The sequence below is a fragment of the Sus scrofa genome, chromosome 3 (genome assembly GCF_054392235.1).
Source record: "Sus scrofa isolate SSC_HxYL_T2T_F1_AM1 chromosome 3, Sscrofa_HxYL_maternal_Yorkshire_Landrace_v2.0, whole genome shotgun sequence".
Lineage (NCBI taxonomy): Eukaryota > Metazoa > Chordata > Mammalia > Artiodactyla > Suidae > Sus > Sus scrofa.
In genome coordinates, this window is record NC_139385.1 from 84,340,800 (window position 1) to 84,411,872 (window position 71,073).

Below are 71,073 nucleotides of genomic sequence, written 5' to 3' on the forward strand. Positions count from 1 at the left end.
CACACATACACATACACATACACACACACACTACACACAGCCCACATGTACATATGTATAGTAAGAGCTACAAAGTGCTCTACAGTTGTTAGTTATCTTATTATCCAGGATGTTCTTGGTGGGTAAATTGGTCTTCAAACCATAAGAGAAGACTTTGAAGTTCTTGAAAACAGCCTGGAGAGCACAGGGTGAGGAGGGAAAAAAGGAGTGGGGGAATCAAGGGAAGTGGAGACTCTAAAATGCGTAAGGGAGCTCCTGCTGTGGTTCAGTGGGTTAAAAACCCGACTAGTACCCATGAGGATGCAGGTTTAATCACTGGCTTCACTCAGGGGGTTAAGGATCCAGCGCTGCCATGAGCTGCAGTGTAAGTCACAGGTGCAGCTTGGATCCAGTGTTACCATGGCTGTGATATAGGCTGGCAGCTGCAGCTCCGATTCAACCCCTAGCCCGGGAACCTCCATATGCCATGGGTTTGGCCCTAAAGAGCAATTAATTAATTAAAAAGGCTTAAGACTAGAGTCTGCTCTCTGAGCTCCAGGACTGCCCTGGAACAGCACACCCCTCTTCTCCTCACAGCTATACTCATTTCATGGTTAGATGAAGCAAGGAGCTCACCAAGGAAAGGGTTAGAGCCTGCAAATAGGGATGCTTTCTATTTCATATGTTGCTGGAAGGATAATGCAATCTCAGTGAAAACACTTGATACAGGGTAGGTCGTAAATAGGCATGAATTAAAACTAAACGATCATCTCCATGGGTTGGGGCATTCTTCTCAAGCCATTTGCTCCTCCTCACTGCTTGCTCTGGAAACAGAGGCCACTTGAACTATCCATCTCCCTTTCTCCTTAAACCTCATCTCTCCCCTGTCTTATCGGTTCCTCTCTCTCTCAAAGGGAGTGGCTACCTTTCAAGGCTAACTCATCCATCTGGACCTTGGACCCCACTCCTTTCTGGACCAAGATGTTATCAAGTACTCCCTTTTCATCTGATTTCTCTCTCCCTGTCCCCTTTCCTTGTTTATACACATGCTTAGTCTTGGCCAAGATTTTTTTTTTCTTTGTAGGGCTGCATCCTCAGAACATGGGGGTTCCCAGGCTAGGGGTTGAATCAAAGCTATAGCCGCTGACCTACACCACAGCTCACGGCAATGCCGGATCCTTAACCCACCGAGCAAGGCCAGGGATCAAACCTGCATCCTTATGAATACAAGTTGGGTTCATACCACTGAGCCATGACAGGAACTCACAGCTCCCACACTTTTACTTCTCCCTCCCATCACAACTGAACTTCTGTAATACTCCACCCACCTGGCTGCTTGCTAATGTCATCATAAATGTTATCGACAACCTCCGTGTGGCCAAATCTGGTGGTCTCCTTTTAGTTTGATTTTAGTGCCTCACTTGACCCTCCAGGCTGCTCCTTCTTCCTGGAAACTCTATCCCAGCCCATGCCACCATTCTCACCAGGTTCTCCTCCTGCCTCTTGGACCATCTCTCACCTTCTTAGACTCCTTTGCCACCTCTTTAAAGGTTAACAGCCCCCAGTTTTCTCTCCTTGGCCTCTTTCTCTTCTCACTATATACACTCTCCCTGGACAAGCTCCTTTACTAACTCATCTTCAAAATTTTTCCAAATCATCATTTCCAGTCCCTGAGTGCAGGAGGTGTGGAGCCAACCATGCTTTATTGGGAACTATGGGTTCCATGAGAGTGCTAGCGGTGGTATAGGAGAAAAATGTCCCCATAAAAAGGTAGGAAGGAGAGATCCTGGCCGTGATGACTAAGCAAAGTCCAGCCAACTGCCCCTAACCCCCCCTCCCCTCCACATCTGCTTCTGTAAACTTGCTTCCACATCTACTCCCTTGCCTGACCTCACTCCAGTCCTACCAGCCAAGCATGGACCCGGAAGAGGTAGCCCATAAAAGCCTTGTGAAACCCTTCTTTGGGGCTCAGATTCCAGAGAGCGATCTCCTCTGAGCCCGCCGGCGTAATAAACCTGAGTTCTCCAACCCTCAGAGTGCTCGCTTGGTTTCTCGCTGGGTAAAAGAGCTGAGACACTGCAGCCACAGAGCTGCTGGAGCTGGTACACTACAGCCACAGGGCTGTCATTAGAGCTGATAAACTGCAGCGCAGGGTTGCTGGGCAGCTGCTGTAACAAGGACACTATCCCACTTAAAGCTTGAAGTTCTGCCTGGTGACCCACAGGCACATCAGGCTTATCTGTCACAGCAGATCCATGTGCAAGGCCTTCTGATAGATGAGGGGGTAGGATGCACATAAAGTCCTGCAAGTTGACCACCAGCACCCCCTCTCCTAGGACAGCCACATGGCCATGCACACATCCCTCCCATCACGTTCTATGCAACAGAAACAATGATCAATTCAAAAAGGAGGATTATTCCACCTTGCCAATACCCAAATTCCTTTTCTCTCTTCCCATCACCCTACCCATCACTCCACCTCATTTCCTGCAGTGAAATCGACCGAATGTCATTTGACAACAGTGCCCTCTAAAGGAGGGTTTTCCAAATTGCAATAACGCCCTCTAAGAGGGTGTGGCGGATTGCATTTCCCAAAGATAGTCACATAATTATCTCCTATCCCAACTGCCCTTCCTGCAATGCGACTTCAACACTCCACCCATCAAGAGGTAGAGTTTATGTTGTCTCTTCTTCGATTGGGGCGAGCTTGGGATGATGGAGGAAGTGATGCTAGGTGACTTCCAAGGCTAGGCTCCCATGTGCCTTGTTCTCACCTTTGGATCCCTTAGCCACCTGTAATTAATTCAACTGTCCTGAGGCCTCAATGCTGTGAAGAAGCACAAACTAGCTCATACAGAGAGACCACATGAAGGGACTACATGAAAAACATTGATTCAGGCTCACAGCATTCCAGGCCCAGCTACTAAATGACTACAACCTCTTAGGGACCTAAATCAGAACAGCCCTGCTGAGCCCTTCCCAAATTTCTGCCCCACAGGAAACAAGGAAGATAATAAAAACGACTTTTGCTGTCTTTAGACACTTTGCTTTGGAGCAGTTGATTATGCAGTAATAGATAACTAGAACAGTGGGTCATGAGTTCAATCTAGTACATCATGACCAAATTTTTTTTTTTTTTTTTTGACCATACCTGCAGCATGTGGAAGTTCCTAGGCCAGACATCAAACCTGGGCCACAGCAGTGATCTGAGGCCAAAGCAGTGACAATGACAGATCCTTAACCGGCTAAGCCACAAGAGAACTCTGACCAGTGTGTGTGTGTGTGTGTGTGTGTGTGTGTGTGTGTGTGTGTGTGTGTGTGTGTGTGTGTGTGTGTACATGCTTTTTAGGGCTGTACCCATGGCATATGGAAGCTCCCAGGCTAGAGGTCAAATGGTAACTGCAGCTGCCGGCCTATGTCACAGCCATGGCAATGTGGGATCCGATTCATCTACAACCTATACCACAGCTCACAGCAACACTGGATCCTTAACCCACTGAGCAAGGCCAGGGATCAAATTTGCATCCAAGTATCGAACTTGGATACTACTTGGATTCATTTCCATTGTGTCACAATGGGAACTCCCTGACCAGTGTATTTTTTAAAAATAAGTAGAACAGGGAGTTCCCATTGTGGTTCAGCAATTAAGGAACTGATGTAGTCTCCATGAAGATGCAGGTTCGATCCCGGGTCTTGGTCAGGGGGTTAAAAATCCACCGTTGCCACTAGCTGTGGGGTAGGCTGCAGATGCAGCTCAGATCTAGAGTTTCCATGGCTGTGGCACAGGCCTCAGCTGCAGCTCAAATTTGACGCCTAGCCTAGGAACTTTCATATGCCTTGGGTACAGCCATAAAAAGAAAAGGAAAAAAAAAAAAAAAAAAACCTAAGTAGAACAGTATAGAATGGAAAATATAGTAAGGGTGTATGTATTGTTGAGAAATATTTTTCAATAAATGTGTATGTGTGTGTGTGTGTGTGTGTGTGTGTGTGTGTGTGTGTGTGTGTTATACAGGATCAAGAAGTAAAATGTATTGCTTCCTATGAACAATATAAAAAGCTTTAAGTTTTGTTTGGTAGATCCCTAAGTTCCTAATGGATGGGGCGTCCCAACAGTTTTTCTTCTTTCATTCCTTGAATTATATCCATATTAGTATAGATTCTTTGGTCTAAAAGGAAATTTAGAGATCCTACAATCCAATGCTTTCTTAAGAAATTTGACCATAATTTTTTTTTAATCATCATCCATTGATGGAATGTAAGTGGGGCCACTTGGATTCAACGAAGCAGCCAAAATGGTCTCACAGGGCAGTTAAATGCTACACAAATGTATTCATATTTTTTTTGTCACAATAAAATGAAAATATTAAGAAAAAATAAATGTTTTTATTGTCTGAAGAACAAAATGCACCAACTATGATAAAATTGTACAAGAATTACAAAACAAGATAGATGCCTCGCATGGTCAACAAGTAGATGATGGGTCTTGACCCCACCATCATCATTGGTAATTGCTGCCTATCCATGCACCACACCCGCCGTCTGGCTCACCACTCCTTAAAAAGAGTTTATTATGTAATAATAATTATAATATATATTTGTTTCTATTTTAAAACATGTTTTAAATACGTTTATTTTGTGCATTTGGTTGGTTTTAGGATTTTTATAATCACCTCACAGAAGAGAAATTTAGAAACATTGATTTAACCTCATTTTCAATGGAGTAAACTAAGTCCAAGAAGAGGAAATGACCTGTCCATGAGGGCAGGGGTTTTGTTTCAGATCTCAGGAGGAAAAAAGATGTGGATGGACGAAATCTTAAGATTATCATATTAAGTGAAGTAAGCCAGACAGGGAAGAACGAATATTATATGATATCACTTATAGGGAGAATCTTTAAAAAGGACACAAATGAACTTATTTACAAAACAGAAATACTCACAGACAGAAAAACAAACTTACAGTTACCAAAGAGGAAAGGCAAGGGAGGGATAAATTAGGAGTTTGAGATTAACACATACGCACTCTAAATATAAAATAGATAAACAACAAGGACCAACTATATAGCATAGAGAACTACACTCAAGATTTTGTAATAATCTATAAGAGAAAAGAATCTGGAATATAAGTATGGGTGTGTGTGTATATATATATGAATCACTTTGCTGTACACTTGAAACTAACACAACATTGTAAACCAACTATACTTCAATTTTTTAAAAAAAGAGAGAACCAACTAAAAGGAACATTTAGTGAAAAAGAAAAGATTCAGAGAAGATTCTCAAGCATGATAAGTACCTCCTGGTCTTCAATTTTGAGGGGACTCTGGGGCCCACATGGACTAGTGGGAGTCATGGTCAGTCAGAACTAGAGCTATTGCTGGAATTTCCAAGACATTAAGTATTTAAAATGGAGATCTGGTCCTTGGGCCTTACTTAGACATTGTATTATTTTCCTGAGATGCATGACCATCTAGTGAGTTAGAAATAACGTGCAATCTGATTGGCGGGGGGTGGGGGGGGTGGGGGGGATCTAATTTGTCAGTGTGTCCTTAGTTTCAGCAAGACTCTGGAAGTGGATACACTCCCGCTTGCTATGACAATGCTGGCAGAAGCCACAGGAAGTCAGATCCATTCAGTATCGCAGTGCTCACTGGCATAGGTGTACAGACCCCCCAGGATAAACAGCAGGTGCCCAGCTGCCATGGTTCCCCTTGGTTCACATCAGGAGGCTGGTGGGAAGCTGCCACCTGTTATAACCTTTCATGCAGTGCCCCCTGCTGCTGGGACCTGGAGATGCCCAGAATGCCAACTTGGGAGGAGCCCTGGCCCCTCTGCTCTCCTCATACCCAAAGATCTTGCCCAAGGCCCACACTGGTCTAGAGCAAAGCCCATGCTTGTCAGGTGTTCGCACAGATTCCAGTTGTAAATTAGGAGACAACACTGAAGAGAAGACCGGGAGGCAAGGACTAGCTAGAGAGGTATGGAGATGGGCACAGACAGAGCAATCTAGAGCCGTTATATTCAAATTTGAAAAATGTGTAGACTTCTCTTTTTTTTTTTTTTGCTTTTTAGGGCTGTACCTGCAGCACATGGAGGTTCCCAGGCTAGGGGTCTAATTGGAGCTACAGCTGCTGGCCTACACCACAGCCACAGCTACTCGGCATCCAAGCCACATCTGCAACACACACCACAGCTCATGGCAAAGCCAGATCCTTACCCTGCGGAGCAAGGCCAGGGATCCAACCCCCAACCTCATGGTTCCTAGTCGGATTTGTTTCCGCCGCGCACAACAGGAACTCCGACTTCTTTTGAGGAAAGGAAAACTCCAGGCCTCAGCCTGTTTTCTGCAGATTTGTCCGCTGGCCTATCCAAGGCTATGATCAGAGGAAATACTGCAGTTTATAAGTGTTTTAAAAAATCACTTGGGGGCATCACTTAGAGCCAGTGATGTAGAGCCAGGTAAACACAGGTACAAACATGAGCCCTGGAATCATATGGGAGGATCTAGTCACAATTTTGTCATTTGGATAGTATAAAATGTGCTTGTATTATTGTGAGATTATCAACAAAATAAAAATAGAATACAATGAAAATTTGTATAGAATGCACATACTCTAAGAATGCCCTGAGGTCCCCAGCTGGAGAAACCCTGGGTGGGCTAAGTTTGGACTTGGACAGATGGCTGTAATCCAGAGAAGCAAGGTGGGTGTGCAGGGCTCACAGAGCAGTTTGCTTCTAATAGGAGAAAAAAAAATTAGTCTCCCCCACCCTAAATAAGACCAGACTTAGACTGATAAGTAATGAAGTCACTGGGTCTCATGTCTGGACAATCGGGTCTTATGAGTTTATCTGGACTGCCCCGCCTGCTCCATCAGCCATGAGGGGTGACTAGTCCTAGGAGAAAGGTATTCAAAGGCCGTGGGAGCGGCCCAAGAAATAGCAAAAAGACAAAAAAAAAAAAAAAAAAAAGAAATGAAAATCCATTTGAAAAAGAGAAGAGGGTCAGGAGAGCTGAGCTGGCCCTAAATAAAGGAGGAATGGGATGAGGCCACTGAGGTCAGGGACACAAGCTGAAGCAAGACCCCAAAAAGTGACCCACTAAGTGACAGTACGCAGGCAGAAGCAAGTTGGGCCCCCAGTGATAATTTCACTAATCTACCCATGGATACAGTAACTGCTGTTTGGGCAAAGACTAATCAATGCAATATAATCAGAGACTTTCTCCTCAAAACCCTACATTTAAAGATAGACTATGGGTGTTCCCTGCGTGGCTCAGCGGGTAACAAACCCGGCTAGGATCCATGAGGATTCGGGTTTGATCCCTGGCCTCGCTCAGTGGGTTAAGGATCCAACGCTGCCAAGAGCTTTGGTGTAGGTCACAGACACGGCTCAGATCCCACATTGCTGTGGCTGTGGCGTGGGCCACTGGCTACGCTCTGATTGGACCCCTAGCCTAGGAACCTCCATATGCCTTGAGTGTGGTCCTAATATAGCAAATAAATAAATAAATGTAGACTACGGGAAATGGGAAGATTCCATAATCTTACTAAATGTGGAATCCAAGGTCAGTCAAGAAAATTACAAGGGAAAAAATTATATAGGCCATTCTCATTTATGAACAGATTTTTTTTTAATCCTAAATAAAACATCTATAAATTGAACTTAGTATTTTTTTTTCATCTTTTTTAGGGCCACACCTCAGGCATATGGGAGTTCCCAGGCTAGGGGTTGAATTAGAGCTGCAGTTGCAGCCTATACCACAGCCACAACAACACAAGATCCGAGCTGTGTCTGCAACCTACACCACAGCTCAGTGCAACACCGGATCCTTAACCCACTGATGGAGGGCAGGGATTGAACCCGCATTCTCATGGACTTAGTATTTAGGACTTAGTATCATGGACTTAATACTGAACTTAGGATTTAAAAGAAGTATGGGAATTCCCGTTGTGGCACAGCAGAAATGAATCCAACTAGGAACCATGAGGTTTCGGGTTCCATCCCTGGCCTCACTCAGTGGGTTAAGGATCTGGCATTGCCATGAGCTGTGGTGCAGGTCGCAGATGCGGCTTGGATCTGGCATTGCCATGGCTGTGGTGTAGGCCAGCGGCTACAGCTCTGATTAGACCCCTAGCCTGGGAACCTCCAAATGCTGTGGGTGCAGCCTAAAAAAGACAAATAAATAAATAATAAAAGAAGTATGTATTATAACCAAGTATGATTTAACTTTAAGAATGTAGACTGGAGTTCCCATCGTGGCGCAGTGGTTAACGAATCCGACTAGGAACCATGAGGTTGCGGGTTCGGTCCCTGCCCTTGCTCAGTGGGTTAACGATCCGGTGTTGCCGTGAGCTGTGGTGTAGGTTGCAGACGCGGCTCGGATCCCGCGTGGCTGTGGCTCTGGCGTAGGCCGGTGGCTACAGCTCCGATTAGACCCCTAACCTGGGAACCTCCATATGCCATGGGGGCCCAAAGAAATAGCAAAAAGACAAAAAAAAAAAAAAAAAAGAAAGAAAGACAGTTCTACAGTGGAGTTCCCTGGTGGTGCAGTCAGTTAAGGATCATTGTCACTGCTGAGGTTCAGTTGCTGCTCTGGCGCTGGTTCCATCCCTGGCTTCAGAACTTCTACATACCATGGGTGTAGTCAAAAAAAGAAAAAAAAAAGGACAGTTCTACATTATAAATGCTTTTAATATAATTTGTTACATTTATATTTAGGTTAAGGATGAAAAGCCCTATGATCATCTTAATAAATGCAGGAAAAGAATTTGGTAAAATTCAATACTCATTCTCGGGAAGGAGGGGGGAACTTTTCGCCAGCGAGGAAAACAGAACATTTTCCTTAACTTCATGCAGTTGATTTACCTTTAACCAAAGAAAACCTGAAGTGAATACTAGAAGCATTCCCACTAAAACCAGAGAGAAAACAAAGATACACTCTACCATAATCACTGTGCCTACGCCCTGACCAGTGCATTAAGACCAAAAAAAAAAGCACACAAAGAGAGCATCATTATTTTCCTTATTTATTAATCAGGCTCTGGTGTAGGCCGGCGGCTACAGCTCTGATTCGACCCTAGCCTAGGAGCGGCCCAAGAAACAGCAAAAAGACAAAAAAAAAAAAAAAAGAAAGAAAATCTCTAGACTACCTATACACCAATGACAGATTCTCCCCCAGATCCTCCAGAAAGAAACGCAGCCCTGCCAACACCTTGATTTAGCCCAGTGAGACCTGTGTCAAACGTCTGACCTCCAGAGCTGTAAGACAATAAGCGTGTGTTTTTGTGGTTTTGAGCCACTACATTTGTGGTAATTAGAGTAACAATAGAAAACAAATACAGGAAAGATTCAATATCATTTAAAAAATTAATAACCCCTAAATTATTATCTATAATTCAATGTAATCCCAATCAAAATAACAATGTTTCCTGAAACTTGATAAACTGATTCTGAAATTCCAACTGGAAGAGAAAATGTGTAACCATAGCCAAGACGGGAAAGAACAACAATGTGGGTAGACTTGCACTACCAACTATCAAATCGTCCTACAAACTATGGCAATAGTGGGATTAGTAAATCAATAGACAAGTAAAACAATGCAACTAAATAAAAGCATTGAAGTAGACTAGAGTATAAATGGAAACAGTGTATGACAAAGGAGCATTTCAAAATGGTAGAAAAAGAATGGCCAATTGAGTAGATGGTGTTGGATTATTTGCTTGGAGAAAAGGGAAGCTGCTACATTTCTACCTCACATCATACCCTGTAAGATAAATTTCTTTTTTGTCTTTTTATGGCCACACCAACGGCATATGGAGGTTCCTAGGCTAGGGGTCTAATCAGAACTGTAGCCACTGGCCTACGCCACAGCCACAGCAACGCCAGATCCAAGCCACGTCTGCTATCTACACCAAAGCTCACAGCAACACTGGCTCCTTAACCTGCAGTGCCAGGCCAGGGATTGAACCCGCAGCCTCATGGATCCTAGTAGGGTTTGTTAACCACTGAGCCACAATGGGAACTCCTAAGATAAATATTTTTCATTTAAAAGCTACAAAAGTATTAGAAGAAGTAGGTGAAAATATGTTTATGCCCTTGAGGTGAAGTAGACCTTCTTCAAGCAAAACACCAAATACAGGAGTTCCCACTGTGGCTCAGTGAGTTAAGAACCTGACATAGCGTCCGTGAGGATGCGGGTTCGATCCCTGGCTTCCCTCTGTGGGTTAAGGATCTGGTGATGACATGAGCTGTGGTATAGGTGGCAGACGCAGTTTGGATTCCTTGTTGCTGTAGCTGTGGTGTAGGCCAGCGGCTACAGCTCAAATTCGACTCCTAGCCTGGGAACCTCCATATACCATAGGTGTGGCCCTAAAAAAAAAAGAAAAGAAAAGAAACACATTCTACCTCAGCTCCTCTTCTAGACATCTTTTGCAAATTAACTCTTCCTTCACATATTCTTTTTGGCCACTTCCAAACATTTTTATTTTGGAATGAGGAGGTGCTGACTAAAGAGACAAATGAGGAGTTCCCATCGTGGTGCAGTGGTTAACAAATCCGACTAGGAACCATGAGGTTGCGGGTTCGGTCCCTGCCCTTGCTTAGTGGGTTGACGATCCGGCGTTGCCGTGAGCTGTGGTGTGGGTTGCAGACGCGGCTTGGATCCTGTGTTGCTGTGGCTCTGGCGTAGGCCAGTGGCTACAGCTCCGATTTGACCCCTAGCCTGGGAACCTCCATATGCCGCGGGAGCAGCCCAAGAAATAGCAAAAAGACAAAAAAATAAAAAATAAAGAGACAAATGAAATTGTTCCCAGTGGAATTATATTGACTTACCACCTTCATGAGCATTTCAAAAATGTTTTGTCATGGGAGTTCTCTGATGGCCTGGTGGGTTGAGCCTCCTGAGTTCTCACCGCTGTGACAATGGTTGCTGCTGTGCGGTGTAGGTTCAATCCCTGGCCCAGGAATTCCCACATACTGCCTGTGTGGCAAAAAAGAAAAAAAGTGCCAAAAAAACTTAAGAGAGAGCCTGAAATAAACATTGCAACTCTCATTTAAAAAATAAATGTTTTGGAGTTCCCGTCGTGGCTCAGTGGTTAACGAATCCGACTAGGAACCATGAGGTTGTGGGTTCAATCCCTGACCTTGCTCAGTGGGTTGAGGATCCGGCGTTGCTGTGAGCTGTGGTGTAGGTCACAGATGCGGCTGAGATCCCACATTGCTATGGCTTGGGCATAGGCCGGCGGCTACAGCTCTGATTAGACCCCTAGCCTGGGAACCTCCACATACCTCGGGAGCAGCCCCAGAAAGACAAAAAGACAAAAAAATAATAAATAAAATAAAAAATAAATGTTTTGTCATTGTCCTGGTAATATTGCTGTTTTGATCGCTACAATATTTTGGAGGCACTACTGGCACTTAGTGGGTGGCCCAGGGGTCTTACGTGCCACAAAATGCAGGACAGTGCCCTACAATGATGAACTGTCTTGTGTCCTGAGTGAGGTTTGAACGTCAAGCTAGATGTGTACGATGATGAAAAAACTTGAACATTTGACAAAATACTGAAAAGTAGAGAAGAACACACAATTTTACCTATTTCTACCTTTAAAACAATTCTGCAAATGTATTACTATATTTCAAGTTGTTACAAAACTTGCAAGTTTGGAGGGAACTTCCTTATTAACAAAGTTAGAGTGAGTCCATCAAATATGTTTCGTTGTCCTAAAAGTCACATGGCCAGGGCAGCGCTCCCGCATCGAGAATAAGCCCAAACCCCCTTCCCCTGTGCTACAGGCTGGCATGGTGGGATCCTGCGTGCCTCCTTGTCTCATTCCCCAACCCACTGGCCTCTCTCCCCACTTAGACTCTGCTTGTCCTGGAAGGCACCACGCCCTCCCTACCTCAGTGTCCTAGGATGGGCTGTTCTGCTTTTCCACGTGTTTCCTGGCAGCCTCTCAGCATGGGTCACATCCTCTCAAAATTCAGATCTTGGTTCTGGGTCTCTCCTGACCTCCTCACCACCACCTCGGTTAAAACCCCTCCGTTATTCTCACTCCTAACCCTTCTACCTTTTCTGAATGGTCCATCTCCCAATCTACAATGATACACTTTTTTTTTTCCCCAGAACCTGAGGTATACAGAAGTTCCCGGGCCAGGGATGGAATGCGAGCTGCAACCTACCCCACAGCTGCGGCAATGGGATCTTTTCAATGGACTGAAACCATGCCACCGCAAAGACAACGCCAGATCCTCAACCTGCTCTGCCACAGTAGGAACTCCGACTCTTTCATTCTCTTGCCTGTATGCCCCCCCGCCGATGGACCCTTCAAGAGCCACATCTGTTTTGCTCACGTCTGTTAATCTCCTTGGTGCTCCCTTACTGAACATCTTCTGTTTCATCTGCTCCATCCTAATTTACTCTCAGACCCACCACCCTCTAACCTCAAATTCAATTTACATTCTCTGCACCTCCTGCAGAGTGTCCATAGCCATTTCTCTCCTCTAATAAAATGAAGCCTCCTTCCTGTTTCTCTGCTTTATCCGAAAGGCGAACAGTCCTCTCTGCTCCCACCCAGCCTGACCCGGAAACAGCTACCTCTATCCAGCGCCGGAAGTGACTAAAGAGTTCATCCCGCGCGTCTAGTGCAATCAAGTTTTAAGCCATACGGAGTTCCCGTCGTGACGCAGTGGTTAGTGAATCCGACTGGGAACCATGAGGTTGGGGGTTTGATCCCGGGCCTCGCTCAGTGGGTTAAGGATCTGGCGTTGCTGTAAGCTGTCGTGTAGGTCGCAGACGCAGCTCCATTCCCATGTTGCTGTGGCTGTGGCGTAGGCTGGCGGCTACAGCTCCGATTTGACTCCTAGCCTGGGAACCTCCACCTGCCACAGGTGTGGCCCTAGAAAAAAAAAAAAAAAAAGTTTAAGCCGTAAGGTTCTATTGGCATCTCTGGGCACCTGGAGGACGCCAAGGTGCAAGAGAGGGAGGGCCTGACTCTGAGCCACACAAACCAAGAGCTGGAGGGATGACACTGAGATGTCCTCTAGCTGCCAGCTCATCACTCCCACCCTCCTTAGGCACGTGGGAATCTTCAGAGGCAGAGATCCTCTCTCTTGGGTGAGGCAAAGTACATCCAATTTCATTATTCACAATAGTCATGTTTTTTAAATTTTCCAGGAACATTGAATTAACAAAAAAAAAACTGCTGTGCCCAGAGAAAAGACAGAGTTGGATCCCTGCCAGCCTCTGGTTCCAACATTTTTGTCAACTGATCAATATACAACCTTTGATAAATAAATAAACTATTTATTTACTACCAAAGATATGCCAGTCCCAAGCATGTGGTTATTTCGTGTACTCCTCAGAACAGCCCAGAAAGGTTTTGGAGAAATAAATAAGTAATCCAAGGTCTTTGAATATGCTCTTTAGGAACCAAAGTGGTTATAAGGGCACTGGGCACATACCCAGAGCCACTCCTCTCCCCAGCATGCCAGCGGTCTTAAACAACAAAGAATACAAGGCAGGACCAGTCCCATTTGACAGGCTTAACCTCTGATCACAAATCTGTCCTTCAAAGGAAAAGCTACTCCAATGTCTGTCCTTAATCATCCAAGTTCCACTTCACTGATGAGCTCAGAAGAATGAAAGGAAAAAGTCAGCCAAGGAGTTCCCGATATGGTTCAATCAGATCAGCAGCGTCTTTGGAGTGCTGGAACAGAGGTTCAATCCCCTGCCAGTGGGTTAAGGAGCCAGCATTGTCATAGCCGTGGCATAGGTCACAACTGTGACTGGGATCTGACCCCTGGGTCAGGAACTCCGTATGCCGGGGGGCAGCCCAAAATGAAAAAAAAAAAAAAAAAATCAGCCCAACCAAAAGCATCCTCAATATTAAAATAAATAACAATTATGGAACACCTCGTAGATCCTAATGTGTATATATGTGCATATACATATGTACATGGAGACGTTAATAACAGATCCTCTGATTATGATTAACTCCTGTAAACACATTATCAGGATGCCTCTTGGGCAGGACTGTGCATCCTCTGGCAAGCCCGTCAGAATAGAAGTCAAAGCTCCATCGTGTCCCTTTTCTTCAGCTCACCTGCTTTCCCAAAGCTACAGACAGAGGAAAGATAATTCTGTTAACCCTTAAAATGATTGACATGGTCAGGACAGCAGGAGACTGAATAGGAGGGTATTTACTTCAAGTCGAAGGAGGTGAGAAGCGGAGGGGGCGGGGAACACCGCTTTATGGCAATGAAATTCTTGGTACCAAAGATAGAGCGACTTACTGGCAAGGAGGCGCTGAGCTAGGATGGGTCATGTCCTGGAGAAGCAGCATGGCATTCTGTGATCCAAGAGGGAAGGAATGCCTTGCTCAGGAAGCCAGGTAAGGAGACGCTCTCATTAAAGCCGTGTGGGCAGAGCTGTGATTACAGACGAAATCAAGATGAAAACAAAAATCCACAGTGCCAGCTCCCTGCTGTGTGCCAGAACTTTCCCATGCTCCTTTTGTCCACTTAGTCTATCTGGGCAGTGATGTGGCCTTAAGGCTTTGTGGGGAAGAATAAAAAATTATAATTGTAAAGTGTTGCTGTTTTGAGTGACTTGCAGTATTACAAGAGCTGACCAGTTCTCACTCTCTCGCTCCTTAATTATGATGGGATGTTCTAACTTGAGAGGATATTTGTGTAACCGAGGGAGACATATTTATTGAGGAAAACATGGAAACTCTGTGTAAACATTCAGAAGAAAATTCTAATCATTTGTAATCCCATCACCCATATGTAACAAAGCTTAACATTTTATTGTGTAACTCACTAAACTTCTTTCTGTGGATATATACAGGTTTGGGTTTTTTTTTGTTTTTTTTTGTTTTTTTTTTCTTTTTGCCTTTTCTAGGGGTTCCCAGGCTAGGGGTCGAATCACAGCTGTTGCTGCTGGCCTATGCCAGAGCCACAGCAATGCAGGATCCGAGCCACATCTGCGACCTACACCACAGCTCACTGGCAATGCTGGATCCCTAACCCACTGAGCAAGGCCAGGGATCGAACTCTCAATCTCATGGTTCCTAGTCAGATTCGTTAACCACTGCGCCACGACGGGAACTCCTGTTTGTTTCTTATAAACATAAAATCATTCTGTACAGGCTCTTTTGTTACTTGATTTCTCAAGTAACTCGATCAATTCAATATAATCCATGTCAACAGAAACCACTCACACAGCACCTTCATGTCTTCAGGGTACTCCATTGTATAGTACTTTCACTAGGTTGTTTTGTTTTTTGTTGTTTTTTTTGGGGGGGGGTCTTTTTAGGGCTGCACCCACAGCATATGGAGGTTCCCAGGCTAGGGGTTGAATTGGAGCTGTAGCCACTGGCCCACACCACAGCCACAGCAACATGGGATCTGAGCCTTATCTGCAACCTACATCACAGCTCACAGCAACGCCCGACCCTTAACCCACTGAGCAAGGCCAGAGATCGAAAACCACAACCTCATGGTTCCTAGTCAGATTCATTTCTGCTGTGCCATGATGGGAACTCCTCCTTTCACTAGTTATTTAGCCAATTTTCTACAGTTATGTAATTAGTTGCTTCCAAAAATGGAAGGCTAAAATGAATTTATCACATCTGTAGTTGTATAATGATAAATTCATTTGAGTAATTTAAAAAATGAAAAAAAATGGAAGGCTATAAATGCTGTACTAAACATTCTTGTTCACATATCTTTCCAAACATGTCTGATTATTTCTCTAGGTTCCTCCCTGTAGAAAGATTATTGGGTCAAGGAGTTTTCATGTATTTATGCTTTTTGATATATATTGTCAAGTGTTCTTCCTTGCCCTATAGATAAGTTACATCATTTAAATCTCCACCACCATTGTATAAATGTTCCTTTTCCCCTCATCTTCACCTGCACTAGGTCTTATCCTGCTACCTAACAAGTTGAACCATGGTATAAAGAATAGTGATGCATTTTATTTTTGATTTCTTACATATATAGTGAAGCTGAATATTATTTTACATGTACATTAGTTTCCTAGGACTACTGTAACAAAGTATGACACATGGGGTGGCTTAAAACAACAGAAATGGAGTTCCCATCATGTGGTTAAGGAACCAAACTAGTATCTATGAGGATTTGGGATCAATCTCTGGCCTCACTCACTGAGTTAAGGATCTGCCATTGCCACAAGCTGTGGCATAGGTCACAGATGCAGCTAGGATCCAGTGTTGCAGTGGCTGTGGCGTAGGCCAGCAGCTGTAGCTCTGATTCAACCCTCAGCCCAGGAACTTCCATATGCCACAGATGAGGCCCTAAAAAGAAAAATAATACAAAAAAAATAAAAAGGCTCTTTTCTTTAAAAAAAAGAAAAGAAAAGAAACTCCTTTTCCTTTAAAAAGTTTATATGATGGAATTCCCACTGTGGTGCAATGGGATGGGTGGTGTCTTTGGAGGCATGGGACACAGGTTCGATCCCCAGCCTTGAGCAGTGGATTAAGGATCCAGCATCGCCACAGCTGAAGCTTAGTCACAACTGGGGCTCGGAACTGATCCCTGGCCCAGGAACTCCATATGCCACCGGGCCAGGGGGAAAAAGAGAAATCTCAAATGAAGCCAATTAAGCTTTATCTTGCCATGCTCCTTCCTTCCAGGCAGTCTTCCCAGCCTCCTTCACATCAATAAGCTGAGAAGAGGAAAACGCTGCCACAGGTCCCCAAAATTCAACCACTCTCCTCTCTAGAGGGAAAAACTGCCTTGGGGAAGGAGGCCTGCCCTGCTGCTCCTTCTATGGCCCGTCAGAATACTTCTGAGACACTGACCATGTAAATGGACAATGGCCAAGATTCTATTTTTATTTATTTATTTATTTTTTTACAAGAGCAGGTGCAACATATGAAAGTTCCCAGGCTAGGGGCCAAATCAGAGCAGCAGCTGCCAGCCTATACCTTGCCCTATAGATAAGTTACATCATTTAAATCTCCACAGCAATGCCAGATCCAAGCCATGTCTGCAACCTACACCACAGCTAATGGCAAGGCAGGATTGGATTCTTAACCCCCTGAGCGAGGCCAGGGATCAAACCTGAGTCCTCATGGCTACAGGTCAGTTTCGTTTTTGCTGAGCTACGACAGGAACTCTGACAATGGCCAAGATTTTAAAAATATAAAATAAAAAAGCAAAACTAAAATAAAAGGACAATGGCCAGACCATGTCTAAAAATGAAACTCTGACCCACAATCTGCAGCAAGCTGTCCGGGGAAATCAATCCCTTTATTGCCAATAAACAACCCAGGAAGCCACCCTGCTGGAAGTCAGATTTGTAGGAAGCCAGACTGCTATCTCCAGTGACAATCCAGGAGGGTAAACAGTAACTTCTACAATGATCAGCCCCAAATGACCAGAACTTGATCAATTTCTAAGCATCCCTAATTTTGGACAGCTTTTCTCAATTTTGTCCCCACTTCAAATTTAGGATAGCCTACAGAAAGCCAAATATGCACCCCTAACTAATCACACAGGATGCCCCGCTTCTATTTAGCCCACCAACGACTTCCCCAGGCCATCAGCTTCCTATTGGAGCATACCTGAAGCCTTCTCTTTTTTCCACTATCGAGTTTTCCAACTCCTTTGCCTGCCTTTGAGTCTCTGCCAAAACACAAGTCATGGCAGTTCCCACTGTGGCTCAGCAGTAATGGACACAACTAGCATTCATGAGGACAGGGGTTCGATCCCTGGCCTCGCTCAGTGGGTTAAGGATCCGGTGTTGCAGTGAGCTGTGGTGTAGGTCGAAGACACGGCTCAGATCCTACGTTGCTGTGGCTGTGCTGTAGGCAGGCAGCTGCAGCTCCAATTCAACCCCTAGTATGGGAATTTCCATATACCGCAGATGCAACCCTGAAAAAAAAAAATTGCTCTTTCAATTATCAGTTGGATGCATAGAGGTTCATCTGGAGCTCTTCAACCAAGGTTGGTCATAGCAGAGCTTCTGTCTGTCACTCATTGTTAACACGAAGTTTAAACAAGGTGGCAGCAATGAACAAACTTCACCTCCTCCTATCATCCCAGACCTCCAGGGCCCCTTTATCCCACCCTCATCAGAATATAAGAAAGAGTCTTGGTCTATCTAGTACTATTCTTTGTCTTTGACAGAGTGGCTGAAAGTATTTCAGTCGCTCTTGGGCCACCGCCAGGGTCTGAGCGCAGAGCATCACATGCAGGAGAGATGGGAAAGGGACCACGATTACATAACTGACCAACTAGGACCTTAAAAGGACCTTGTGAGTCAGCTAAGGCTGGGGCCAGACTAGATCTGGAATCGTGAAACCTCATTTCCTACTCCCATAGCACAAGGATAATAACACAAACAGGTACCAAAGCATCCTAAAATGAGATTAAACTAATTCCACTACAAAGGTTTCCAAAGCCAATTGAAGTCAGGAAGTGTTTTTCATAAATACTAGAGAACTATTCATTTCATATGCACCAACTAGCAAGGCTGCATTACTCAAGGACTCTTTTTCATTTTTTAAAAGTTTTATTGGGGTATAGTTCATTCACAATGTTGTGGTGATACTCAAAGACTTTTAAAAATTCATTTTATTTTTTTGGCCACGCCCACAGCATGCAGAAGCTCTTGGGCCAGGGATCAGACCTGCACCACAGCAGAGACAACACTGGATCCTTAACCTGCTAGGCCACCAGGGAACTCCTTAAATTCATTTTACATGATTAACTGAGCTCCCACAAGTAGGACTTGCTGCAGAGATTCAGTCTCACATTTCAGAAATAAGGGGAGAAAAGTGAGAAATTTCAGATTTTTATATAAAGAAGTAAGAATTTCTCCAAGGAATATGGAAACATAAAATATAAACATTGCCAGTCATGACTGATTTTCTACTTCATAGTCTGAAGTCAACTTATGCAGGTTGGAAGTGTAGCTCCACCAGTTCTAGCTTCTAAATATTCAAGCTTTGGCAAGTTGCTTCACCTCCTGAGGAGAAGAAAAGTGGGTAATAAAGTTCTCACCTCATAGGATTGTTGTGGGAATTAAATGAGATAATCCATAGAAAGCACTTAGAATCTGTCACATTAAGTAATGGCTGGGCATCTCCCTAATTCCAGAGGCTGTTGGTAGCCACCACTAGACTGGCTTGAAGTATAAAGGCTGTCTCAGACCCTCAACAGTGGTTTCCTAGAAGTTACCAGCACAGGATCTAGAGAGGGCCTGGAGTTCCCGTCGTGGCTCAGTGGTTAACAAATCCAACTAGGAACCATGAGGTTGCAGGTTCGATCCCTGGCCTTGCTCAGTGGGTTAAGGATCCAGCGTTGCTGTGAGCTGTGGTGTAGGTCGCAGACACGGCTAGGATCCCGCTTTGCTGTGGCTCTGGTGTGGGCCAGCGGCTACAGTTCCAATTCGACCCCTAGCCTGGGAACCTCCATATGCCATGGGAGCAACCCGATCGAGAGAGAGAGAGAGAGAGAGAGAGAGAGAGAGAGAGAGAGAGAAACGCGCCCGCGCCTGATGCTTTGGGTTTGACCACCCATTGCCTTCAAACCAGAGTTCTCCTGCCATCTAGTGTCCAATGGCAGCAAACACCGAAACTCCAAATCCAGGGCCCCTTTCCATGCATCCTCACTCATTAGTCTTCTTTTCTACTCCAGGCTCCAAGTCAGCAAACCCACTCGGCTTCCCCAAAGCTTTCAGCTCTTTCACACTCTTTTGTTCAGGCAGCTCCCTGTGCCTGGCATGGAATTCTTTTCACTCTCTTGTGTGCCAGGCAAAAACACCCAGTTGTCATATTTTCTAAGAAAGATATCCTGAGGCACTTGGACACCTCACTTCCTTCTCGCCAGCCCATGTCTCCCCCTATAGCATATTTATTCCAACACTGCCTGCCTGGCCCCTTCACCTTGACCGATGCTCCTGTCTAGACCCTCACCCCTAGCACAATGCCCCAGGCCTAGCATGCACCAGATACAGTTGACTTGTATCCAAGTGGTGCTGGGGGTGGGGGTGGGGGAGGGAGGATTGTTCTAGGACCCATACAAAGCCATACAAAGTCCTTAATGCTGATGCTCAAGTACCACAGTTGGTACTTCATATTCATGGATGCAGAACCCAGGGATACAGAGGGCAGACAGTATGTGTTTAATAAATGATTGCATTGGAGTTCCCTGGTGGCCTAGCCATTAGAGATTTGGCATTGTCACTGCTGTGGCTCCAGTTCAATCCCAGGCCTGGGAAGTTCCACAAGGCTTGGGTGCAGCCAAAAATAAAAATTAAAAATAAATAATAAATGAATGCATGGGATAGTAAACTTGGAGGTGTGGTGGGTGGGGCATCCCAGATAGAACTGTTCCAGGAGCTCAGAAATATCTCCCTGTTGCTGACCCAAAAATTTTCATTCTTGGTTGAATATCTGTAGCCCCTGCATTGCACTTTTGAGGCTATTGTTTTTTATTAGAAATAAATGCATAAGAGTTCCCGTCGTGGTGCAATGGTTAACGAATCCAACTACGAACCATGAGGTTGCAGGTTCAATCCCTGGCCTTGCTCAGTGGGTTAAGGATCCAGCGTTGCTGTGAGCTGTGGTGTAGGTCGCAGACACGGCTCGGATCCCGAGTTGCTGTGGCTCTGGTGTAGGCCGGCGGCTACAGCTCCGATTCGATCCCTAGCTCCGATTTGGAACCTCTGTATGCTGCAGGAAGCGGCCCTAGCAAAGGCGAAAAGACAAAAAAAAAGAAAAAAAGAAAGAAATGCATAAGCATACATCCACCAACAATCTAAAAATTTTGAAACAACACAACTTAGATTGAGACTTGAATCCATAGGCTGGGACTTTAACCCAGCCAAGACAGATTGGGACTCAAACGCATTGTCTTTTAATTAAAATCACACACCTGGTCTTAGGACTCACTACATTTCAGATTTTTTGTGTCTCACTGCAGAAGGAATTTAATGAGAGGCAAAGTGATAGGTAAGAAGTAGACTTATTGAGAGAGATAAACAAAGTGTGGGCGATCTCAGAAAATGTGAGAGTAGGAGTTCCCGTCGTGGCACAGTGGTTAACGAATCTGACTAGGAACCATGGGGTTGTGGGTTTGATCCCTGGCTTTGCTCAGTGGGTTAAGGATCTGGCGTTGCCATGAGCTGCAGTGTAGGTCACAGACGCGGCTCAGATCCAGCATTGCTGTGGCTCTGGTGTAGGCCGGCGGCTACAGCTCTGATTAGACCCCTAGCCTGGGAACCTCCATATGCCACGGGTGCAGCCCTAGAAAAGGCAGAAAGACGGGAAAAAAAAAAGTGAGAGGAGCTCCCTCTGTGGCCCAGTGGGTTAAGGACCCAGTGTTGCCCCCAGCTGTGGTGTAGGTCACAGCTGCAGCTTGGATTCGATCCCTAGCACAGGAATCTCCATATGCCTGGGGTGTGGAAGTAAGGGTGAGAGTGAGAGCTCAGCCCTGGGAGAAACACACTCAAGAGGTCCTAAAATATGGAGTAGCCAGTTTTTATTTCTTTTTTTTTTAGAAGCATGTAGAAATTCCCAGACCATGGATAGAACTTGCACCACAGGAGAGACTTGAGTTGTTGCAGTGACAACACTGGGTCCTTAACCTGCTGTGCCACAATGGAAGTCCTATGTAGTGAATTTTTATGGGCTGGGTAACTTCATAGGCTAATGAGTGGAAAGATTATTTCAACTATTAGGGGAAGAGGGGTGAGGATTTCCAGGAATTAGGCCACTGCCCACTTTTTGGCCTTTTATGGTGGGCCTTGGAACTATCATGTCACCTATGAGCATGTCATTTAGCAAGCCAGTGTATTACAATGACCGAATAATGAGGCTTAAGGTCCATTGGAAGTCGAATCATCCACCATCTTGGCCCTAGTTGGTTCCAATAGGTTCCTGCAATATCCTCAAGGGCTAGGCCATTCTCTCAAAGGTTATGCCTCATCCCCCTTTCCTCCTGTTTCAATTTCACTTCTAGATATTGACCCAAGAGAAATGGAAATCTATGCCTACAAAAGACTTGCTCAAGGATGTTCTTAGTCACCATTTTATTCAGAACAGCTGGGAGTTCCTTTTGGCTCAGCAGAAATTAATCCAACTAGTATCCATGAGGATGCAGGTTCAATCCCTGCCCTCGTTCAGTGGATCAGGGAGCTGGCATTGCTGTGAGTTGTGGTGTAGGCCCGCAGCTGTAGCTCTGATTTGACCCCTATCCTGGGAACTGCCACATGCTGCAGGTGCAACCCTAAAAATTTAAAAAAAAAAAAAAAAAAAAGCTAATAACTGGTAAAGACCCAAAAGTCCACCAACAGGGGAGTGGAAAAACAAATTGTAGTATGTCCATTCAACAGGATTCAGCAGCAAAAAAAGAACTGAAGATATGGTTCAATCTCAAAAGCACTCTTGGAGTTCCCATGATGGCTCAGCGGTTAACAAATCGACTAGGAACCATGATGCTGCGGGTTCAATCCCTGGCCTTGCTCAGTGGGTTAAAGATCTGGCGTTGCCATGAGCTGTGGTGTAGGTCGCAGATGTGACTCAGATCTGGCTTTGGCTGTGGCTGTGGTGTAGGTGGCAGCTATAGCTCTGATTGGACCCCTAGCCTGGGAACCTCCAGATGCTGCAGGTGCAGCCCCAGAAAAGACCAAAAAATAAAAAAAATAAAAAGCATTATGTTTAGGTGAAGAGGCCAGGCCCCCAAAAAGTACATATTAACGAGATATATATATATATATATATAATATTTTATATATATAAATTATTCTAGAAAGGGAAAATGTAATCCCTAGTGATAGAAAGCAGATCAGTGGCTGCCTGGGGTCAGGAGTGAGGGAATAGGGAGAGAATGGACAGAGGTTAGGAAAGGGCAAGATTTGCTAAAACTCATCAAGCTGTTTACACCTAAGACCTTCGCACTTACTATATGTTACTTACATTAAATATCTTTAAAGAATTTTAGTGGAAAGGGAGAGGGACAGAAGGCAGAGAAAGAGGAAATAACCTTCCCTGAGCTCTCGCAGAGGACAGAGGTGGGCGGGCAAAATGAAGAAGCCCAAACAACCGGGGGGGGGGGGGGGGGGGAAGCGTCGCTGACGCGTGGGGGCGGGGCCAGGGAGTGGGGCGGGAGCAGGCCTCCTGGCGTGCAGTTGCTCCTCTCTGGACGCTAGGCGGCGGCGTGGGCTCTTGGAAGGACGCGCCGCTGTGACCCGCGAAGCTGCGCGGAGCGGGCGGGCCGGTGCGCCTGAGTCCATGTGGGCGCCGGCGCGGCAGGGAGCAGCTGGGGTCGCCATGGCGGAGCTGCAGCAGCTCCGGGTGCAGGAGGCAGTGGACTCCATGGTGAAGAATCTGGAGAGAGAGAACATCCGGAAGATGCAGGTAGCCGGGCGGAGGCCGATCGAGGGGGGAGCCCCAGCGGTCCGGAACTCCTGGCCCCTTCCCGCAGCCGCTGCGCCATATCCAGCACCAGTGCCCTCCTCCCCGCACACCCGGGTCGCGATGTCCCTGGGGTCGTCGCGGCGTCCTCAGACAAAACCTCTGAAGCTTCGACTGAGCGGATGAAATCTGTGCGCTCTTGCCACGCGCAAGGCCGTTTGTCCCCTAGACCAGGCGGGGGGAGGGGTGTTCCGGGACCAGGGTTAAAAGTCTCTCGTGTGAGGCGTTCGGCCTCCCGCACCTCCCCCTTTTTCGCGGCCCCTTCTGCAGGTGAGCAGCCCGAGGCCGGAAAAAGAGCATGGCCAAAGGCGAAAGACCGGAAAGGCGAAAGCGCTAGGCCTTCTCAATGGCCAGGTCATGCCCGGTTCTGTTGCATCGAACCCGGCTCCACAGCTTATATGCTGTTCTGCTTTGATCCCCTAAATGTTTTGTGGCTGTTGGTCCTTCTTTCCTAACCGAATTGTGAGTTTCCCTTGTAAAGGTGACCCTGGAGTCAATTAGTAGACCAGTTGCCCCCTGGTGGGAGTAGGTTACTAGGTTGCTGACCTCTGAATCCTGTGATATAGGCTCCTCGTTTTCAGAACTTGGCTTTATCTGACCTTCGCCACCTTCCCTGTCCACTCAGCCTTCAATACCACAAGTGCCAATGAGTTAGCAGCAAGGAGGCGGTGAGGTACTCCACTGGGCACCAAGGATAATATTTCCATTCATGGTTTTAAGGCCCTGAAATCTGTTATAAGGAGAGGTACAGGTATAGACACTCCTGGCCTCTATTGCACTCCTTGGTCATCTCTGCCCTGGAGGCTTCCCTACCTAATCTCTCTCTGCCCTCCTTCCACAGGGCCTCATGTTCCGGTGCAGTGCTGGCTGCTGTGAGGACAGCCAGGCATCCATGCAGCAGGTGCATCAGTGCATCGAGCGCTGCCATGCACCTCTGGCTCAAGCCCAGGCCCTGGTCACCAGTGAGTTGGAGAAGTTCCAGGTGAGCAATATCCCAATCAGAGTACTCTAGCCCTTGAGGTTGCTCTTTTGCAGGAGATGACAAGCATTTGTTCAAAACTCTTGGCTTTAGTGCCTTGGCTCCGTGTTAACATTTGTGACAGTCCTATGACCATTAGACTTCACAGGGTTTTAAATTTTGGGAAAAAAAATTTTGGAAAAAGTCCTGGAGGTAGAGCACCACAAGAATTTTCCATAAAAGTAATGTAAAAGAGAGTTCATGACCAACAGGCTTATGCTTTTTTCCCCCATAGACACTAACTATGGCATGTATACTGTACAGTATGAAGCTTTTTAAAGCATAGTAATTCATTCTTACAATAGCAGAATCCCCAGAAAAGTGGAATAGGCCAGTCAAAAAGGTATGATTAGAGCAAGATCTTGCTATCGTTTTGTGGATTGACCCACCCAAATGCCCCTTTCTGCAGTGCGCAGAGGGCAGAGGGCAGCTCCTGTGTCAGTGAAGAGCAGTCATTTACATGAGGATCATTTACATGAGGCCTTTTTTTTTTTTTCTTTTGGTTGTGCCCAGGGCATATGGAAGTTCTCAGGCCAGGGAATCGTACCCACACCACAGCAGCAACCCAAGGCACAGCAGTAACAATGCCAGATCCTTTTTTTTTTTTTTTTTTTTTTCAGGGCCACACCTGAAGCATATGGAAGAAGTTCCTGGAGCTGGGGGTTGAATCAGAGCTGCAGTTCCCAGCCTATACCACAGCCACGACAACGTTGTGGGATCCAAACCACATCTTCGACTTACAGCTACAGCTCACGGCAACAATGGATCCTTTAACCTACTGGGCAAGGCCAAGGATCAAACCCGTGTCCTCATGGATACTAGTCAGGTTGGTTACCACTGAGCCATGATGGGAACTCCACAGTGCCAAATCCTTAACCTGATGGACCACCAAAGAACTTCAATTTATATGAAGCATTATTATTGTTGACTCGATGATGCCTGTCTCATAAGCCTCTCTTGAGGTTACTCAGAGACACCCGTATCCCTCTCCAGAGCAAAGGGTAGCGACAAGTTCATTTTATTGCCTTCAAGATACAGTTTTCTGGACCTTGGGGAAAGCAGGGCCTACCTCTGACCCAGTTTTTGATAGCCTGGGATTCTGTTAACATGGAAAAATTATCTCTAATGTGGTACATTTTTACATCTCATATAAAATTCTTCAAAATAACTGACACTATGAAAGCATAACTTCTCCAAGATCATGGAACGCTGGAGGGTTTCTTTGTGTTTGACACCTCATTTTACAGAGAGGGTCTTTCAAAATGTGAGTCTTGAATTACTATATAACTTTCTCCTTGCATTCACTACACAGTCCTCTCCGATCAGACTGACTCTTCCTCTGTGCCGGAACCACTCTTGCCACGTTCCTCCATGGGGCTGAGTCCAGGGGTCATTTCTCCTTATTTTACTCAGCCTACGTGCATCATTGACACAGTGGATTGCTCTCCTTCAGAAACTTTATCCACTTGGCCACCAGGATAGGATGCTTCACTCTCCTGGTTTTCTACCTCTCCCTGGCCCTCCTTTCCTGTTCTCGTTTACTGGGTTTTCCCCACTCCAACCTCTGAGGAGCATTAGAGTGCCCTTTTCCATCTAGTTCTCTAATCTCACAGCTATAACTACTGTCTAAAGGATGACAACTCGGAGCTCCTGTAGTTGGTCAGTGGTTAACGAATCTGACTAGCATCCATGAGGACGCAGGTTGGATCCCTAGCCTCGCTCAGTGGTTAAGGATCCGGTGTTGCCGTGAGCTGTGGTGTAGGTCGCAGATGCGGCTTGGATCCCAAGTTGCTGTGGCTCTGGCATAGGCCAGCAGCTGCACCTCCGATTCGACCCCTAGCCCTGGGAACCTCCATATGCCGTGGGTGCGGCCCTAAAAAGACAAAAGACAAAAAAAGAAAAAAACTAAAGGCTGACAACTCCTGCATTCATAGTTCTACACCAGTTTCACTTCTGATCTCCAGAGTCATATCCAGCTGTCACTTCAACATCTCTACTTACTTACTTTGTTTCTCCATCTTTTCCCACTGGAATATAATCAAGTGAAGGCCAGAATTTATCTCTTTTACTTATTGCTATATTCCCCAACATCAGAAGAGCCCCCGGCACATAGGAGATGTTCAATAAATCTTGTTCACTTGAGTGATTTTTTTTTTCTTTTTTTTTTTTTTTTTTTTTGTCTTTTGTCTCTCTTTGTTGTTGTTGTTGTTGTTGCTATTTCTTGGGCCGCTCCCGCGGCATATGGAGGTTCCCAGGCTAGGGGTTGAATCGGAGCTGTAGCCACCGGCCTACGCCAGAGCCACAGCAACTCGGGATCCGAGCCGCGTCTGCAACCTACACCACAGCTCACGGCAACGCCGGATCGTTAACCCACTGAGCAAGGGCAGGGACCGAACCCGCAACCTCATGGTTCCTAGTCGGATTCGTTAACCACTGCGCCACGATGGGAACTCCTTTTTTTTTTTTTTTTTTTTTTTTTAAGGGCTACACCTACGGTATATGGAAGTTCCCAGGCTAGGGGTCAAATCAGATCTGCAGCTGCTGGCCTACACCTATTCAACGTCAGATCTGAGATGCATCTGTGACCTACGCGGCAATTTGCAGCAACACCAGATTCTTAACTCACTGAGCAAGGCCAGGGATCGTCATGGATACTAGTCGGGTTCTTAACCCACTGAACCACAATGGGAACTCCAACTTGAGTGTTTTTCTATAGCGAGGACAGACCTTATAAAAATCAAGATGTTTGAAACTCTAATTGAGTAACAGTAGCCTCTAGTTACTTCCTGGAAGGAGCTTCTGTACAATTAATTCTGTCATTCATCTGCTTTCTAGTAATGCTTTGTCCAGGCCCTTACAGTGCCACCATCTGTTTCAGTCAGGACAGTCTTAGTTAATTGCATCATAGGGTCCCTTTAATCAAGGTAACACGTGTCAGGCCGAAATACAGCACAGGCACAGAGCCTGGCCCAGGATAAGCACTTGGCAAATAAAGATCAGTCTCTCAGGCTTCTCTACTTTTTCCCTTCTTGTCCCAGGACCGCCTGGCCCGGTGCACTTTGCACTGCAACGACAAAGCCAAAGATTCAATAGACGCAGGGAGTAAGGAGCTCCAGGTGAAGCGGCAGCTGGAGTGTTGTGTGACCAAGTGTGTGGATGACCACATGAACCTCATCCCAACCATGACCAAGAAGATGAAGGAGTCACTCTCGTCCATGGGGAAATAGAAGTCTGCTGTTGGCCATTGGGGCAGAGGGCAGGAATCTATTTAAAAAGAGGAATGGGGGTTTTGGGTCTTTTAAGCAAAGTTTATGAATGAAGAAAATTATGGATGGCAGCAAGTTTAAGGCCTCTGTCACTTGCCTCTGGATACTGGTTCCTTTGTGTTTCAGTCCTAGAAAGTGAAATGGAAAAAAAACTGGTGCTAAAATTTGGGTCAGGGTTTGCATGAGAGAGTTTCTGAGCCTCAGTTTCACGTGGCCAGTGCTTATCCTGGCAGTGGGGAGCCTCCCTTGTAGCAAACCAGAGCCCTCCGAGGTACCAGATTCTCTTAGTACCCAGGTACCAACAGGCTGGCAGTTTCCTCTAACCTGCCTGTGGTCCAGTGGAGTGTGAGAGGTGTTTCTGTTTATTGCCAGCCAACCTCCTGTTTACCAGAAGGATCAACACACATTGATCCAACACGCCATTTTCCACAAACTACAGTAAAACAAGATTCGCAAGGTCACCAGTTTAGGAGGTGGAAGGGGGCTTCCAGGGTTTTGTTTTGCTTGGTTTTCTTTTATACACAAGGGCATGAAGTTACCTTAAGACGTGGAGTTGGGAGCGGTAGTTTGGATAAGAACTTTGAAAGGGTCCTTGTGAGTATTCATTTCTGACCATTGAGATGTAGATGTGCCTTATTTAAAATGCTCACACATTTACATCTTTCAGCCTGAAGACCCTGCAGAAATATGAGAGGTGATGTCACACTGGTATGGGAAGCAAATCTTCCCTTTCACAGGTAGCCACGATGGGCCCTAAGGCTGCAGCAGAGGGACAGAACAATCTTACGATGACACTCACCCTTGAAGGGGATCTTGATTGTGCTGTATACTAGGACTTAGGCATGAACAGTGAAAGAGAAACTTTTATCTTCTTAATTAAGAGAGTTGTGAAGTACTGGATTTGGAAAAATCTGGTTTTCATAAAACAGATAGAATGAAAGCCTAAACCCAGTATTGCTTACTTTGCCACCTGAAATAACAAGGCTCTATTGAGACAATCCCTTGGCAACATGAAGGTCAAGGGAGAAAAAGCAACTCAGGGGCCAGCTGTGACTTCTTGGAAAAGAGGGACAGCCCCTCATTACCAAATACCAATTTTGTCAGGGCCTTTGGTTCCTGCCCCAGTTCTGGCACCTTATTGTTTTGATAAGGACCTTGTTGTCTTTTTACCAACTTATTACTTGAAATGATAATATAGCCTGTCTGTTCGCTGTTTCAAGACCGTGATATATTTTCCTAGTGGTTTGGTTTTAAAAATAAATAAGGTTTAACTTTTTCTTCCACATTGTATTTCTTTCCTTATATCTGGGCAGTGAATATATAACTTTTTCAGGATGTTTCTCTTTGTAATGTGTGAAATAAATTTAAGAGGTCCAGGGGAGTGAAAATTAGTTTTGTGTTATTGTTCAGATGCTTGTAAATGAGAAGAGTCTTTGAGGGCAGACTAGGGCACTACAAACTTAAGTCCTTTAGTGTAAAACAAACTATAAGGCTGAAAAAGAAATTCAATATTCATGTCAGGTCTCTAGCTTCAATTAAACACTAACAGCAAGAAGTGGAAAAGACCGATATCACTCCTCTAGAGAAAATGCAATGTCGAGGTTTTTGAGTAAGATATATGATAATTTTGTCTCTACTTATATATCTAAGAAATGAACTGAATCTTGTAGAACCATCCCTACTTAAAATCACCAATGCTTTCCCTTTTTTTAATTTTTGTTATAGTTTATTTACAATGTTCTGTCAGTTTCTGCTGCCCAGTTGTACAACCAATGCTTTTCCGTTTTGGCCTAAGTCTTCTATAATCCCTATTGTTCTTGATTCATAAATGTGGGCTGCTCCTCTTTTGGGAAACTTAACTAGGATCAAATCAGACCATTTTTTACACCTTTCGACTTGAAAATCAATATTTTAGAAATCATCTGTGTGCTGCTCTTCATACTTTATATAGAGGGGCAAGGTACAGTTAAGTGGGGTTTTGGAAGCATTGCAGGACTGTCCGTGGGGAATATACTTATGACCTCTAGATTAAAATTTTTGGAAACTGAGGCCCCCTCACTCTATTCCTTTGGTGCAGAGGTCGTTAACTGAGCTGTTACTAGAACCTTAGTTGTAGCATGACATCCTGTGGGAATACTAAAATACCACAGGTTCAACAGTGAAGCAAATACCTCAAAGCAAGTCACAAGATTTTTTTTTTCTTAGTGTGATTACCTATCATAGATCACCATAACGAATACAGTAATGAAAAAATTTGAAATACTGTAAGAATTATCAAAATGACACAGACACAAAGTGAACAAATGCTCTTGGGAAAATGGCGCTGGGAGATTTGCTGGACTCTGGGCTGCCTCAAACCTTCAATTTGCTAAATTAAAAAAAAAAAAAAACGAGTTCCCGATGTGGCTCAGGGAGTTAAGAACCGGACTAGTATCCATGAGGATACTAGTTTGATTCCTGGCCTCGCTCAGTAGGTTAAGAATCCAGCGTTGCTTTGTCTATGGCAAAAGCCAGCAGCTGCAGCGCAGATTTGACCCACAGCCTGGGAACTTCCATATGCGGAGGGTTCGGTCCTAAAAAGACCAAAAAAAAAAAAACCGCAGTGTTTGCAGAGGACAACAAAGGGAAGAACAACACATGGAAGTATGCACACACATGCCAAAGAAATTTTTAGGAGCCTACCCCTCCAGAGCTTATTTTCATCTGGTAGCGTCAAGACAACTTTGCAACCCACAAAGACAATGAGTTAACCAGCGTCCTTCAAATGCTAGAGGCAGGAACAGCAACCCAATTACAAAGAGGAATATAAAGACTGGAGGCCCCACCCCTCCGCTCTAGCCAATCCCTGGCGACACAACGGAAGCTTGGGACTGATCTGCGAGCTCAGGATTTTCCTAAGTATCGCGACGTGAAACGTGAAAGCGGCCAACAATCAATTGGCTAACGGGATCAGTGACGTCAGACGCAAAGCGCCGGGCCTACCGCTGGAGCGTGAGGGAGAACACGAATTCCGTTTGGAGGTTTCTTTGAGTTCGCGGAGTAGGCATCATGAGCAAAGCTCACCCGCCGGAGTTGAAGAAGTAAGTATGCATGAGGGCCGCGCATAAATGGCGGCTTCTTTGTAGGCCTTGAGTTCCTTGGATCCCCAGCCATTTCCGGAGAGTGTGTCTGCCGTGCTTATTGCCACTGGCTGCCGCCGCGATCCGGGCCACCGTCCCACGTTTCCGGGCCTGCATCCCGCGCAAATGTTGTATTTCGGCCTGGTGGGCATGCTTTTCAAAGACGTAAAGGCCCCTCCGTCTGCAGGTTTGCCTCCCAGGCCGGAGTTCCTGGCCGGGTCTCTGGCACTCGATCCTTCGTTACTTAAAGATCTTGAATACCACAGTTAGCTGAACGCCTTGAGTAGCATCACGTTCGAGATAAGGTGGTTGGACAGTAATTCTGTAAGGAACTAAGGAGGTGGATGGAATGGAATTGTTTTGATGGTATATGAGAAATTCAAAAGCTGCCTTCATCTTAGTGTGTTGGTGGTTCCTTTGAGCTTTAACTTAGAAATCCCGTTCTTGGGAGTTCCCGTCGTGGCGCAGTGGTTAACGAATCCGATTAGAAACCATGAGGTGGCGGGTTCGGTCCCTGCCCTTGCTCAGTGGGTTAAGGATCCGGCGTTGCCGTGAGCTGTGGTGTAGGTTGCAGACTCGGCTCGGATCCCGCGTTTCTGTGGCTCTGGTGTAGGCCAGTGGCTACAGCTCCGATTCAGCCCCTAGCCTGGGAACCTCCATATGCCGCGGGAGCGGCCCAAAGAAATAGCAAAAAGACAAAAAAAAAAAAAAAGAAATCCCGTTCTTTTTTCTTAATTTCTTGCACTTAGGTTGAACTTGAATGTGTGATATTTTGCTCTGTTAACTGGAATGCGTGAGAACATTCATTTTTCTCTAATTAGAGAAGGCTCTTTTGTTGGGGGGGTGTTCTTGGTAAGATTTCCTTTTTGATTCTTAAGATATTAATGAGAGTTTTTAATTACCTTTCTTTTCTTATATGTAGATTTCAATAATTGTGAGATCCTGCCAGGTCTACCTCCAAAATGACTTTTAACTTTTTCTTCCTTACCATCTTTTTTTGGAGTTCCCTCGTGGCTCAGCCGGTTAAGGATCCAACATGGCACTGCTGTGGTTCAAGTTCAGTCCCTAGCCCAGGAACTTCCGCATGCCACCCACGAGGCCCGAAATCTTTTTTTTTTTTTGCATTTTTATATCTTCCGTCTGCTTTTAATATAATTCTGTGGTTCTTAACTGTGGTGTAGAGAGTCTGGTTCTACCAGCATTTAGTAGGTAGAGGCCAGGGTTCCTGCTAAATATTCTACAGTGCACTGGACATCACTCAACAACAGAATTATCTGGTCCCAGATGTCAGTATGCCAAGGTTGAGATACCCTGGCCCAATCATATTCTTCCTACCCCTCTTAAAAATCATTGCCAAAGTAGTCTTTTTTTTCCCCCAGTTTTTTTGAGATAAAATTGACCTACAGCACTACGTAAGTTCAAGATGTACAGCGTAATGGATTGATTTACACATGCTTCAGTAATCTTAGCCATGCCTGATACTGCTGCAGTAACTTATTGCCATCTGCATAATAAAGTCCAGACTTCTTGAACCAGCAGTAACGCTCCTCCATTTGAAATCCAAGCACCAAATATTACACACGCTAATATTTGAGTACCATGTTCTTGGGCCAAACTGAACCATTTGATTTTGCTCAAACTTTTTCACTGCTGAGTGACTTTGGAAATTTTACTTAACCTTTCTGGGCCTTGGTTCCCCATCTGTTAATTGGTGGTAATAACAATGCATAACTTAAAAAGCTTTCATAAGGATTAAATAAAATAAGTTCATATGTGTTATATTTGTGTTTTTTTATAACATCCTAGTAAAATTGATTGTTTTACATGTCATACTATATATTTTTATTTGTAAAAACCTGTCTTCTTACACCTTCTTCAGGCCTCATGTCTTATTTATCTTTGAATTCTCCATGATATACATTAAAATTGAATGAAGTTTCATATTTTCTAGCCTACAGCAAAGAGGTAAAAACTGGTTTGACTTGTTGGCTTCATATTCTTTTTGTCTTTAGGGCTGCACGCACGGCATATGGAGGTTCACAGGTGGGGGGTCGAATGGGAGCTGTAGCTGTAGCCCCTGGCCTAAACCACAGCCACACCAGATCGGAGCTGTGTCTGTGAGCTACACCACAACTCATGGCAATGCCAGATCCTTAACCACTGAGTGAGGTCAGGGTCCAACCTGCATCCTCATGGATACTCGTTAGATTCACTTCTGCTGAGCCATGACGGGAACGCCCTTGGCTTCATATTCTCATACTACCCTGCTGATATGGAATTTTGTTGCTTAATTCAAATTATTTAAAATTTCAATATGCATTTATTTTGCTAAAGTATACTTGGGTGTTGGAGAATATCCTGAACATTTAAGATTGTTGCTTAATATTAAATAAAACACTATGTATTGTCTCAAATATAAAATAAAATATCCATTGGATTGGATATGGTTTGATTACCTTCTGATTTCTTCACAACTTTGTTTGGTTTTTAAAATAACCAAAATATAACAAAATCTTTGTTTTTCTGTTTTGGTCGTAAGATTCTGTCATTGAATATTGGGTCGGGGAGTTCCTATAGTGGCTCAGTGGGTTTAGACCCTGACTAGCATCCATGAGGATGTGGGTTCGATCCCTGGCCTCACTCAGTGGGTTAAGGATCTAGCATTGCCACAAGCTGCAGCATAGGACACAGATGCAGCTTGGATCTGGCATTGCTGTGGTGTAGGCCAAAGGCCACAGCTCTTATTTGACCCCTAGCCTCGGAACTTCCATATACCACAGGTGTGGCCCTAAAAAAAAAAAAAAAAGGAAGATGAAGGAAAAAGAATCATTATCGAACAACAAGAATGTTTTTAGGAGTTCCCGTTGTGGTGCAGTGGTTAACAAATCGGACTAGGAACCATGAGGTTTCGGGTTTGATCCCTGGCCTCACCCAGTGGGTTAAGGATCTGGCGTTGCCGTGAGCTGTGGTGTAGGTCGCAGACGCAGCACAGATCCCGAGTTGCTATGGCTCTGGCGTAGGCTGGTGGCTGCAGCTCGGATTAGACTCCTAGCTTGGGAACCTCTATATGCCTCGAGAGCGGCCCTAAAAAAGGCAAAAAGACAAAAAAAAGAAAAAAAATGTTTTTATAACTCACATCAGTATGAAGACTCAATCTACATTAAAATATTCTGAAACTATTCCATTTGTATTCATCATCTTCCCCTTCCTAAATCACATTGGTCAGTTAGTGCTAAGGTAGCCCATCACTCTTATCCTTTACATCACTACAAGGTTTTTACTCTTTTAAATTGCATTATTTCTATTGTGTAAATTTTAGCAGATTATATTGATTATACCTACTTTTGTGCTTACTCATGTTTAAATTTTTTAAATCAGTTGCATAATCTTTGCCTGTTTTGCTTTTTCAGATTTATGGACAAGAAATTATCATGTAAGTTTTTTTGGTTTTTTATTTTGGGGTGTTTTTTTTATTATTAAATTGCTTTTTACATGTCCCTTGACAGTATATAGTATTTGGAGCAACTTTATAAAAGTTCAAAGTGCACAGAACCTCTAATTCACATCCATTAATTAAGCAGGTGTATCAAAATCCTATCTAAACAACTTTATTTACTTCTTATATTTAGTAAGTTTTGCAATACTTTAGATTTTTCATTATTTCATATGAGCCCTCTCACCTTAACAAATGAACAGGATTTCCCATTTTATGATATTTGTAAATTTAAGTTTTTTCCTTTAAGCAGTCTTCAGTTTGAATTCCAGCTCTGCTGTACAGTAACTCTATAATCTTGAACCGGTTACTTAAAAGCTTTGTCTTTCAGTTCCCTCATAAAAAGTTAGGATAATTCTACTTCATAGGGTTCTAATAAGTTTAAATATGGAAATAAATGTAAAATGTTTAGCCCAGTGCCTGGCATATAGTAAGGATAGATTATACATCTCAGATACTTGCGCTTTATCTCACCTAATATTTAATGAATCATTTAGTTGATAGTTAATGGTTATTTTATTAAAGTTTCTTTTTCCTTTCATATAGTGAAATTAAATGGTGGCAGACATGTCCAAGGAATATTGCGAGGATTTGACCCCTTTATGAACCTTGTGATAGATGAATGTGTGGAGATGGCAACAAGTGGTCAACAGAACAATATTGGAATGGTGGTGAGTAGAGATAGTAAAATTTCTCTTAGAGATTTTTCTCTTGGAGTAAGTATTAGCTTCCCTTCTACCAAACTCTTGGATTAAATTGAAGCTAGGTAAATTACAGGTAAGATTAGACATTCCATCTCCTTTTGAGTTTAACATATGGCAGTTATTCAACTGTGGATAATATCGCAGTTATCTGTAGATTAGATCTGAATCTTACACAGAACCCACTGAGGTCACTGGGCTTGAAAGAGCTGTTGAAAATCATTTTTGAGCTTTATTCTATAATAGAGGCCCATACTTGTTCCTTCATTAAAGCAGTATTTCTCAGTCTTAGCCATATTTTAGAATCAGATTAGTCTGGGATGCAGCATAGAGGTTTTAACGTTCCCAGGTGATTCTAACAAAAGGAAGAGATTAATCACTGATCCAGAGTACTTATATGAAAAAGAATATATATATATATAAGATTCAGATATATGTATATATTCTTTTTCCTCTTCTCCTCCCTTATGGTTTATTACAGGATATTGAATACAGTTCCCTGTGCTATACAGCAGGACCCCATCTGTAACTCATCTGCTCTACACGTAATAACCTGCATCTGCCAATCCCAAACTCCCAGTTTGTCTCCAATGATATATATTAAAATTGAATGTCCCCCCACAATCACAAATTTGTGCTCCATGTCTGAGTCTGTTTATGCCTTATAAAGTTCTTTTGTATCTTATTTTAGATTCCACATATAAGTGATATCATATGGTATTTGTCTTTGTCTGGCTTGCTTCACTTGCTTCACTTAGTATGGTAAACTATAGGTCTATCCATTTTGCTACAAATGCTATTATTTCATTAAGTTCGTTCAGTGGAGAGGAGTAATTTTTTAATCACCCTTTCCAAGGTTTGTGTTATTGCTTGTTTCAAGTGTATTTCTGTTACTGCATTTTGAAAAGCAAATCAGTGGTCAGGGTTGGAAAAGCCAGCTTAGAGTCTCTAAATATGAGACTCCTTGCCTGTCCCTACACATTTCATGTAAATCAAGCTCCTTAGGCTTCTGTTGAAAGTGATTAAAACTATGGGCAAATCCAGGTTTGATCCCTGGCCTGGCACAGTGGGTTAAGGACCCAGCTTAAAGAGAAAGAGCTGTGGCATCTGCGGTTTAGGTCAAGACTACAGCTCAGATCTGATCCCTGGCCAGGGAACTCCATGTGCCCCATGGCGGCCAAAAAAGAAAAGAAAAAACAAAAACAACTATGGGCAAATCATTAGCAGTATTTCTTATAAAAACAGTTTTTTCATACCCTACGATTTCTCTCTAGCCTTTCCTCTTGCAGATTAGGAAATCTTCATTCTCATAGAGGGTAGATTAGGATTTGATTTCATATCAACAGATTTTCTATAAAAAAAGATTCAAGAAGGATTTGACATCTAAAAGTCAGTTCTAATTTAGAAAGATAACTTTTTAGAGAATTGTGCGGCACTTCTCAGAATTTTATCAGAGAAGGAATTAAGCCTAGATCATGGATTGTGTCATTTCCCCCTTAAATTTTGACAGGCTTAAATTTTTCCATTTTCTTTACATGGAAATTGGTTAAAAGTAGTACCATCCCAAGTCATTCAAATTATGAGCACTTGTTGGTAGGCAGTCTGCTGTTCCAGTTCTGGTGCTTGTTGTGTGACTAGAAATTAAAGTTTGTATTAGTAGGTACTAATTCTTACATCTGAGTTAACACTTAGAAAATGAAATAATGATAATATATCAATTGTCTTTATTTAATTTTTTTTAATTCTAAAGAAAATAGAAGAGTGGCTTTTCTAAGGGAAAGTAGAAAGATAAGTTATGGTTTTGCCTTTTCACAGGTTACTTGGCTATGGAGACAGGTTACATTGGCTTCATTATTCCCTTGTCCAATTCAGTGACTCATTGAGGCCATCGAAATTATTTAATACTCTAAGGACAGTATTAAGAATGTGTGTTCTGGAGTTCCTGTCATGTCGCAGTGGAAATGGATCCAATTAGGAACCATGAGGTTGTGGGTTTGATCCCTGGCCTCGCTCAGTGGGTTAAGGATCCAGCGTTGCCGTGGCTGTGGTGTAGGTCATAGACACTGCTCGGATCTGATGTTGCTGTGGCTGTGGCGTAGGCTGGCAGCTGTAGCTCCAATTCAACCCCTATCCTGGGAACCTCCATGTGCCCCAGGGTGTGGCCCTAAAAAGACAAAAAAAAAAAAAAAAGAATGTGTTTTGAAGTCTAGATAATTTGTTTCAGGGATCTGTCCAGTGGCTATTTACCAAATGATGTCTCAACTAGCCTCTTCTGAGACATCCTCAGAGTTGTCAGTAGCCCCACCTCATCTTATTTTCTTAAGACTCCACTCCACCCCAGGGTTCCGCTAAGAATGTAGTGAAAATTGTGTACTTTATATTGCTTCATATTTTAGGATTTGGGTTTTCTTGCTGGTTCTGTGTTTCTATAGCTCCATTTTAGATTTGTATTCTTTTTTTTTTTTTTTTTTTTTTTTTTTTTTTTTTTTTTTTGGTCTTTTGTCTTTTCTATCCCTCTTGAGCTCATTACTAGCATTTCATCCATGCTTTCATGAGTACCCTCGCTTATCTTTTATGAAAGGGCCACTGTGTCAGGCACTGGGCTCCTGGGGCCATTTTTTTGTAACTTCTCTTCCTGCCTCTAGGTTCCCCCCTCCCCATTCTGTTATATATGCTTTTGCCAAAACAGTGGTCCTCCTCCCAACTGTAAAACTGTCACTGACTCATTGTTGGTTTCATGATGCTTTCCAAACACTAAGATTGGTGTTTGAAGCCTTATAAGATCAGGTGCAAACTTTGTTCCCCACTTCCTTTCGTAACCTTTAACTCTGTTCAAATTAGATTCTTTCCTTATCCCCTTAACACCTTTTAATCTCAGTTGTCTAAAAATTCCTATCTTCCTAACAAAATCCTACCCAATTTTCAAGACCCAGCTAAAATGTCATCTTCCGAAAGTCTGCTTCTTTTCAACTTCCATCCTGGTTGAAGTGGTCTTACACCCCTAAACTGATAGACATATCCTACGTATTTATTTTTCCTATCAACTTATGGATCCCTTAGTGGGCAGGAATGGGCATGTTCATTTGAGTCTTGCCATTTAGGTGAAATGGGCCACTGGAAACTTGGCATCTCAAAAAGCCTTCGATCAATGTGCATCTGATTATGAAGAGCTTAGTGGCTTCATGTTGTTATTAAAAGACTCAAATTATTTCGTGTTTCTGTGGCTAAGGAAAAAAGGCTTCACAAACATTTAATAACTGAAAAACCATTAAAGATTTGGTGAAGATTCTTTAGTCATCACTGTTATGTCTGTTAAATATGAATTTGTTCTTTCCAAATTCACTTTCTTAGGTAATACGAGGAAACAGTATCATCATGTTAGAAGCCTTGGAACGAGTATGAACAGTGGCTCTGCTCACCAGAGAAATCAACTGCTTCCACATTCTCCCCTCTCTCCGGCATTTGTTGCAATGAAAGCCAAGTCTTATACATTTTCTTACTGAATTTTTTTGTTAAATAAACTTTTGTAATAATCAAAAATGATTTCTTACATGTTCTGAACATGGAAAATAGCTCTTATTCTGACTTTTTCTATCACGACCTGTTCCTGGTCGAGACTGATTTGTTCAAAGGTTTTTATGCATTAAAATAGAAGAATCTGGAGTTCCTGTCGTGGCACAGTGGTTAACGAATCCAACTAGGAACCATGAGGTTGCGGGTTCAATCCGTGGCCTTGCTCAGTGGGTTAAGGATCCGGCGTTGCCGTGAGCTGTGGTGTAGGTCGCAGGCGCGGCTCGGATCCCAAGTTGCTGTGGCTCTGGCGTAGGCCGGTGGCTATAGCTCCGATTCGACCCCTAACCTGGGAACCTCCGTATGCCATGGGAGCAGCTCAAGAAAAGGCAAAAAGACAAAAAATAAAAATAAAATAGAAGAATCTTCCTAAATGTGAAACATAGTAAGGATACTCTTTTTCTCTGTCTTATATCACTGAACAGAGATAAGCTGCAGACCTGGGTGGGTTTCTTCTGAAACATTAACTGGAATTTTCAAAATTCTTGTAACTTTGATGTACTCTGACTTTTCCAAGTACATCGACATTCCTAGTGTGGTTACATTCAACACTGAACTGCGCAGGTCCACTTAGATTTTTTTCCAATAGAAATACTGCAGTACTGCACTATCCATGGTTGGTTGACTCCATGGATTCAGAACTGGCTAGAGGAACCACATATGCAGAGGGCTGGCTAGAGTTATATGCAGACTTTTGTTTAAGGCTCAACCATGTAGTATAACAAATAAAACACAGAAAGTAATAATGTCATTGTTTTATTTTGAACAGAAGTGAGGCACATTTTTGAATACAAGAGTAGAAATGTAATTTTGGAAAAAAACATTGCAATGATTGTGGTCTTTGTGGAGTAGAGGATAGTGATAATGCTGCCCATACATAATATATTCACCTCGTTCATAAATTTTGTGGTGCACAAATTTATATGAGAGCGAACAGGTGATCATATCATAGACCTAACTTTAAGGAACCTATCAGGCAAATGCTAAAGCTTATTTTTGTGGTCTGGTAAAATGCCTACAAGTTGTATTTTCTCTAGAAGTGTGGAGAACAGGGTATACAAACAATGTATACATGAGGTACTTGTAAAATAGAACAAAATGGATGGCAGAATGTTATTTCCTATTCCTAGGAAATGTTTACAGCAAAAGAGTAGCAGGAGAGATCAAATTAACTAGAGTTGACGTGAATACATTTTTATTCATTTTCCTCCAGTAGCTCTTTTTAAATTACCAACTTTGGCAAGCTCATGTTTTTTGCAACTATGTAGAGCTGAATTGTAGAAATCGTTCTGTAAATGTGGTTGCCTCTAGACTGTCAATACTTTTACTATCGATTAATACTAGAGTTTTCGAGAGAGAAAATGCTTTGCAATATGGATCTGCTTTGATAATGGATTGGGTTTCTTGGGATCTTTAAGGCACTGAAAACCCTTTGGAGACTTCATATACCCCCAAATCAGTGATTCTCAACCCAGGCTGCACATTAGGAAAAGCTACAAAAAGCTGAGTTCCTATCCTCAATCCATTAAATCAGAATTTCTGTTGTGGGGCTCTATCAGTATTTTATCAGCATTTTTAAAAGTTCCTCATATGAGGGTTTGAAAACGGAACGTCAATTTCCCTTAAATCAATAGTCTGCTTTTCATTTTACTTGAAATTTTTGTATGACATCTTAAGTTTATACTACTTAGACTTCTGAATTTCAGCCCTAATACAAATGGGAACAGAAGCAATCAAAAGAACATTCTGAAAATCAAGGCTTCAGGCCTGGGCTTATTTACTTTGAAAAATATAAAATTACTAAAGGCAGGTATAAGGTACCAGCTCCCATAGTTTTATCTGACTGCAGATCACATCCAGCTGTGAAGCACAAATGAACTAGCCCCAACAAAAAGATGTCTTCAAGTGCTCAGCTTATAATGCTCCAAGGTTTTAATCAAAACCCAAGGGCCCCAACCCAGACCTATTAAATCAGAATCTCCAGAGGAGCTACAGAATCCATGTTTAATAAACTTCAGATGATTCTTATGATCAGACAAGTTTGCAAAACACTGCTGATGGATATTAAAAAGGAGTTAAGAAATATTGGAGATGGAATAATTACGCCTTCACGCTTAATTAGAACCTTGCATTTTCTTATGTCTCACTGGGATTACTTTTGTTAATGATAATGGCAAAATATACTGATTCAAAATGATCTGCTCAGGTTATGTTCTTATTTTTGCCAGTGATATTCCACTTGGAACCAGGAGAGGGGGGAAAAAAAGATAACTGCATTTCATAGCTCAGTTTTAAGTTTCTCATATAAGTCCTCTTGATCAATCATGTGTGTATGTCCATTCCAGCGGTGATAGGCAAGAAGAGCAGCATTGTAACCTGCAACGGCACTCATTTCCATGGCACTTGCTGCAAACTCGATGCCGTTGAGGTAGTAAAGTTGATCGTGAAGTATGATGGAGGGGCATTTCTCTGGAGGCGTATAATGAGGGTATGCAAGCCATGACTGCTTCACAGCATAATCATAGGACACAAAGAGCTTTAAAATTTGTTCTTTAGTAAGAGGTCCTGCTGAAAAGACCTTCCAAACGTGTGCCCTCTCCACTTTTGGTTGAGGATTATTATTTTCTTCTACAGAGGACACAAGCCCAATGCTGTTAATGAACAAATCTGGATTATCAGTGGTTAAGATTGTACCGAGATCAAACTCATCTAAGGCTCTAGAGCTAAAGACAGTTGAATTCAATTGCCCCTTAATTAAAGTTGTCACTAAAGGTTCATAGTATTGATGGAATTCCTCAATTGGGGGATCAAAGTTAAGAAAAGTTATATTGGACATTTTTTGATTCAGTGGAGTGGCCACTAGGACGATGTCATAGAAGTCCGAATGGATCTCAGGTCCGGTTTGGTAGACCACTTCATACACCTTTGTAGGATTTCCTAGAGGAAATAAGGAACCATACATTTCTTAGTATTTCTAACATACAACACTTTATTAGCTTCTAAAAATAATTCTATACCTTCTTAACAGTTTCTCTATAAAGAAGTTTTATCTTTTTTCTTTTTTATGACCACACCTGTGGTATATAGAAGTTCTTAGGCCAGGGATCAAACCAGCGCCTCTACAGAGACAAGCCAGATCGTTAACCCACTGAACCACAGCAACAATTCCAAGATTGTTTGTTTTTGTCTTTTTAGGGCAGCACCCATGGCATATGGAGGTTCTAAGGGTCTAATCGGAGCTGTAGCCGCTGGCTTACACCACAGCTCACAGCAACGCCAAATCCTTAACCCACTGAGCAAGGCCAGGGATCAAACCTGCCACCTCACGGTTCCTAGTCCGATGGTTTCCACTGTGCCATGACAGGAACTCCCAAGATTGTTTTTTTAAAATCCAAGGAGTCATGCCACTATACTCAAGCACTTTTGTGAATACTTCTACATAACAACATATCCAATTTAAAATTCCATCATATGAATCAACTATACACTAATAAATTTTTTTTTTTTTTTTTTTTTTTTGCTTTTTAGGGCCACAAGGGCTATATATAGAAGTTTCTAGGCTAGGGGTTGAATCAAAACTGCAGCTGCCAGCCATAGCCACAGCAATGCCAGATCTGAGCCTTGTCTGTGGCCTATACTGCAGCTCACAGCAACACCAGATCCTTAACCCACTGAGTGAGGCCAGAGATCAAACTCACATCTTCATGGTTACTAGTCAGGTTCGTGACTGCTGAGTCATGATAGGACCTTTTTTTTTTTTTTTTTTTTTGTCTTTTCCATTTCTTGGGCCACTTTAGCGGCATATGGAGGTTCCCAGGCTAGGGGGTCTAATCGGAGCTGTAGCCGCCGGCCTACACCAAAGCCACAGCAACACCAGGTCCCAGTCGTGTCTGCAACCTACACCACAGCTCTCAGCAATGCTGGATCCTTAACCCACTGAGCAAGGCCAGGGATCAAACCCGCCACCTCATGGTTCCTAGTTGGATTTGTTAACCACTGAGCCACAACGGGAACTCCTATCCCAAAATTTTTAAAAAACACAATTTTTTAAAAAAGTGAAAAAATGAATAAATAAATAAAATTCCATCATTTGGAACTGAGAGAGATGGTGAAAGAAGTTTTTCCTCCCTGAGCAATTATCTTCTACAGGGGAAATGAGGAACAATACAATAGAAGTTCAAGCTCACCTGTCTGCTTGGTCCTCGTTTTCTCCTCTATGGACATTACTGAGCCTGATATAAGATTGCTTTTGGAAGCCTGGAGGAGCCGTGAGCAAACAAGTTTATTGCCGCCTTTTACTGCCCAAAGGCCAGGATCAGTACAGGACATTGACACGGCTCCTGTCAGCAGTAGGAAAAAAAAAGTTTTAATCCTGACTGGGTAATACAGAGGCCCTCTATCCACCCTCTGCCCATCCCCAATTAGCTGAGCCCTGCTCCAAATGTCTCTAGACATTGCCGAATGGCCCCAAGCAAAATCTCCCCCAGTAGAGAACCATTCAACTCATGAAAGCTAAAGACTCTGTTCTCATTAAAATGCACATCTACATACACACGATTTCACCAACATTTTTACTGTGTCTGAGGTTTCATAAAGAAAGGTAGTCTCCAAATCATAGACTAAAGGAAGAAGCCACCACAGTATCAGGTAAACCACCCTGTGAACTAATGTCCATAACTATTTCAAGCCCAGACTTACCCACAAAGCCATTGATGTTCATGGTTTGGCCATAATTGACCCTCATGACAGGCGTTATAATTTCATCTAGGAATTTCTCAGAGAAGCCTGCTTTCTGCAAGGTTTCAAGAAGTGATCGGTTAAATAATCCAAGGAAGTCGTCCCCTCCTAGGGAATGCAGTAACTTTTCTACACTACTGAAGGCATAGTCATGAGATTGGTAGCGGTAGATCCTTTTGAATAGAAGAGAAACAGCCATTAAACACTAAACAAGATTTTTAAAACACTAAACAAGATTTTTAAAAAGGGAAAAACAAACAAACAAACAAAAAGAAAAAAGGAAAAAAAAAAATCAGGAGTTCCCATCGTGGCTTAGCAGTGACAAATCCAACTCGTTATCCATGAGAACACAGGTCTGATCCCTGGCCTTGCTCAGTGGGTTAAGGATCCAGCATTGCCCTGAGCTGCAGTGTAGGTCACAGACATGGCTCAGATCCCAAGTTGCTGTGGCTGTGGTATAGGGTGGCAGCTACAGCTCTGATTCGACCCCTAGCCTGGGAACTTCCATGGCTAAAAAGACCAAAAAGAAAAAAAAAAAAAATCAAACAATATGGGGAGAAGGGTATACATAAAGAAGGAAAATAGCATCCTAAACAGCATCCTAAGACTCAAAAAGACTTAAACTGACTTTCATGTTTCCTTCTGACGAGTCCCCACCTATTCCTAGAGATGCACCTCAGTCACCACCTTCACCAGGTACCACAGAAGCTCCTGGCCCTCCGTCTCACTCTGCCTCCTCTGGAAGCCCACTGTTCTTTGCATACCCGCTTCTGCATTAATATGGTCACTAGGAGCACCTTTTTTGTTTGTTTGTTTTTGCTTTTTAGGGCTGCACACGCAGCATATGGAGGTTCCCAGGCTAGGGGTCAAATCAGAGCTGCAGCTGCTGGCCTACACCACAGCCACAGCAATCCCAGATCCTTATTAGCCCATTGAGCAAGGACAGGGATGGAACTCATATCCTCATAGATACTAGTTGGATTCATTACTGCTGAGCCACAGTGGGAACCCCCTGGGAGCACCTTTAAAGAAGTGGGTATATCTTGTTCTCATTCTTATCTTCCAGCACACTTAGACATATCTAAAATTAAATTTTACCTTTCCACTAGGCTTGATCCTCTCCTCCTAACCCCAGCCCAACCAAAACTAACGGTTCATTCCTAATATCCTACATGTCATCCTCAGTTCATTTAGTTTCAAATTTAAACATTTCATTTCTCCTTTCTGCTTCTCCCACCTAAGAAGAAAACCGTATTAATCTAATATCTCTCTTGTTACTTCATTCTCATCTCTCTGACCTTAAGTCAGGATTTATACTCAAATTACTAAAATGAATAACTTATTTGTTTACCTCTAGTTTTTCTTCTTTGAAACATTTATGAATCGCTCAGAAGCCCTAAAATACCCTTTTTAATTTGTCATTGATCTACTTACTCGAAAAACATCTTGCTTGTTACTCCACTAAATAAGGGTCTGACATTTCTTTTTTTTTTTAAGTCAGGGATTTTTAGAGCCAAACTCAAAATGTCTAACTCCTTTGCTCTAAGCACAGATAAAGAAACAAAGTAGAAGTTAAAGAACTTGTCTGAAAGTCACATGGCCAGGAGAGGGCTCAAGAGTCACATTTCCCCTCTGCCCCTGAATTACCCCTACCCCTGGCGCGCGCGCGCGCACACACACACACACACACACCTGAAGCTGAATCCACTCACTAGTCTCTAAACATGCTCTATATATTGCTCCCAAACATTTGCACTAACTTTTCTCTTTACCTGGAATACACTTCCCATTCCTAATCATGGAACAGCTAACTACACTTCCTTCAGAGCTTGAACCCCACTTCCTTTGCAAAATCTTGCCCAACTTTCTAATCTCCAGTGATGTCATCATCTCCAAAAGTCCCATAAAAGTTAGCACTCATGCTTCGCATTTAGATTCTGCTTTGTATTATTTATTTTTTAGAAAATATCACCTGATATTTCTCTGCACTTCATGGACTTGAAAAACTGTCCACATAAATTAGTTCATACAATAGTTCAATATGTATTTTTTCAGATTGCAAGTGATACAAAAAGGAGAAAGACATAGTTCCCTTCTCTCAAGGAACTTACAGTTAGGGACAGGTAATAAGGCACATGCATAGATAAGTATATGAAACAAAGGAAGAAATAAGTGCCAAAGAAAAATCTCTCTCAGTGATCAGAGGAGAAGAGTTTTTACATCAACTTTCTTCTCTCAAGCTGTAATTTTTTAAAAGTGACATTAAATGGATAATGTCATATCCATTTCAATATTGCCCCATTGTCTAACAATGTTGAATAAATTTTTGTGGGAAAATTCTCAGTGCCCAAACTGAGAAATTAAAATAACTCCTTCTAACCATATCATTTGGCTTCCAATCCCTAGGAAGTTGGAAAAAGTAGGATGAAAACACTGAGTTCTTAGGAAAATAATACATTGAATACTTCATACACTGATGGGTAATCTTTTGCTAATGATCAACATGGCACAGTAGCAGCCAATTACACAACTTATATATGATGTTATAAAGCAATTACTCCCTGCCTCCTCCCACTGAGCCCCAACCCCACTCAAGCAAGCCTCCTAAGTAAAGGTCTCCTCAAGGGTGATGTTTGACAATATACACCATATAAACACTGAGCGTTTACAACACTAGTTGCACTAAAATATATATTTACTAAAAAGATGTAGCAAGTAGTTTCTGGTAATCAGATTATTTATACAGCTTTTTTTTTTTTTTTTTTTTTTTTTTGCCTCACTCATGGCATATGTAAATTCCCAGGCTAGAGGTCAAATTGGAGCTACAGCTGCTGGCCTACACCACAGCCACAGCAACGGGAACTCCAATTTTTTTTTTTTTCCAAAGCTTTTTTAGGTTTTTTTGTCTTTATAGGGCCTAAGCTGCAACATATGGAAGTTCCCAGGCTAGGGGTTGAATGAGAGCTGCGGCTGCCTAGCTACACCACAGCCAGGTGGGATCCCAGCTGTGTCTGCGACCTACACCACAGCTCAAGGAAATGGCAGATCCTTAACCCACTGAGCAGGGCCAAGGATGGAACCCACATCCTCATGGATGCTAGTTGGGTCCGTTACCACTGAGCCACAACAAGAACTCCTACAGCCTTTTTTTTAAACTACATTTATATAACCTTTAACCATTTATTCACTCATTCATTTATTCATTCAATAAATATTTATGGAGCATCAGCTTATAGCCAGACACTGTTCTAGGTGCTGAGAGGATGCAGAGGTCAATAAAACATAGGGGGAAAAAAAAAAAAAAAAACTCTGCCCTAATGGATTAGGGGAAACAAGCAATATAAATAAATAAATGCAAGCAAATTACATAACAGTTTAAAAGATGATAATTATTAAGGAGGAAAGTAAATCAAAAGCAAGATTGGAAATGTTTGCAGATGACAGGGTTGCTACACTAAGTAAGATGGTCCAAAAAGTAATCAAGGAAAGCCTCATTGAGTAGATGACATGTGAGCAAACGCCTGAAGGTGAGGATGCAAGCAATGCCAGGTCCGAGCCATGTCTATGACCTACACCACAGATCACGGCAACGCCAGATCCTTAACCCACTGAGAGAGGCCAGAGATCAAACCCGCATCCTCATGGTTACTAGTCAGGTTCGTGGATGCCACTCGGGTTCGCTAACTACTGAGTCATGATAGGAACTCCAATGTTTTATTTTAATCGATTGATCGATTTTTCTTTTTTGGCTGCCCCTGCAGCAAATGAAAGTTCCCAGGTCAAGGATCAAATCTGAGATAGAGCTAAGACCTATGCCACAGTTGCAGCAACACCAGATCCTTAGCCCACCGCACTGGTCCAGGGATTGAACCGGTGCCTCCACAGAGACAAGCCAGACCATTAACCCACTGTGCCACAACAGGAACTCCTATATCTTGGCTTGCAAATGGCCACCTTCTTGCTGTGTCCCTAGTCTTTCCTCTATGTGTATGCATGCCTGTTGCCTCTTCTGTGTGTTCCAATCTACTCTTCTGATAAGGGCAATAGTCATACTGGATAGGACTCAGTCTAAAAGCCTCATTTTAATTTAATTACCTTATTAAAACCCAATCTCAGAGTTCCCACTAGTGGAGCAGCAGGCTAAAGATCTGGCATTGTCTCTGTGGCAACACCAGTTCAATCCCCAGCCAGGGAACTTCTACATGCCATGGGTGTGGCCAAAAGAGGAAAAATAAAACAAAAAAACCCTATCTGCAAATAGTCACATTCTGAAATACAGGCTTCTTAGGGCTTCAACATATAAAAGGGGGGCACACAATTCTGCCCATAACAGGAAATTTAAAAAACAATGAATAGGGAATTAATTCCCTTTTGGCTCAGTGAGTTAAGGATACAGTGTTGTCACTGCTGATATGCGGGTTCAATCCCTGGCAGAGGAACTTCCACATTATGCAGGCAAAGCCAGAAATAATAATAATAATAATGAATGGAATCATCTACATCCTATCAGGTCTCCCAAGCCATGGTACAGATTTTGGCTGTTACTCTGCATGAAATAGAGAGCCACTGAAAGTGTTTGAGCAGAGAAGTAATGTGATGACTCTTAGACTTTAAAAAAACTACCTTGGGAGTTCCCGTCGTGGCGCAGTGGTTAACGAATCCGACTAGGAACCATGAGGTTGCGGGTTCGGTCCCTGCCCTTGCTCAGTGGGTTAACGATCCGGCGTTGCCGTGAGCTGTGGTGTAGGTTGCAGACGCGGCTCGGATCCTGCGTTGCTGTGCCTCTGGCGTAGGCCGGTGGCCACAGCTCCGATTCAACCCCTAGCCTGGGAACCTCCATATGCCGCGGGAGCGGCCCAAAGAAATAGCAACAACAACAACAACAAAAGACAAAAAAAAGACAAAAAGACAAAAAAAAAAAAAAAAACTACCTTGGCTGCTATGCTGAAAACGGACTGTGGTGGCACAAAGGCAAAAGCTGGGGGATGAATGAGGAGTGCAATAATTTCCTCTTGCTGCTGTAACAAATTACCACATACTTACTGGCTTAAAACAACACAAATTTATTATTATCGTTATTATGATTCTACAGGTTAGATAGCCAAAGTCAGTCTCACTGGGGTAAAGTCAAAATGTCAGCAAGGCTGCTTCTTTCTGGAAGCTCTAAGGGAAGAATCCATTTTCTTGCCCTTTTTTTTTTTTGTCTTTTTGCCTTTTCTAGGGCCACTTCCTGCAGCATATGGAGGTGCCCAGGCTAGGGGTTTAATTGGAGCTGTAGCTGCCAAGCCTACACCAGAGCCACAGCAACGTGGGATCGAGCTGCATCTGCAACCTACACCACAGCTCATGGCAACACTGGATCCTTAACCCACTGAGCAAGGCCAGGGATCCAACCCGCAACCTCATGGTTCCTAGTCAGATTTGTTAACCACTGTGCCACGACGGGGACGCCAGGAGTAACTTTTTTTGTTTTAGGGAAAAGAGGGTGTTATAAAGCCTTTTTTGTTTGTTTGTTTTGTTTTTTGGTTTTTGTTTGTTTTTTTGTTTTTTTGTTTTTTTTTTTTTTTTTTGGTTTTTTAGGGCTGCCCCCATGGCATATAGAAGTTTCCAGGCTAGGGGTTGAATCGGAGCTGTAGCTACCAGCCTATGCCACAGCCACAGCAATGCAAGATCCAAGCCATGTCTGCAACCTACACCACAGCTCAGGGCAATACCAGATCCTTAACCCACTGAGCAGGGCCAGGGATTGAACCTGAGTCCTCATGGAACCTGAATCCTCATGGTTACTAGTTGGGTTCATTTCCACTGAGCCACAAAGGGAACGCACCCCAAAAAGTTTCTACAGGAGATCACACAAGTCACTTTCCAAAGAAGACAACTGGATCCGTCATACAGATCCAAAAAAAGGGAGACAAGATGTTGAGCAAGGGCCAGAGATTGAACCATTAGATTTCTTACACCATTCAAAGAAAGAAAAAAACTCAGGAATATTTTCCAGTTGTGCATTTTAACCTAGTGGTTCTCAACTCTGACTATAGGTAAGATTTACTTGAGGTGACCATAATAATACCCAGATTCCTACTCCAAAATTTTCTAGGGGTAGAACATAGATAGCATCCTTATTTTTAAAAGATCCCCATGTGAATATAATGGGCAGCCAGGGTTGAGAACTTCTGCTTTACTGAAATCTAGGGGAATTCACTGTTCCAGATTCCTCTTGGACAACCTCTGTAGGTCTCCCAACCCTGGTTTTTGGGACATCAGTGATATTGCAACTATTTAGCAACTGGTACAGCATTAAAAAGAAAGTAGACTGACTATAGCACTGGAACTGAGTCAAGACTCCCACTGGGGTCAGAAGAGGAGATTCCTGGGGAAGAGAAAACATGCAGGCAGCTTTTTCACAATTCTAGCAATACTTCACTACTTAAGCAACTGGTAATATGCTGGCTCAATATCTGCCCTTTCTCCAACTATCTCATAGGGTATGATAAAATTATCAAAATAAGATAGGCCTATTTTTTTTTTTTTGCCTATTCTTAATTTATTGAAAGAAATAGAAATGTATGATGCATGGGCCTTTAAACAACATAAAGGACAGTGCTATATAATCCAGTATCAAAGATACACTGGAAGGGAAAGTAATTCCATAAAGTTTGGGCATTGTTTGTTTTTTTGGGTTTTTTGGTTTGTTTGTTTTTTGTCTTTTTTTGTCCCACGACATATGGAAGTTCCCAGGCTGGGGGTTGAATTGGAGCTGGAGCTGTCTGCCTACACCACAGCTCATGGTAACGCTGGATCCTCAACCCACTGAGCGAGGTCAGGGATCGAACCCGAGTCCTCATGGATGCTAGTCGGGTTTGTTAACCACTGAGCCACGACGGGAACTCCTGGGCATTGTTTTCCAAAATCAAAAATAGTATAATCTCTGTATCTCCTCACTGGGTCTTTTTCACAGTTCTGTAATACCCTGGATTCACTTCAAAAGTGATTTCTTAATTTCTCAAAGGGCAATTCTCTACATGTCCAAAAAACTGATACACACAGGCAGGGCTGCATCTGATGCTATGGGAACTTGATTTTCCTGTTAAGCATGTGGCAACATGCCATCTTCTTTTAAAATGTGACTGAATGTCTCTACACAAATTCTTTTTTTAAAAAAATAAAGGGGAGAGTGTATATGAGCATTTTATTTATTTATTTATTTTGTCTTTTTAAGGCCACACCCATAGCAAATGGAGGTTCCCAGGCTAGGGGTCCCATAGGAGCTACAGCTGCCCGCCTATACCACAGCAACGCCAGATCCAAGCTGTATCTGCAACCTACACCACAGCTCATGGCAACGCCGGATCCTTAACCCACAGAGCACGGCGAGGGATCCAACCTGCAACCTCATGGTTCCTAGTCGGATTTGTTTTCGCTGTGCCACAACAAGAACTCCCACAAATTCTATTTATTTTCTTAGTTAACTGCTTGTCTCTCTACTAGAATATATATCCCTTAAAGGCAGGGACATGTCCTAGGTCCCACATTTTTAGGATACTGCCTGGCACATAATAAGTACTCAGTATTTGGTGGAGTTCCTGTCGTGGCTCGGTGGTTAACGAATCCGACTAGAAACCATGGGGTAGCGGGTTCGATCCCTGGCCTTGCTCAGTGGGTTAAGGATCCGGCATTGCCATGAGCTGTGGTGTAGGTTGCAGACAGCTCGGATCCCACATTGCTGTGACTATGGCGTAGGCCGGCAGCTATAGCTCCAATTAGACCCCTAGCCTGGGAACTTCCATATGCTGTGGGAGCAGCCCTAGAAAAGGCAAAAAGACAAAAAAAACAAAAAAACAAAAAAAAAACTCAGTATTTGGTGAATTAATAAATAAATGAATGACTTTTTTAAAACAAGCTGAACTTAACGTATCCACTGGAAAGGTGTTCAAGGAATTGACGTCAGAATGATTTTTAGAAAGAAAGAAATCCCTAACTACTATAAGTTACAGAAACTAGAGTATATTTGTTCTGCTCAACTCTTACATTTGTTCTGGTCAATACTTGGTCATATGATATGTAATTTTACCTTTTTAGCAATTATTTTATTACTTTGGAACAGCCATAGAAATGAAATATTATTGGCATTTACAAGCTGAATGAATTTCTCCAACATCTAAAACTGTAAACCAGCATAAAAATTAGCACATGCCAACAGCCTTAAAAAAATTAGGTTTTATCTTCCAAAGTTAGACTCATTATTTTGTTATTTTTCCTACTTACCAAAGCAATGCGCATTCATACACATAAAAAATGTTGAAATAGGAGTTCCCGTCGTGGCGCAGTGGTTAACGAATCCGACTAGGAACCATGAGGTTGCGGGTTCGGTCCCTGCCCTTGCTCAGTGGGTTAACGATCCGGCGCTGCCGTGAGCTGTGGTGTAGGTTGCAGACGCGGCTCGGATCCTGCGTTGCTGTGCCTCTGGCGTAGGCCGGTGGCCACAGCTCCGATTCAACCCCTAGCCTGGGAACCTCCATATGCCGCGGGAGCGGCCCAAGAAATAGCAACAACAACAACAACAACAACAACAAAATGTTGAAATATAGAAAAATACAAAGACGGAAAAGAGGCACCTGTATTCTCGCTACCCAGGACAGTACTGGAATTTAATATCTTAAATTCTTGGGGCACAGAACTGATATGCTATTTCAGGCTGCTGGCTCACTGAAACAACATGTCACAGTTAAATAAAGCTCATTTAAGTTTTCTGACCCTTTCTACAAGCTCCTGTACACTTCACTTTATTCATCTACACACAAAACTAACACACATAAGAGATTAAGGGTGAGGACTTTGGAGCCAGACTGCCTGGGTAGGAACTCCAGCTCCACCACTTACTAGGTGGGTGTATCTGTACAGATGAAAACTCTCTATGCCTCCACCTTCCACATCTATAAAAAGAAGCTAATAACAGTACCCACCTCAGAGAGCTGTCATGAGACTTCAAGAAGTTAATATCTGTAGAGCCATGAAAAGTGTCTGGCAACACTAAATAAGCATTTGCACAATATGTCTTCAGAAGCAAAAATTAACTACCCTTTCAATTTCCGAGTGGATAAATGGTCTACATATTTTAAACAAAACAGGAGTTCCCGTCGTGGCGAAGTGGTTAACGAATCCGACTAGGAACCATGAGGTTGCGGGTTCGGTCCCTGCCCTTGCTCAGTGGGTTAATGATCTGGCGTTGCCGTGAGCTGTGGTGTAGGTTGCAGATGCGGCTTGGATCCTGCGTTGCTGTGGCTCTGGCGTAGGCCGGTGGCTACAGCTCCCATTCAACCCCTAGCCTGGGAACCGCCATATGCCGCTGGAGCAGCCCAAGAAATAGCTAAAAAGACAAAAAAAAAAAAAAAAAAAAAAAAAAAGCCATGGAACAAAACATTTTGCCTAATGATCTTACAAACAGGCCTTATGGTTAGAGATAGAGAACTGTTCCAAGAAAACTACAATTCCTAAAGATCATCTAATCAAAGGTCTTAGGTTAAATGGAAGAGAAAAAAATTACCTCATGAACTTGTCTAATATATCCTCTACCCACATGTGCATTCGGAGGGACTGAAATCCATAGTACCAAATCAGTTTAATCATGTTAATTATAAACCAGCTGCTCTCCTCATACACCAGAGTCTCTCCATTATACACCCCCACTAGGCCACTAGGGCTTTGAACAGCAGAGAGACCTGCAAAAACAAAGAAAGGGTAGCTAAGTCAGTGGTTTCTGTGCTGATCAAATGAAAGAAGGTAATCGGAAGCTGTTGGGAACACTCTAAAGGGAATGAATCCTGGCTTCCTCCAGTTCTCAGGAGGCACCTTACAGGGACTCTATCTTTAGAACAGTATGTGCTACACTAGACACTCACCACGCTGTCCAAAAGCAGCTTCTCTGAAAGATGGGTTGGATGGTCATGCAGACACTTCAAAATTAGACTGGCTATATTGAATCTCAAAGGACTAAAACGTCAAAAGACAAAGTCACAGTACTAGCTGAATTCAACTTAAAAACAGAAATGTCAGACAGTCATCTTTGCAGGATAAACTGCTCCCAGTACACTCTTGCCCTCATGGAGCTCAGGAAGCATCCACAGGAACCATGGAAAGCAGCTAAGGAAAAGGAGGCAGCCCCATTCCTATGCAAATCCTACTTTGTGTAACTAGATATTTCGGCTAAGTGGAAAGAGGCCAAAATTACACAATATTCCCTGAGCAAGGATCCTGCAGAGGCCTGCCAGACTTCCCCTGCGATCTATCCAACACTTCTGCTGGTAGGGACATGGTCAGATGTCCCAAGTTCTAGGCACATGTGCATGACCTTAGATATTTCAACTCTCATTTCCCCAGCTGTAAAATGAGCATACTAGGTTTTCTCCTAACTCAAACTATTCTTTGATTCTTTAACATGAACCCAGAGATTTAAAAACCAGCAACAGCAACCATCCCCACCCTGTGCCCCATGGCTGTAATTCCAGATACCTGAAGATACAGATAACTAGTGTCCCATTACAGAACAGCTCCTAAGGCAGGACAAATTGCTAGCAGAAAAGTGAGCAAAATAGTTTTACCAGCTTCTCTATAAAAGACAATTAACAAGGCAGAAAAGTTTCAGATCCCTATCTAATAACAACATCCATGGATGTTGAAGTCTGCTTAGCTCTAAGAAGAAATCACATACCCAGGTCCTTGACAAAACGCTTCATGTGCAGATTTAAAGGATGGATGATAGAACCTCCTGACTCATATTCTTGCCCCTGCATAGTCAGGGTCGCCAAACGGCCGCCCACCTCTCCTTTTTCAAAAACATCAATCTTCACATCTTTCCCAAATTTCTGCCGCAGATAATAGGCTGCTGAAGTGCCACCAATTCCAGCTCCAATGACCGCTAGAGGGGGAAAAAAGAAACAGTTTTTTCCCTCTTATCAGCTTTGTAGGTTTCGTTTTTTGAAAGACTGTTAACAGACGTTACTTTAGGCTATTAACAACTTAGGGAAGCCTGGGGACAGGGAGGCAAGTGACAGCTGCTGTGAAGATAGAACTCTGAATCTGGACAGTCACTGCCTCCAGGCAAAAGTGATAATAGATAAACTTACAAACTGACACTAATTTTTTTCCCCCAATGCCCCAAGATTCTCACAGTTCTTTGCGGAGGCACCAAGTGGCCCGCACACCATTCTTTGTGACCAATACATGGGAACAGAGGAGGTGGGGCCCTTCCAGCACGCATTTTAAATAAAGTGGCCGCCATTTTTGCCTACATTTGCTCTGTCTCGTTAATGTGAACAGGTTAATGATCCCAAAGAACACAGCTTTAAGGGGAATTTAAAAAGCAAAGCAAAAGAAAACAGAGCAAAACACCAAAAAGACTGAAACTAAGAGTGAATGCTTCGGCTGTGTAGTCGTTCTAGGCAGAAAACTGTGCAAGCCAGTGGCCTCTGCGAGCAGGCAAACTTCAGCGGAGCAGCCGGGCCGGGCTGGGGAATGGGTAGAGCTGCGGGGCGGGGCGGCGAGGGCGCCGAAGCCCATCAAGGGAAGGAGACGCGGTCAGCGCGGTCAGGTTGTTTGCACTGCTCGGTGTGCTGTGCCCTCGTGGGCCTCTCAACTGCAGAGCGGAAGCGGCCTGTCGCTCCCGGACCAACCAGGGGACTGTCCTCCCGCAACTGCAGCAAGAGAAGTCGGCAGGAGGGGCCTCAGCCTCCTCGGAGCCCCAGGCCTCCGAGACAGGGGCCGCAGGGACGCTTGGCTCCCGCTCCCCGGCCCAGGTCTACCCCTCTACAGCCAACTCCTCAAATGGAGATGTCTTCACCCTCGGGAAAGCGCGGTCCCTGGGGCGCGAGCCGGAATGGGCTCCGCTTGCGCGGAGGGCTCATTCGGCGCTGCTCGGCGGGTGTCACAGGTGCCGGGCCTAGTGTATCAGCCTGCCGCCGCCAGGCACCGGGCTTATTCCCGCCACCTCCGCCCTGCGCTGCCTCCTTCTCGCCTACCGATCTTCTCTGGCGGGGACCGCGGCGCGGCGCTCCCGGGGCACCCCCAGCTGCACAGAAGTAGCAGCCCCAGCCACAGCCCGAAAGTCAAGAAGCAGGGGAGCCCGCCAGCGAGGGGCTTCATGGTTCTCCCAGTGCTGCAGTCGTACTAGAGCGCCCGGCGGTCCGCCCGCATTTGAGCCTGCGCTCTCCGCTCGCCCCGCCCCCTAGCTGGCCTCGCCCCTCCAAGCCCCGCCCAGGCCCGTCCCCAGCTCAGGCACCTGATACTCCAAGGCCACCCTTCCTCCAGAAGCTACAACGCAATCCTCTCGGTCCCCCAAGTCCTCCTTGCACCTCTGAAGCCCAGGCTGCTTCAGGGAGTTGCCAAAGGCCCCAGAGGAGGCTCACCCCAGCTTTTAATTTCATCAATACTGCCCTCTTCTGTTGATTCAATCGCTCAGGCTCAAAGAATGCACACAGCAAACCACTGTTAGAAACGGACAAGGGTGCCCCAAATACTTACTGAGTGATCACCGTGTTCACTATGTTCGAGATTTGTTGGGTACAAGATGACTGGGTAAAGGGTGCTAGGTGAAAGGGAAAATGACAGAGACCAGGGATGGGGTGGTCCAAACTGAAGGAAGTGGAAAAATAGTAACAGATATAAACGAAAGTCGTGTGTGTACTCGTATCATACGGAACATTAGGCAAACATTTAAAAGAATGCAGGCTTTGTATCTATTGTCCCAGTATTGTTCGGTCATAAAAGCTGTTGAGAAAGTGATGGGTGTCATATGATACTATTTCTGTAATTAAAATATCCCACCCAGGGAGTTCGCATTGTGGCTCAGCAGGTTAGGAACCTGACTAGTATCCATGAAGACTCAGATTTGATTCCTGGCCCCACTCAATGAGTTAAGGATCCAGCGTTGCTCTGAACTGTGCTGTACGTCACAGATGTGGCTCAGATCTGGCCAGGCTGTGGCTGTGGCTGTTGCTGGCAGCTGCAGCTTAGATTTGCCCCTTGCCTGGGAACTTCCATATGCTCTAAATGTGGCCCTTAAAATACATATCTATATCTATATCTACATATATCACACCCAATCAAAAAGGGGGGGGAGAAAAACTAGTACGTGAATGTGAAGAACAGTATATGGATGGAAGGAAAATAAGTTAAATAAAAAGAAAGTTTAAACTACTGCAAAATAAAGGATTTACTTAGTGGACAATTATTTATTGAGCTCCTTCCACGTGGCAGGCAATGTTATTATAGGTACTTGAGAAAAACCAGTGAACAAAACAATTTTTAAAATATTTATCCTAATGACGTATACATTCTAGTGAAGGGAAACAAATGACAATTAGAATAAGTAAGCAAATGACATAATATAGAGTGGAGGAAAAAAAAGTGGAGAATGGCTTGCAATTTTAAATAGGATAGTCAGATCAGGCCTCACTGAGCAGGATGGCACTTGAACAAAAGTTTGCAATAATTGAGAGAGTGGACCAGGTGAATATTTGGAGAAAGAGCTTTCTAAAAAAGGAAAATGCCTGGCATATATGAGGAAAAGCAAGGAGGCCAGTGGAGCACAGCAAGAAAGAGGGAATGGAGGTGTTAATGGAACGAGATGCAAGTCATACAAGAAATAAACACTTATGTAAGAACATAAAAATATGAATATTGTCTCCTTTTTCTACAAATTACAAAGAAAGAACTAAATTGTGTGTCTTTTCACAATAGCTAAGTATATTAAGCCTAAAAGGCTTTCAATAAATATGTTGCTTAATTAGAATTTACCATGTCAGTGACCCTGACAAAAGTGTCATAGGTGGAAACTTTCATTTCCGCTTCTGAAACATTAGGAAGGATTTTGCTGAAAGGAAAAATCCTTTGCTGAAGAGACTTTATACTAAGTGGACGGGGACTGAAGGCTTTCTCATTCTGCACTCTTGCCTCTTCAAAAGAATACTATCACTGAAAGTCAAAAGGGCCTTTTTTTTTTTTTTTTTTTTTTTTTTGTCTTTTTGTTGTTGTTGTTGTTGCTATTTCTTGGGCCGCTCCCGCGGCATATGGAGGTTCCCAGGCTAGGGGTCGAATTGGAGCTGTAGCCACCGGCCTACGCCAGAGCCACAGCAACGCGGGATCGTTAACCCACTGAGCAAGGGCAGGGACCGAACCCGCAACCTCATGGTTCCTAGTCGGATTCGTTAACCACTGCGCCACGACGGGAACTCCAAAAGGGCCTTTATTAATCATTGAGGGGAAATGTTGCCATCTATGTGAAGTGTAGTAATAAAGTAATATAAGAAACATTTATTCAGGAGTTCCCGTTTAGTTTAATTAAGAAATCTCGTGTTTAGAAATCTACTCTATAGAATAAAAGAATCAGTTATAGGAGTGCCCAGTGTGGCACAACAGGATACTGTGGCCTGAATCTGATCCCTGGCTGGGAATTCCACATGCCATAGGGCAGCAAAAAAGGAAAAAAAAAATCAGTTATAAGGATATATATACCAGGATGTTTGCTGCAATATTGTTTGAAGTAGGGGGAAAAAATTAGGTGTGCAAATCTAGCAAAGGTAAAGGAAGAAACTGACTGGAACACAAAATATTGGGGAATTTAATACCACACTCATATTCTTAGCCAGATTGACCAGACAGATAATTAATAAGGAAAAACTGGTCTTAAACAACATACTAGGCAGCTGGTCTTAGCAGAAATATAAAGAAAATTCTATTCAAGACCACAGGATACAATTTCTTTTCAAGTGCACATGGAACAGTCTCCAAGGTAGATCACAGGATGGCCAAAAAACAAGTCTCAGTACATTTTACAAGACTGTAGTCAAGGAGTTCCCATCGTGGTTCAGTGGTTAACAAATCCGACTAGGAACCATGAGGTTGTCAGGTCGATCCCTGACCACACTCAGTGGGTTAAGGATCCGGCGTTGCTGCGTTGCTGTGGCTCTGGCGTAGGCCAGCAGCTACAGCTCCGATTAGACCCCTAGCCTGAGAACCTCCATATGCCGCAGGTGTGGCCCTAGAAAAGGAAGAAAGACAATACATAAACAAATAAATAAAAGACCAAAATCGTATTAAACATCTTTTCTGACTGCAACACTATGAGACTAGAACTCAACTACAAGGGGAAAAAACTGCAAAAAAGACTACATGGAGACTAAACAACTGATGGGTCACTGAAGAAATCAAAGGACAAATCAAAAAAATATCTGGATACAAGTGAAAAAACAAAAACACAGTGATCCAAAAGCTATAGGACATAGCAGAAGCAGTTGTAAGAGGTAAGCTTATTTATTAACCACTGAGCCACAAGAGAACTCCTGTAAGAGGTAAATTTATAGCAATAGAAGCCTACCTCAGGAAATAAGAAAAATCTCTAATAAACAACCTAAAATTACACCTAAGGGAACTAGTAAAAAGACAAACAAATCCAAAGTTAGTAGAAGGAAACAATCATAAATAACAGAGCAAGAGGAATTCCCTTCGTGGCTCAGTGGTTAACAAATCCGACTAGGAACCATGAGGTTGAGGGTTCGATCCCTGGCCTTGCTCAAAGATCTGGTGTTGCCATGAGCTATGGTGTAGGTTGCAGACGCGGCTGGGATCCCGCGTTGCTGTGGCTCTGTGGCTACGGCTCCAGTTAGACCCCCTAGCCTGGGAACCTCTATATGCCTCGGGAGCAGCCCAAGAAAAGGCAAAAAGACAAAAAATAATAATAATAATAATAATAATAATAAAATAACAGAGAAAGATTAATTAAATAGAAACTAAAAAAAAGTAGAAAATACTAGTGAAATTAAGTGCTGGTTCTTTGAAAAGATAAAATTGATAAATCTTGAGCCAGACTCATCAAGGAAAAAAAAGAGAGAGCCCTAAGAAATAAAATCAGAACTGAAAACGGAGCAGTCACAACGAACACCACACAGATACAAAGGATCATAAGGAGTACTATGAACAATTACACTCCAATTAAAAGGACAACCTAGAAGAAATGGACAAATTCCTAGGAATGTGCAATATCCCAAGATGGAGATAGAACAAAATAGAAAGTGTCAACAAACCAATACCATTAATGAAACTGAATCATTAATAGAAAAAAATCCCAACAAACAAAAGCCCAGGACCAGATAACTTCACAGGTGAATTCCACCAAATAGTTAGAGAACAGTTAATACCTAAACTTCTCAGAAGTTCCCGTCGTGGCTCAGTGGTTAAGGAATCTGACTAGGAACCATGAGGTTGTGGGTTCGATCCCTGGCCTTGCCCAGTGGGTTGGGGATCTGGCGTTGCCGTGAGCTAGGGTGTAGGCTGCAGACAGAGCTCAGATCCCGCGTTGCTGTGGCTCTGGTGTAGGCCGGTGGCTACGGCTCCAGTTACACCCCTAGCCTGGGAACCTCCACGTGCTGAGGGAGCGGCCCTAGAAAAGGCAAAAAGACCAAAAAAAAGCAACAACAACAACAACAAAAAACCCCTAAACTTCTCAAACTGTTCCCAAAAACTGCAGTGGGAGGAGCGCTTCCAAACTCATTCTGCAAAGCCAGCATCACCTTGAAAACAAACCAAAGATATCACACACAAAGAAATTACAAGCTAATGTCACTTATGAACACAGAGGAGAAATGCTCAACAAAATATTAGCAAACTTAATTCAACAATTATATGATTAAAGATCATATAACATGATCAAGTGGAATTTATCCCAGGGAGGCAAGAATGTTTCAATATCTGTTAATTAATCAATGTGACACAACACATTAACTAATTGAAAAATAAAATACTATGATCATTTCATAGATGCAGAAATATCTTTTGACAAAATTGAGTATTTGTTAACTAATTGAAAAATAAAATACTATGATCATTTCATAGATGCAGAAATATCTTTTGACAAAATTGAGTATTTGTTTATGATAAAGTCTCTCAAAAATGTGGGCTTAAGAGGGAACATAACTCAACATGATAAAGGCCATATACAACAAGCCACAGCTACAATCATACTCAGTGGTGAAAAGCTGAAAGCATTTCCTCTAACATCAGGAGTAAGAAAAGAATGGAAGTTCCCGTTGTGGCTCAGTGGTGAGAAACCCGCCTAGTATCTATGAGGATTCGGGTTCAATTCCTGGCATTCACTCAGTGGGTTAAGGATCCGGCGTTGCCGTGAGCTATGGTGTAGGTCGCCAACAAGGCTCAGATCTGGCATTGATGTGGCTGTGGCATATGCCACCAGTGCCGCCCTAAAAACAAAAAAAATTAAAATAAATTAAAAAAAAAAAAGAAAACAGGAGTTCCCGTCGTGGCGCAGTGGTTAACAAATCCGACTAGGAACCATGAGGTTGCAGGTTCGATCCCTGCCCTTGCTCAGTGGGTTAACGATCCGGCATTGCCGTGAGCTGTGGTGTAGGTTGCAGACACGGCTCGGATCCTGCGTTGCTGTGGCCCTGGTGTAGGCCAGCGGCTTCAGCTCCGATTAGACCCCTAGCCTTGGAACCTCCATATGCGGCAGGAGCGGCCCAAGAAATGGCAAAAAGCCAAAAAAAAAAAAAAAAAAAAAAAAAAAGACAACAAACAAACAATAGGCATTGGTGAGGATTTGGAGAAAAGGAAAATCTCATGCACTGTTGGGGTACATGTAACCTGGGGCGGCCACTATGGAAAATAGCTTGGATATTCAAAAAAAAAAAAAAAAATTGAGAGTAGAGGAGTTCCCGTCTTGGTGCGGCAGAAACGATCCTTGGCCTCGCTCATCGGGTTAAGGATCCGGCGTTGCTATGAGCTGTGGTGTAGGTCACAGATGCAGCTCAGATCTGGCATTGCCTGGCGTTGCGGTGGTTGTGGTGTAGACCAGCAGCTGTAGCTCCAATTAGACCCCTAGCCTGGGAACCTCCACGTGCTGCAGGTGCAGCCCTAAAAAGACTAAAGTAAAATAAATAAAATAATAAAAGAAAAGAAAATAAATAAAAACAGTCCTTCAAGAGAAAGTAAAACTAAGAAATCTCCTAAGGAAAGAACATAGAAAATGTTAGTGTGGTTACAGGGGCCCTAAATAAATGGGGCCAGACAGGCATGACAGACCTGGAATTCAGTCACATACTCGTGTGCTCTTATAAAAACTACAAACAAAAATATTAAAGATTTCTATTCTGCTAAGTGTCCTACTTAAAAAACCTAGATCAAGAAGCTCCAATGAGAGCCAATCATCGATCACGCAAGGACTTGCGGTCAATCTGCAAGGGCCATCCAATCCCCTTAGAAGTCTCACCGCTGTGGCTTCTGAGGTTTCTGCTTTTAAAAATCCCTCACCCTCCCACCCAGTACCTCCTGGCAACATAATTTCAGTTTCAGCTGAGGGTTTTGTATCATCAGTTCACAAGCCCTGTGAACAATAAAATTGTCTTTTTGCTTCAAAATAACCCTCAGTTGGAGTTTCCTCTGTGGCACAACAGGGACCAGCCAGGTTTCTGCATCCCTGGATACAGGTTCAATTCCTGACCAGGCACAACGGGTTGGGGGATCCCACATTGCCTCACGCATGGGGTGGGTCACAGCTGCGGATTGGATCATGATCCCTGGCCCAGGAACTCCATATGCTGCAGAGTGGCCAAAAAATAAAAATAAAAAGAACTTTGATTCTTTTCTGGATGATGTTTCTAATTTAGGATGACACTGTTGTAACTTTAATATTTTACTAAAGTTTTTAATAAAGTTTTAAAATAAATATATAGGATGGAGTACCCATTGTGGCTCAGTGGCTTAAGAACCCAACTAGTATTCATGAGGATGTGGGTTTGATTCCTGGCCTTGCTCAACGGGTTAAGTGTTGCTGCAAGCTGTTGCATAGAGTGGCCTGGATCTGGAGTTGCTGAGGTCGTGGCATAGACCAGCAGCCACAGGTCTGATTCAACCCCTAGCCTGGAAACTTCCATATGACCCAGGTTTGGCACTTAAAAAAAAAAAAAATGAAAATAATAAAGTTTTAAAATACTTTTTAAATCTTAGAAAGTACTTTTGCTGTATCCATAAGAAGGAATTTTATTTGGAAAAAAATAATAAAATATTGAGGAGTTCCCGTCGTGGCGCAGTGGTTAACGAATCCGACTAGGAACCATGAGGTTGCGGGTTCGGTCCCTGCCCTTGCTCAGTGGGTTAACGATCCGGCGTTGCCGTGAGCTGTGGTGTAGGTTGCAGACGTGGCTCGGATCCTGCGTTGCTGTGGCTCTGGTGTAGGCCGGTGGCTACAGCTCCGATTGGACCCCTAGCCTGGGAACCTCCATATGCCGTGGGAGCGGCCCAAGAAATAGCAGCAACAACAACAACAAAAAAGACAAAAAAATATATATATATATTGATACATGCCATAACATATATGAACCATAAAAGCATAATGCTAAGTGAAATAAGCCAGTCACAAAGGACCACATATTGTAAGATTCCATTTATACTGATGGAACAATATTATTTTTAAGGCAGGACAAGAAAATTTTTAAACATAAAATTTTCTCTCTGTTTGGGCTCTACACCTCTTCCACTGTGCATCTATATGATACATTAACCAGATCTCCTTCAAAGACCTAGGAATGCCTGCTCAACCATAAAAACAATTTCCTCCTGGCACCAGCAAGGTAACTTCTTAGGACAAGCTATTTATTTTTAATCTTCTGAGGGGTCATTATGACCCACTTCTCCCCTGATACATGCAAATCTAAACTATGTAGACTGTCCATACATCATTTTATGCATAACCTTCTGTCACCAAAATGTATATAAATGTTCTTTAACTTATAGTGGGCAGAACAGCCCTCAGAGCTTTCTGAAAGACTGTCTCCTGGGTCATCATCCTCAGGTTGGCTCAAACAAAATTCTCTGTTTCCGTCTTAGAGTGACAATTAATTAATTTTTATCAACATTTGCATATCATAGCCTGAAGGATATCAGAGATTCCCACCAGAGGCTACCTGGAATCTACCCTAAACTTCTGTTAGCACCAGCACAGGCCCCTTTGAGTTCCACTGACTTCTCAGTACTCCTCAGGTGTTCCAGTGAGTTCTTCTGATATCTAGAACTTATCTTTTAAAGTGATGATCCCAAAAGTTTTATTCAAGTTGTTTTCACTGAAGACCTGGAGTACATTTCCTAGGCAGAGAATTAGGGGGATCTGGGTGGGAGGCTCAAGGAAACATAGATGGCCAGGTTTTTGTTAAATTTGGCTTAACTGAAAAACAAGTAGGTATATGTCTGAACAAACTGCTGGTGAAATGAGAGACTAAATTATTCCACTTGGAAGAAAAGGGACATTTGCTCCTTCCGACCACAAGGTGTCCTCAGGCGACTGAGACTAGTGGAAATGGCTGCGGATTAATCCTTGCAACAGGCCGCAGTCTCACAGGGAATCCCAATAAAACCGTTAAGTAAATTCTGCTCAGTGAATTCAGGATGTAAAGACTGATCAACTAGTGCTCTCAGCACCCAAGGAAGTTCTAGACTGCCAGAGGGAAAAACTGAGACAGGTAAAAGAGTTAAACCAACACAAGGTTAGCCCTTTGGGAACTAGACCCAGAAGAAGCACACATCCAGGCCACCACACTGTTCTCAGAAAGCTGTTCAGATCCTAATTCACTTAGGCTGCAGAATTAATAATGGGAAAGTGTTCCTCAAAGGCCGAACAGTTCCCTGGCAGACCCACATCTATGAGAACCCAAGCTGGGTTTATCTATGACACAAGGAACTGATACCTGCAAGTTCTTACTAAGTTGGGAACTGAAAGTCCTGCCCTGAAATTGACCAAGATGAGGCTCTTTTGATGTTCCCAAACTGGCTTTGGTTATGCAGTTAGAAAATGCCAGCTTGATAAACATCTTTTCAAAATCCTGACCCTAAGGGAAAAAGTTCTTCTAGGAGGAACTTGCTTTTCTTGCCCTGTACTTTGAGATGTGAATGTTCTACCAGGGCTCTTGGGAACTCTTATCTAGACTATACTCAGCTCCTGAGACTGAGAGGAAAAAAAGGGGAAAGAGGTCTTTTTAAACTCACTCAAGTAAACTTAAATTACTCCAAGTGTTATTTACAAACTAGTGAATTTATATTATAATACCTGATTCATGATTAGATCCGAAAGTGAAGCTACTAGATCTCTGGTTGTGTCTGTCTACATAGCTGTGTGTATGTTATAGATATGATACTTCTTTATAGTTGGACGGTTTTACCGAAATTATTTGTAAATTAGTTCTATTTAAGTGGCTTAAAGAAAATTAAACTCCATATAAATACTCTGAAATATTTTTTAAAAAACTAATTTAAATGAATTTCAGGCTCACATGACCTGGAAAATATTTAATATGAAATTAATATTTCATATTAAAATTAATTTTTTGTTTAATGAATATAGATATGTCTTTGGAGTCAAGCTTAAGTACCTAGGTTTACCAGAAGTCAAATAATATCATATTATCTCCGTTAAAAAATTCACCAGTAAGAAAAGGAGCACCCATTGTGGCTCAGTGGGTTAAGGACCCAGTGCTGTCTCTGAGGATGCTGGTTTGATCCCTGGTCCCACTCAATGAGTTAAGGATCCAGTGTTGCCACAAGCTGCAGCATAGGTCGCAGATGCGGCTCAGATCCAGTGTTGTCGTGGCAGTGGCTGTGGTGTAGGCCTGCAGCTGCGGCTTCGATTCAACCCCTAGCCCAGGAATTTCCATATGCCACAGGTACAGCCATAAAAAGAAAAAAAAATTCATCGGCAAGAAAAATAACTGGATTTGATTAAACCAAGTTCCAAGTTTCTTTGTCAATTTCATCATAATTATATCTTTAACTGTGCCTTTTAAAGTCTTTTGTCATTTATAGACAGCCATTGTTCTACTTTGATGCTTTTGAAGAGTGCTTCATTTTCAAGAATATTCACATAAAGGACCTTTGGACAAGTACACGTTTCTGCAAACTTGAAATCATACAACTGATCTGGGTAACAAATTAAAGAATTCTAATGGAAAAGCAGATGGCTTCATAAACTGTTCACAAATGATCAAGGTTAACAAGCTACATAGGACTGGGTAAACTGATGAATATAGTTGTAATTTTTGTCTTTTGCTTTTTGTCTGAAATATCATTGGCTTTTAATCTTTGTTTTCCAGCTTTAAGGAAATCTTTCCCCTTAAGCTAAATATATCTTATAGCAACTAGGTAAATTGTAACTGCTTTTGTGTTTTTTTTAGAGTATAGTTGATTTACAATGCTGTGCCAATTTCATGTAAACTATAACTTTTTTTTTTTTTTTTGGTCTTTTTGCCTTTTTCTATGGCCGCTCCTGCCATCATATGGAGGTTCCCAGGCTAGGGGTCGAATTGGAGCTGTAGCTGCTGGCCTACGCCACAGCCACAGCCACAGCAACACAGGATTCAAGCCGCTTCTGCAACCTACACTACAGCTCATGGCAACGCTGGATCCTTAACCCACTGAGCAAGGCCAGGGATCGAACCTGCAACTTCATGGTTCCTAGTCAGATTCATTAACCACTGCCGCACGACAGGAACTTCCAAAATTATAACTTTTAAAGCAGAATAGAAATATTTATCTTTTCTCTCTATCTGATCCCTCCTTAATTTGGAAACTTTAGTGAGTGTTCTTATTTTTATGGCAATATAGTCATTTGCATAAATCCAATAAGAATTTATTTTCGAGGTTCCTGTCATGGTGCAGCGGAAATGAATCCAACCAGGAACCACGAGGTTGTGGGGTGAATCCCTGGCCTCGTACAGTGGGTTAAGGATCCGGCACTGTGGTGAGCTGTGGTGTAGGTTGCAGAAGCGGCTTGGATCCTGTGTTGCTGTGGCTGTGGCCTAGGCCTGCAGCTGTAGCTCTGATTCAACTCCTAACCTGGGACTATGCCACGGGTGTGGCCCTAAAAAGCCAAAAAAAAAAAGAAAGAAAGAAAGAAAAAAAGAGTTTGTTCTCCTTATAATAGGACATAACTGGAAACATTGTTTATATTACCATGGCTTTGACTGGAATGTCGTCTTAGAAAACAGGCATAGAATGAGATATGACCAAGCAGCTTTACCATACTTAGGTGAACTTTATGGAGTCATGAAACCCCTTGGAAAACAATCTGGTACTCTGAGTACAGGTTTCTCAGCAGCCTTACCAGGTAAATAAAGAAGTCCACCTTCTGGCTGCCGCAGGAAGCTCAAGACATTTGGGCACCTCCACAAGAGAGGACTTCAACCAAGTCTAGAGATATTGCAGACAGAATCTGATAGCAAATCCTTGATATGGCTTTCCTGCCCTGGAGAGCCCTTTTAAAAATTCAGCCTGAGATTCCTCATGAAAACTTCCAGCAAAACCAATTTAAAGAGCCTATATGATCAATTACACTTATGCAAATAATCAAGCCAAATTTATTTTAAAAATAGACTTATTTTGCTAACACATTAGTCTTTTTTTTTTAGCAAATTATTTTATTTTATTTATTTATTTATTTATTTATTTATTGTCTTTTTGCCATTTCTTGGGCCGCTCCCGCGGCATATGGAGGTTCCCAGGCTAGGTTTTTTTTTTAGCAAATTATTTTATTTTATTTTATTTTATTTATTTTTTATTTTTTTTGTCTTTTTGCCATTTCTTGGGCCGCTCCTGCGGCATATGGAGGTTCCCAGTCTAGGGGTCGAATCGGAGCTGTAGCCACCAGCCTATGCCAGAGCCACAGCAACGCGGGATCCGAGCCGTGTCTGCAACCTATATCACAGCTCACGGCAACGCTGGATCCTTAACCCACTGAGCAAGGGCAGGGACCGAACCCGCAACCTCATGGTTCCTAGTCGGATTCGTTAACCACTGCGCCACGACGGAAACTCCTAACACATTAGTCTTAATTTGTCCATATTTGGTGGAAATGAGGATAATTTTGAGAGAAAAATTATGCTTCCACAATATAACTGTGGATATTAAATTCTAGTGTTGTGGAGTTATATTTAAGGTTTTATATCTACTAAGACTCACTTCCTGAATGGCTCCTCATTACTATATTACTGTAAATTTTAATTAACTTTTTATGTATTTTTATTTTTTTCTCTTTTTGCCATTTTCTTGGGCCACTCCTGTGGCATATGGATGTTCCCAGGCTAGGGGTCCAATCGGAGCTGCAGCTGCCAGCCTACGCCGGAGCCACAGCAACGCGGGATCCAAGCCACGTCTGCGACCTACACCACAGCTCACGCCAAGTCGGATCCTTAACCCACTGAGCAAGGCCAGGGATCGAACCCACAACCTCACGGTTCCTAGTCGGATTCGGTAATCACTGCACCACGACGGGAACTCCTTAATTAACTTTTTAAAGGACATTCTAAGTTTCTTTCTGAAGCTTATCCCTGTAATCTAACTTTGGATGAAGATCAGGTGGCTCATGACCTGCAATCAGGCAGATTATGCTTATTGGGAAAGACATCATTTAAAGGCCTATCTCCAACTAGATGGAAAGACCTTTACCAGATAAACTTAACTAGCTAATGCACAGTAAAACTGTAGGAAATTGACTTTTGGATTCACAATGCCCACTTATAAAGGGCCCTGCACTGGTGTGGTCTATAGAGAGGACAGTTGACTTAACTCACCTTAAAACAATACTCAGATAGAAGAGAGGAGTTCCCTTCATGGCTCAGTGATTAACAAATCCAACTACTATCCATGAGGATGCAGGTTTGATCCCTGGCCTCCCTCAGTGGGATAAAGATCTGGCTTGGCGTGAGCTGTGGTGTAGGTTGCAGGCAAGGCTTGGATCTGGTGTTGCTGTGGCTGTGCTGCTGTGCTGTAGGCCAGCAGCTACAGCTCCAATTAGACCCCTAGCCTGGGAACCTCCATATGCTGCAGGTGTGGCCCTGAAAAGGCCAAAAAAAAAAGAGAAACCACATTCACACCAGGACAGGAAAACAATGACATCAGAAGTAAATAGCTATCCCCTGATGCTGGACCTGACTTGTATAATCATCTAAAACATTTTCTTGATTTCTTGGACTTTATCATTTTTTTTTATCATGGGCACAAATCCTATGGTGCGGGTAAAATTAATTCAATTGTTGGGCTTATGGTCAGTACCTATGTCCATTTCTCCCTCCTGGGTTACTTTGGCAGACTTCTTCTAAAGCTCTAATTGGATGATTTTTTGTTGTTGTTTTTGTTTTGTTTTTGGTCTTTCTTTTTATGGCTGTACCTGAGGCATATGGAGATTCCCAGGCTGGGGTCTAATTGGAGCTGTAGCTGCCGGCCTACACCAAAGCCACAGCAACGCCAGATCCGAGCCTTGTCTGTGACCTACACCACAGTTCACGGCAACGCTGGATCCTTACCCCACTGAACAAGGCCGGGGATCTAACGTGCAACTTCATGGTTCCTAGTCGGATTCGTTTCCACTGCGCCAGGACAGGAACTCCTAATTGGTTGATTTTAGAGAAAAGATATTCTAGGACTGTACAAGCCACTGAGAGTATGACTAAGTGGAACCCTCTTCCCTAGCCAACTAATGATACTTTTTCTGAACCTAGCCATAAATACTCTTTTTCATTATATGTTAAATATATTAGGTAGCTCCTAACAGGATCCAGTAGATTAACAAATTTATGGCCTTAGCTCTCCCTAGGCTGGTTAGAAAGATGCACAATTGGTTTCACTCATGCTCAAGGTCACCCAGAGTTATCCTTTGAAACTGCCTCTGCTGATCTGCCTTTAATGCAAACAAGCTGGGATAAATCAGTTTTCCGTTGGTATAATCTTTTGCCGTGATAGTTATCCCTTTGCTTAGAATAGATGTCATTATTCACATAGAGGCTTTAACAAAATTCACCCAACAAACCTTAAATGATATTAGCCAAGCCATTAGCTTGCTCAGTTCAGAAGTTTCCATGATAAGAAAGGGGGTCCTACAAAATCACATGGCCCTAAATATTTTAACCGCTTCCCAAGGGGGAACTTATGCTATAATATATACTCAATATACTATAATATATACTAAATACTGTTGAGTTTTTGTACCTGATGAGTCTTCTAATGCAAGCCACAGTGTGATACATATGAAAATACAAACTTCCACTCTGAATGATCCTCTTCCCAGTTTAGGAAAATACCAGGGAAATGGTTTGGTTCAGAGGGAGGTCCTGATTTAAATCTTTTTTTTTTTTCCCTGAGGAGGGTACACTTGCAGAAAGTGGAAGTTACCAGGTTAGAGGCTGAACCCACACCATGGCAGTGGCCCAAGACACTGCAGCAACAACAAGGGATCCTTAACCCACTGTGCCAAGGGGAACTCCTTTAAGTCTTTACTAATGGCATGTCACTACTGCTGGCAATCTTGATTATAGCTTGTGTAACTTATAAAGTGATGGTTTCTTCCATTTCACACTGTGTATCACCTACTCCTACTAAGATAATGATATCTAAACTGCCTGCAACTGATGATCACATCTATAGCTCTCTACAAAATAATAAATATGCACAATACACAAGCAGCGTAAAATTGGCATAAGTTCCACTGGACAATTTGGAATTGACTGTCAGTCCTTGATAGAAATTCTATCGGTATAAACCCCCTAAAAGAAAAGAAAGAACCGGGCTTTTAGAATGAGAATGGAGGGATATGATAGACCCAGGACAGGTAAGCAAACACACTGGCTGGCATCAAGGAACCAAATTATTATTATTATTATTATTTTTTTTTTTTTTGTCTTTTTGCTATTTCTTGGGCCGCTCCCGCGGCATATGGAGGTTCCTAGGCTAGGGGTGGAATCGGAGCTGTAGCCACCGGCCTACACCAGAGCCACAGCAACACGGGATCCGAACCACGTCTCTCACGGCAACGCCGGACTCTTAACCCACTGAGCAAGGCCGAACCCGCAACCCGCAACCTCATGGTTCCTAGTCGGATTCGTTAACCACTGCGCCAGGACGGGAACTCCAAGGAACCAAATTATTTGATCACCTAATGCTTTCTATCAAAAGATGAATGATCAAAAGAAGGAATTGATGAAATAAAACTATTTTCAGGGCAGGACCAAAAAAAATTAAACGTAAAACTTTCTCTCTCGGAGTTCCCGTGGTGGTGCAGCGGAAACTAATCTGACTAGGAACCATGAGGATGCCGGTTCAATCCCTGGCCTTGCTCAGTAGGTTAAGGATCCGACGTTGCCGTGAGCTACGGAGTAGGTCACAGACGTGGCTCGGATCTGGTGTGGCTGTGGCTGTGGCGTGGGCCATTGGCTACAGCTCCAATTAGATCCCTAGCCTAGAAACTTCCATATGCCAAAGGTGCAGCCCTAAAAAGACAAAACAAAACAAAACAAAACAACTTTCTTTCAACTCATTTGGGCCCCTACCTCTTTTTACTGTGCACCATGCATCTCCAAGTATAACAATATTTCCCAAGAAAATACTGGAATGCCTACTCAATGGTAAAGAGCAATTTTCTCCTGGCACCAGCAAGGTTATTCTTTAGGATATAACATCCCTTTTTCAATCAAGATGACTCGCTATTTGCCTTGTACATGCAGATCTGGACTATGTAAACTGTCAATACATCACTTGATGTATAACTCTTTGTCTTCAAAATGTATATAACTGCACTAACTTCTAATGAATGGAAAAGTCCCCACAACTTTCTGATGTGTTTGTGGGAGAAGGTGAGCTCCACATCTTACTCCTCCACCGTCTTGATCCTAACCCCCTCACAGCTTTCTGAAAGACTGTCTCCTGGGT

The 71,073-nt window shown here is 43.2% G+C and overlaps 3 protein-coding genes across 5 annotated transcripts; 2 read left to right on the forward strand and 1 right to left on the reverse strand.

The window, feature by feature from the left end:
• Positions 1 to 23,239: 23,239 nt before the first annotated feature.
• TIMCC (TIM double twin CX3C motif chaperone) lies at positions 23,240 to 28,989 on the forward strand. The gene is made up of 3 exons (XM_003125051.7): positions 23,240 to 23,365; positions 24,264 to 24,404; positions 27,479 to 28,989. The coding sequence occupies exons 1-3, from the start codon at positions 23,240 to 23,242 to the stop codon at positions 27,665 to 27,667; spliced, it is 456 nt and encodes a 151-aa protein (XP_003125099.3). The 3' UTR covers positions 27,668 to 28,989.
• A 1,704-nt stretch (positions 28,990 to 30,693) lies between these two features.
• On the forward strand, positions 30,694 to 38,559 carry SNRPG (small nuclear ribonucleoprotein polypeptide G). Of its 2 annotated transcripts, none has more exons than XM_085018989.1 (4): positions 30,694 to 30,786; positions 34,236 to 34,258; positions 34,865 to 34,989; positions 35,501 to 38,559. In XM_085018989.1, the coding sequence occupies exons 1-4, from the start codon at positions 30,755 to 30,757 to the stop codon at positions 35,546 to 35,548; spliced, it is 228 nt and encodes a 75-aa protein (XP_084875115.1). In that variant the 5' UTR covers positions 30,694 to 30,754; the 3' UTR covers positions 35,549 to 38,559. The 2 variants fall into 2 exon arrangements, with proteins under 2 accessions (XP_084875115.1, XP_003125100.1); XM_003125052.5 differs by having other exon boundaries at positions 38,371 to 38,559.
• A 770-nt stretch (positions 38,560 to 39,329) lies between these two features.
• Positions 39,330 to 55,490, reverse strand: PCYOX1 (prenylcysteine oxidase 1). Of its 2 annotated transcripts, none has more exons than XM_003354779.5 (6): positions 55,341 to 55,490; positions 54,035 to 54,241; positions 52,871 to 53,045; positions 43,288 to 43,499; positions 42,777 to 42,929; positions 39,330 to 41,526 (listed from the first exon to the last, which is right to left on the reverse strand). In XM_003354779.5, exons 1-6 carry the CDS (start codon positions 55,462 to 55,464, stop codon positions 40,868 to 40,870), a joined length of 1,530 nt encoding a protein of 509 aa, XP_003354827.2. In that variant the 5' UTR covers positions 55,465 to 55,490; the 3' UTR covers positions 39,330 to 40,867. The 2 variants fall into 2 exon arrangements, with proteins under 2 accessions (XP_003354827.2, XP_084875114.1); XM_085018988.1 differs by lacking the exon at positions 55,341 to 55,490 and adding an exon at positions 48,258 to 48,341.
• Positions 55,491 to 71,073: the final 15,583 nt, after the last annotated feature.

What these genes read in the sequence shown, in the direction of transcription:
- TIMCC (XM_003125051.7), top strand. Translation starts at nt 23,240, where the DNA reads ATGTGGGCGCCGGCGCGGCAGGGAGCAGCTGGGGTCGCCATGGCGGAG. An exon ending in AGAACATCCGGAAGATGCAG is followed by an intron (nt 23,366 to 24,263) that starts GTAGCCGGGCGG and finishes CTCCTTCCACAG; the next exon opens with GGCCTCATGTTCCGGTGCAG. An exon ending in GTGAGTTGGAGAAGTTCCAG is followed by an intron (nt 24,405 to 27,478) that starts GTGAGCAATATC and finishes TTCTTGTCCCAG; the next exon opens with GACCGCCTGGCCCGGTGCAC.
- SNRPG (XM_003125052.5), top strand. Translation starts at nt 30,755, where the DNA reads ATGAGCAAAGCTCACCCGCCGGAGTTGAAGAA. An exon ending in TATGGACAAGAAATTATCAT is followed by an intron (nt 34,259 to 34,864) that starts GTAAGTTTTTTT and finishes CCTTTCATATAG; the next exon opens with TGAAATTAAATGGTGGCAGA. An exon ending in AGAACAATATTGGAATGGTG is followed by an intron (nt 34,990 to 38,370) that starts GTGAGTAGAGAT and finishes TCACTTTCTTAG; the next exon opens with GTAATACGAGGAAACAGTAT.
- PCYOX1 (XM_003354779.5), bottom strand. Translation starts at nt 55,464, where the DNA reads ATGAAGCCCCTCGCTGGCGGGCTCCCCTGCTTCTTGACTTTCGGGCTG. An exon ending in GTCCCCGCCAGAGAAGATCG is followed by an intron (nt 54,242 to 55,340) that starts GTAGGCGAGAAG and finishes TTCCCCCTCTAG; the next exon opens with CGGTCATTGGAGCTGGAATT. An exon ending in GCGTTTTGTCAAGGACCTGG is followed by an intron (nt 53,046 to 54,034) that starts GTATGTGATTTC and finishes TTGTTTTTGCAG; the next exon opens with GTCTCTCTGCTGTTCAAAGC.